Below are 71461 nucleotides of genomic sequence, written 5' to 3' on the forward strand. Positions count from 1 at the left end.
GCATGGATTCAGATTGATCGTATAAAACGGCAACGGATAACTTAACACCTTAGCCGCCTCAACTATCCGACTACGTTGAACCTTTTATAATATTGGCGTCGTATCTAAGGAGAAGGTAACAGACAAGTTCGGAAGATAAATGTCAAGTTTCAAAGGATAAACACCAATATCGAAAATGGCGAACATACACGAGAAGAGGAAGGGGAAATGAGCAAGCAAAACTGAGAAGAGACAAAGCTGCATCTTCGAGAGAACTAAGGTATTTCCGACTTGAAATTTTTGAAATCAGACTTGAAATTTTCGTAGGAAATTACTAAGAAATTAAAACGCCTTTGAGACTGCCATAGAACTTTAGGGAACGTAAAACCTAGGTGGATAGTCTAGCGAAAATTAAAACGCCTTAGGAGATTTTTCCTGTCTCGATATATCGTTCCATAACTGTTCAGCCAGATCTTGCAAACCGATCTAAACTCTCCGAAAATTGAGAAACGATCGCAACGCATATCAAGATCGCTTCCTAAAGACAGAAAAAACTAGAGACATGAACGTCGTCTTAAAACCGATTCGTTACTAGCAATTTTCTCAGAACCAACATATTCCAAGTCGTCAACATGGAAACAACCAAATCACAGTCCAAGCGTCGTCTTTAAATCGCCCCGGATTATCGATCATTCCAAACCTCAAAAGAAGAAACGTACACAACCCGTCAAAGTATCGGTTCAACCGTTTTATTTCGTAAAAAAAAGGGAGTAAGTACATATACTATACTCGTATACTCCCAAACTTCAAAAACTTTTGGAAATCGTCAAGAAAACGATTTCGTCAAAGCAAATCGTCCCAATAGGCAAACGGCAATCTAAAATTCGTCTAAACGCTAGCAACATATCTAGACGATCATGAACATAATCTCAAATACTATACATCATTTCTTCTCGCAATCATGGGTACAGAAAACCTGTACCAATATCAAAATGAAACTCGACGGTTAGCCAAAGTATTGAAGGCCTTTCCGGCTTTAGAAAGCCAGATTCGTTTAAAATTTTCTACGAGAAATCTTCAATCACCAAGGAATTTCTTTCAGTTTCCGTTGTACCAAGTAAGTCACAGAAAAGCATCAAAAACATTTGCGACGAAGAAAACTCGAGAATAGATGTAGCATCATGCACATTAAAAGGAACACTTCCCCCCCCCCCCCCCCCAATTGTTAGCTAGATCCACCTCTAGTTGACCAATTCGTTCCAGAAATGAATGTGTCATGAGAATCCTCACAGAAAACCTGTGAAAAATGTTCTACGACTAGATCGTAATGAAATAAAACTTCGGTAACACTCCATGAGTAACTCCAAGCAACTTTCACCTAAGATCGAAATCACAGCAGAAACGTTTCTCGTAAACCCCGCAGAAACAACGCTACTTTGACATATGTATACATATCACCAATTTACAAGCTTCGTAAAACCGGTCCCCGTTACTTACGCAAAAAATCCTTTGTACAATCAGACCGAGTCGTACGAAGAAACTTTCTAAAGTTAACATAACAGGCTTTACGATGAACCCTGCGGCTCGCTGGCTTCTGCTTTTCTTTTCCTTCGGTCACATCTGAGAAGGCACTCATCCCGCCGCTGACTCCACACTGGTTATTTAGCAAACCTCTTGGGCTTCGTCTTCCTCAGACAAAAAAAAACTCGATTTTCATAAGACTATGGGTCACATTATACGAAATATTCGTCGTATAACTGAAACCTAGAGCGGAGAATCGTTTTCTACGACTATCAGGCCATATTAGCATGGATAACCCCGGCAAACTTGGCCTATCAATCTCGACAAGCGCTCTTTGGCCCTCGGTCAATTATGCCTTCCACTAAAGGTCTAAACCAATATTTGCCATCTCCTTTAAGGACGATCGTAAACTAATATGACCTTAAATGTTAAAGTACCATGGTCTAATTCTTGACCTACAACATCCTTGGCTATCTGAGTGAACACATCCCTCACGCCAAGCCAAACTATTTGAGAAACCATCGCTCCATCACTTAAAGGCTAAACGACAATCTACGATTTGTCTAAAAACGTCGTGTGACTATGAAGAGAATAATTATTGTATAGCCCACAGTCGGAAGTCATACGATAAATTCTTCGTAACGAAACTCAGTCCGGACAACCAAACGGTTAACAGAAAATCTAAACTTTTCGAAAATTGACCAAGTTCAATACGCTCCATAATTCACTTTATGCCTGCAACGTTTTACCCATAATACGCGGCATGTAAGGAAAAATTCATAACAAAGCTTCTGGAGCTATACGAAACATCCTCAAAAATGCACTAAATGGATCTCGGAAGGCCAACACTTAACAAAGCACTATAAAGGAAAACGCTTCTTTCCATGGACAAATTTTCGCGACACCTCATTCCTAATTCCTCGATCGCAAATCAAATTATTAGCATCCAAACAGGATCAACAATTTTGGCTGCGAACATCCATAGTCAAACCAGAATGTTTCTGAAACGCAGGGCTAAGACTAAACCTTTGCAACATCGCGAAACATCTTCAAGCCCGCGAACATTTCAAGAACGAACGCGGCATACGAAAGAATAACAAATCTTCAGTATCGCGAGATGTCGCAGACGCCTGAAGATTCATTATTCGACGAAATTTCCTTCCTCGATAAAAACACCTTATTGGAAGACCAGACAGTCATACGCACTAACATCTTCTCAAAACATATCCTTCGCAAAGAATCAAAATGGTAGTTTTTACCGTTAAGTTTGTTGCTGATCACAACAAACTCTTAACGTCCTAAACAGACTTAGCCATCTCGTAGAGATGACTCTCGTACATCCGACACAAGGATAATAGCGCTATAAAAGAAACCCAAAATTTTTGGTCAGCACTTCTAGGAGGCTTAAAAATTGTCCTTGGAGAGATGCTCGGTTCCAACCATACAAGTCGTATAAGCCGAGAACCTATCGCAGACTTTAAATCGGTATGGAATCAGGATGAAACTGAAACGGGATACGTAAGTCGAATTAGTCATTGCACCCTTTAAAACCAGGATTAAACCTAGGTCTTGCCCTAAACCCAGCGCACTGGTCTCTAACATCTCTAGGCATAGTATCAAACACCTTGATACGAGATCCCAAAATTTGTCTCTTTGCCAATATTCGAGCATCTTCAGAAATCCCGCAAGTTTACACACTGCGGAAAACTCTCGAAACAGATCACGAATATAGCAGTTCACACAGAGTTAGATTAAGAGATGACAACTCGTAGTCTTCCTTCTGCACCCATATAAAATGCCATCGGCAGCAACACGCCTGATAACCTCTACATAAAAACTAGACCGTAAAGGTCTCGCTGGAAAACTAGTCATAAGAACCTTAACTCCAAGACGAACTATGAAAGGCTTGATCCCTTCAACAAGGGTACGTAGGCAGCCGTCATAAGGCGCAGCCCCAACCTTATCGCGTTCTACTTTTAGAAGAGCGAGAAGACCACTTACCATGGACCTTTTCAACCATTAATTCCGCCTAACTCACCTAACTTGCCTAACTAGCCAAGCCACTCGCTAGAACCTCACGCAAGAAGCTCATGGTTCTAACGAGCTGGGGGGCTAACTGTTGGGTCTAAATCAGTCACGACTGAATAAATGTCTGAAAGTCCGTAAAAATCGGCATGAACGTTTTTAAGAAAAGTAATCTTCGTAAAGAAATCTTTACGAAGTGCCTTGCGGTAAAATCTTGTTCAAATCTCAATCGAACCACTAAACACAAGCTGTCCCAAGGCAATAGAAACGTATCTAAGCCAGCCACGGATAGGTTCGAATGTGATGATCGGAACACGGACAAACCAAGCTCAGTCACTACGCAACTACCGCACATGCACACTGCCCGGTCAATACGAAGCGACCAAGCTCGAACCGAGCTCGGTCGCTACATAGCGACCGATCGCGCGTCTCGCTGGGTCGCTACGTAGCGACCGAGCCCAAGCCAAGCTCGGTTGCTACGTAGCGACCGAGCTCGAGCAAAGCTCGGTCGATACGTAGCGACCAAGCGTGCATTCCGTTCGGTCGCTACGTAGCGACCAAGCTCTTCCGAAACGTTGATACGACACGAATCCATGCATTCTCGTCTATGCTTTGCTGCTGTCTCCCGAAGACCGTAGCGAACCCATTTCATGTTTTCCGCCATTCGAAGTCATCAATCAAACTTTACGGTAAAAACTGCGGAAAGTACGTTTTTTTATCGAAAGAAGTCGTAATAAATGCTTCAAGTCGAAAGACGGCCCAAAGGGACCTAAGACATGACTCGAAGCCCACTTTACGATTTCTTAACCAGCAGCCCGTAAACCGTGGGACGGTTTACGCTTGGTTCGCAAGGAAAGATAAATGTCAAGTTTCCGCGGATAAATACGAAATTTTGAAGATAATTACGAAGATCGGGAAAATGGAATATCTCCATTTTTATGCTATGACGGCTTAACGGCAGAAGGGGAAAAGCGTAAACTGACCTAGGAGCGAGTATATAAGGAGTCCTAGGCGAGAGGCATGGAAAAAAAAATTTCACAGCAAACTTAGCACTTAGAGCAATTAGGCAACTTTCCGTTTTTGTTATTTCGAGCTGCGACTCAATTAGGTTTAGCCGTCTTAGGGTTGCTAGAACTAGGAATCTCGCCGACAGCTCTCGAGCTCAGGCTTATACCTTGTTGTAAACACTCATACGTAAATTCGGAATAAGACTTCTCTTTGCTCTCCTTTTACGATTTTTATACTTTGTCGTTGTTTTCTCGTGTTCTGATTGGTTAGCGTGTGGTATTAGCAGATATCCAGGACCTCTGGGAAACTAGGGTTCTCCTACTTTCCTTATTTAAACGGAAATCGACAGTGTGAATTTCGGTTCCCACAATCTAGAAGCCTTGCTGTTTTCAAACCTCTTTCAGAGAGACTGCCTGTTTGTTTTGCTTGAGGACAAGCAAAAGGGTAAGTCTGGGGGAGTTGATATACCATGGATTTGACCCATTTTCGTCCAGGGTATATAAGTATTTTACTATCTATATACTATAAATTATATCCTATTAGGTATGTTTTCAGGTTCAGAAGTATCTTGGAGTAAAGTGATGATTATGGAGCATTAAGGAGCTTAAATGAGATTTCATCCGAGCTGACCATTAAAGGTCGATACGAAGGAGAGATAATCGATCGATGCACATCCAATGTCGTCGATCGATACAGAAGAGACGCCTCGACAATTGAAGATTATGATCGATCGATGTACATCCTTTACTATCGATCGATGTCGAGACGCGGACGCGCGACCTAGTTGCAGCCGACTTTAACCCAAGACTTCACCAAATTACAAGAATACCCCTGACGAGTTTTTAACCTAATAGATTATATACTTGCCTAAGTGTTTAGAGGCAAGAGAGCTTTCAGCCACCTTTTGTGTTTTTCTTATTTTCAGTAAAGAGTTTTAGGAGAGAAGATCATAGAGAGGTTTGTGATTGGAACTCCATTTGATTCATCTATTCTATTCTATGCAGTTTTCATTTACATTTTGTGTAATGAAATGCTTAGCTATGTCTGAGTAGTTCACTTGTTAGATTCAGGGTTCAAATAGGTTAGACGGATTAGCCCCAACTATAGATTGCTAAGTTGTGGTATTTATTGATAGATTGATCTTAAAGCTTCTTCTAGATTAGCTACCTAGAATATTGAATCTAGGAATCTGCATGAGTCAAGTAACCTTCACCATCCAGTCCTGAATCTAATCTGTCAGACTAGACAATAGGAAAAAGGCTACCGCTGAACCAGGAAGCTAGTGTTCATTATCAACTTGCGCCTAGGGCTTAACTAGAAGCATCGATCGATACTGTCTTCTGACAATCGATCGATCTTGCGAAAGGTGTATCGATCGATGTTCCTATAGGACCATCTATCGACACTTTCTTATGGTCAATAAACGACAGTTGAGATTCAAGATCTAGTTAGTTAACCAGTGAAACATTGCCATTGCTGATCACTGTGTTAAGGGGTTGAGTTCTAACATATCATGCAAGCAACTGATAGGCATCTATACGATTATAATCTCCAACACCTGAATAGAAACCCTGCATCTAATATCTTTCCAATAAGTGACACCCCCAATCATCTTGTTAATCGAGCAAAAGACTTGCTCATTTAGGATTACTATTTACTTTTAAACCAATAAACAACAAAACCTTAGAATTAATAATCATCTAGATTTAATAGGTTCCCTAGCTCCTTGTGGATTCGATCCCAAAGTACTACAATTAAACCTCTTATTTGAGAGAGTAATTCACTCCTTAGGGTAATTTGAGTGGTATCACTGGGATCTGGAACCTGGAAGCTGGAACCCGGAACCTGGAAGCTGTGATCTGGAACCTGGAAGCTGGGATCTGGAACCCAGAGGTTTGGCTTTTTTCTTTTGGATGAACAGTAGTGGGAACAAGTGTTCTCCGGCTCCTTTTACTCCCATTTGCTTCAAATGAATTGAGGATATATAGATCAGCATCCCTTGATGTAGAGTTTAGCATTTTCTCTTGGTCCTTTGCAGGAGGTGGAGCAGCAGTGTTCCCGGTGCTGGGCAGGGTTCCTTTCGTGGAACAACTCCAACGGAACTTGACGAGTACTCAAAGGCATTCTATCCTTTTCACATTTAGGACCCCGATATGCCTGAGGCTATACCGGGGTTTTAGATAGTATTGGCGGCATACTCGGGCTTGCGCAAACCCATTCCTACCTTATGTCTCATACCCATTGTTATTTTCGCTCCCTGTACAAACTCTGAGTTTGAATACAGTACATTGCGTTTGTACTTATGCCTTCTGCGTTATTGCAGGGATTGGCATGTTTCGTACGATGCTCCATGTGTAAGAGTGTTAGGGGATTTTTGTGTAGGCTCTTTGTGAGTACCACGGAACGATGAATGAGCTGGTGAACCTTGCGGTCTAGTGAATGTTCCAGAATACTTCGTGAGGATTTAAGGATGTTTGAAGAGAATAAAAAGAGAATAGGCTTGAAGAGACGTATTATTAGATGAATAGACAAGAACAATAGAGGTTACAATGATCTTTGAATAAACCCTAGTTCTAGCCGTCTAACTCTAGTCTCTAAGCCTTGGAGAAGTCGATCCCTTGCTTGAGGGCTGTTGTCGCTCTTATATAGTCATCTAGAAGTCGGTTTCATTTAGGTTAAACTCTTCCATATTCGGAAATATGGAAGGTTTCTCCTTGTCGGAAGTTTTCCATTTCTTGGAAGGAAGCAGGGTCCAGTGACCGAGCTTAAGGGACCGAGCATACGCATCTCCTTCCCCGATAGGTCCTGCGTCTTCTGTGAGTGAGGATGATCTAGTAGAGTGGCGGCAAAAATAATCTCTTCCCTCCTCTTTTATTCTCCAGGTACCTTCGCCGGAGGAGCGAGTCTCTAATTTTATCCCTGGGCAGATCGCTGTTTATGAGGCTTTTTCCGATAATGGCTGTAGAGGGGTGATTTCGTCGCTTATAGCGACCTTATGCGACTTTTTCGAGATCTCTCCTTTCCAGCTGTATCCTCCGTCTTGGAGATTACTCCTAGCCATTCAGAACCTAGGCGATCTAGAAAATCTATCCTTCGGAGTTAACGAGGTTTTGTACTCCTACCATCTGGCCCCTCTTAATGGGAATGAAGGTCGGCTTCATCTTCGTCCTCGTAGTGGATTGCCTATCGTGGAGGAGCTGCCGAGAAGTGATCGTAAGGGGTCTGCTTTTATTAAAAAGTGGCAGGAACGATATGTTTTTATGGCACTCCCTGGGCACTCCTATCATTGGAACTTTATAGGTAGGTCTAGGGGATACGCATGATTCTGCTTTGTCTGATCTCTGACCCACTTTGTTGTGTTTGCAGCTGGAACGCATCCTGCTATTCCGGAGGGAGAGGATATTGTGGTTCGAGCACGCCAACTTCCTCTTGATCGTCGCCAAGTACCTTTCTTGCTTAGTGATAGCGCCTTGCGACGTAGCAGCCTCTGGGGTAAGCGTTCTCCCTTTTGATTGCTTTGTTCTGAATACTCGTGAGGATTGACATTCTTTGATTCAGGAAGTATGTCTGGAGATACTAGCAATGATCCTTTCATAGCTTATCAAAAGGCGGCGAAGAGTATGTCCGCAAAAAAGGGGTCTGCAAGCAGAACCGTATCTGGCGATGATTTGATGATTACTGGAAGTCGTCAGGCGACGACGGTGAAAGTCGAACCCTCTGTTTTGACTCGTGCCAGGAAGGCCAGGGGTGGAGGTGTGGCGACACGGGCGTCATACAGTCGGCTGAAGTTGTGCGTTCTGGGAATCTTGCCGCGGCTCTATCTAACTTAAATCTTCAAGTGTTTCCTCATGATGGTACCACTCTTCCTTCGGGAGAGCCCCTGGAAGTTATCCAGGTTCTTCAAGGAGGACTTCTTCGGGTATGTTGTTATGATTCTGATTTCTTTCCGTTCCGGCTCTTTGATAGGTTGATGTGGTTTCGGGTAGAACATCTCCCAGCTACATCACCTTGGGGAGCAGCTGTCTCTTGAGAGCACGTCGATTGGCCGAGAGGAGCTGGAAGAACTGAAGAATCAACTTTTGGAGGAGAAGGCCCAGCATGTAGCCCGTGAACTGGAGATTCATGATTATAAGGATAAGATCAAGGATGTGGAGAGGTCGGCCGAGATATCCTCGGCGGATGCATTGAGCGTTGGCAAGAAGAACCAGGAGCTAGAAGAGGCCATGGAAACTCTGAGGCTTGAGACGGTGATGGCTGTGGGAACCAAAATTCGCACTGTCGATTTCCGTTTAAATAAGGAAACTACTAAAACCCTAATTTCTCAGAGGTCCCGGATATCTGCTAATACCACACGCCGAGCAATCAGAGCACGAAACGAGAACAGTAATAAAATAAGAAATCGAAAAAAAGAGAGCAAGATAGTTCTTATTTTGAATCTGTGTTTGAGCGTTTACAACAAGGTAAGTGCCTGGGCTATGAGAGCTGTCGGCGAGATTCCTAGTTCTAAAACCATAAGACGGCAAAAACCTAATTGAGTCGCAGCTCGAATAACAAAAACGGAAAATTGCTTAAAATCGCTCTAAGTGCTAAGTTTGTTGTCCAAAGTCCTCTCTCATTCCTCTCGCCTAGGACTCCTTATATACTGGCTCCAAGGTCGGTTTACGCTTTTCCCCTTCTGCCCTTAAGCCGTCATAGCATAAAAATGAAGATATTCCATTTTTTCTGATCTTCGTAATTATCTTCAAAATTTTGTATTTATCCGCGGAAACTTGACATTTATCTTTCCTTGCGAACCAAGCGTAAACCGTCATGCGGCTTACGGGCTGTTGGTTAAGAAATCGTAAGTTGGGTTTCGAATCATGTCTTAGGTCCCTTTGGGCCGTCTTCCGACTCGAAGCATTTATTACGGCTTCTTTCGATAAAGAACGAACTTTACCCGGTTTTTACGGTAAAGTTTGATCGATAACTTAGAATGGCGGGGAATCGTGAAATGGGTTCGCTACGGTCTTCGGGAGATAGCATCAAAGGGTAGACGAGAATGCATGGACTAATGTTGTATCGACATTTCGGAAGAGCTCGGTCGCTATGTAGCGACCGAACATTGGTTCGAGCTCGGTCGCTACGTAGCGACTGAGCCTTGGCTCGAACTCGGTTGCTACGTAGCGACCGAGCGGAGCACGTGTTCGGTCGCTGCGTAACGATCCTTTTCGAGCTCTTTGTCCGATGACTCGCATTTCCTCCGCAAAGCTTTTCGTAAAGAAGAATCTATTTCGAAAAAGTGTTTGTCGAAGAAGGTTTCTACGTTTTTCTTCTTCGGGGATTTGGACGTTAACTTCGTCGTAACCGTTTTCGACCCCAACAATGGCTGTAAGCAGGGCAAGAATTACCGCTCAGTGGGAGTTGATGAGAGAATGGTTGCAGAGAAAGAACGACCAATGGGATCTGGCCAAGGCTTTGGCGCAATACAAGACAGTGGTCTTGGAGGAGGCCAAGAATAAAGGTGCCCCGGTTCCCACATTTGAGAACGAGCCCACCATTCCGGATTCTGGGATGGATATCGATTTGAGGCCTGGAGGATCTTCCTCCTGAACTTATGTTCTTTCCTTTGTTGTAGTAGCGGCCTTTCTTGGCTTGCTCTGAATTTCTTTGAATGATGGCCCTGTTGTGGCTTTAAATAAGCTTTTCTGGATTTGCTTTTTCCTTCTTTTGAGATCCTTATATGATGCTTGCTTATGCGATTGTCTCTTCTTTCGGAGGACTATAGGTTGCTTAGATGTCCTCCGGGTCTTGAATCGTTTTCGGAGATTTGGGCGTTGATCTGACTGTTTTGTAAGCCCTTATCGAATTTTGAGCCTTTTTAGGCTTTAAATGATTGTCTAAGGACTCAGGGATCCTGGGTGTCTGGGTTCCTTAGAACCTTTGGTCGTTTAAAATGACCGGACCTCATAGGTCTTGTAGGATTGGATCTCTTTCGGGACACTAGGATCGCTTAGAGACTTTAAATGTGGGATCCGGAGGTCCCTTTTTAAGAACTCGTAGATTCTGGACCCTGAGGTCTTGAATTGGACTCATGGTCCTTCGACCCTGAGGTTCTTTTTAGGGAATCCGTAGGTTCCTGACCTCTAAAGCCTATCTGAGCCCGGAATTCTCAGAATCCGGAATTAAATTATAAAGAGAACCGATAGGTTCCTGACCCTGAGGTCTTGTTTTAGACTCATGGTTTTTGGACCCTGAGGTCTTCTTAAAGATTGATCTAACTCGTGGGTAACCCGGTTGCACTATAAATGAAATTATCCCAATCATCTGCACCCACTTCCATATCTCTTCCTTCGGAATTTAAGAAATGAGATCTCCCAATTTTCTCATTCTCGGTGATATCATCCGACCTGTGATACCACACCGTTTCGAAGAAAATATTTTCAAAACTATATTTCCGTTCACGCTTTGCCATCCTTTCGTCTTGTGTCTTGTTTAATTTATTATTATAGTATCAACAATGATCAAACTCACAATAGCCGCAAGTCCACAAAATATTTCCTTTTAAAATAATTATTGATGTTACTGGTTTCAGACATGGGAGAATAGACAACACATGTAATTAAGTGATTTTCTTATTCAATATGCTCACGTTCTTTTTAACAAGTTGCCGGTTCCAGGTACTAGCTACTAGGTCTGTCGGATTGTTGTTAAGGACAGAAATGTCAATGCGCTATGTTCAATCTCTATGTTCGCCAATTAACTAAAATAATGCACACTTCCGCAATTTCGTTCTATAATTTGTATATTAACCTCAATAGGCCAAAAAACTATAGTATTGTTAGGATTATATTAATTCAGAATTTTTTTAAAAATAATCTATATTTTAAAGACGGATAACGACATCAGTTAGCATTGTTTGGAATATACAAAAATATGGATTCTATCAAGATTATGTAAATAGATTAGGGATTGTGTTCTTATCCATTAGAAAATGTTCAAATTTAGGGATTACTTGAAAGAAAATTCATTTCTATGATGAAATGTTTAGATCATGGGATTAGATTGGAGAAATGACTTGATTTTCATTGTTAATATTGATAACGTTTTTGAGTAAGTAGCATTTCATTGTTAATACATTCGATCCAAGAATTATTTCAGAAAGAGGGTTCATGTTTAGGTTATGTGGTTATAGTCGACGTCATGTAATTTGCATTTAAGGATTGAAACCCTAACTGTTGTAAGATTTGACATTAGGGACTAAATCATCGTAGACCGGATTAGAATTAGGAAAACAGGTTTAAAAACAAACCATTAAAATATGGTTCAATGGAAACGACACAGTTTCAAACAGGAATGGCTCGAAAAGTGCTAAAACAAGGCAATATCAAACAGGGAAATAATCGCAAACCGGATTAGAATTAGGAATTTGCGGTTTAATGTCAAACCATTAAAATGGTTTAGGCGAAAACGACGCAATATCAAACAGGAATTGTGCGGAAGGTCCAAATTGCCCTTGATGAAAGAGACGGCAAGGCTACTCGCTAAGGGCAATTAGAGTAAAAAACCGAAATGTAACCTGTTTTAATAGTATAGATCTACAAATTTTGAATATATATTCTTGAGGATTTATATGTTAGATTCAAAATTTTATAGATTCAACCTAATGCAATTTTTAATTTTTCTAATTATTATTCAAAATTTTGGCATTGTATACAAAATATATATTTTCATACAATATTAATATCTGTGAATTTCGCGGACAACTACCTAATTCATTATTTAAACATAAAAGTTTTACTTGTGAAGGTTTTTTATGTTTTGAAATGATTTTGACATTTTGGATATTCAGTTTTTTGTTTCAGATCTAAAGACAATATCAAACCTTGAACTTACTTCTTAAGTATTCAACTAGATCTTGATCCGCGCAACCGCACGGGTGTTTGTTTGCATATATTTAGTATTCAGACGCTTTTCTTTCTTTGTATCAGTAAGAGCAAGAGAAAATTCATCATTAGAGGCCCTGAAAAATATAAAAGGACCAACAAATTAAACAAAAAATGAAGTAAAATGGCCATGAAAATGATCCTAATATAGTATTTATGAATACTACCTAAGCTTTAAAGCAAGAGTTTCAGGCAATTCAGGATCGAATTGGATAAGAGATGCATCAAATGCATTGGTTACTTGTACATCACCTATAAAACATAAGAATGGGATAATAACTTTAATTGAGATTAATAAATATAAATCAGTACACTTGAATAACATAGGTTCTAATACGTTAAGTTTAAATATAGAGTCCATAATATAGAGTTACAAAGAATATATATTTGATATAAAAGATTGAAAACTAACGAATAGATGAGATTCACATACTTGATGTCAAGCAAGCGGAATTCAACTTTCTTCTCATCTTTCCCGGATACCTGGACACTTTGAACGTCACGGAGACTGATCACTTGACCAATGACATCTGAAATATGAAAGTTTCATATTAGTGTTTCATTTAGCTACAATAAACATAGATGAATCAGACACTAACCAATTATGAAAGAAGTCGTGAGGGTTCCATTTCCGATCTCTTCAAAACTGGAGAATCTCAGAAAGTCACACTCATAAGAACTCGGTGATATCGAAGTGTCCTCAATGATAGAAATCTTGTAAGTATGGTTTGTTGGCCGATACTATCCCCCCTGCTTGAGAGACAGAGAACGTCTCTATCAGTCGCCATTCACCAAGACTCAACTTGCATTGAGTACGTTGAATGTAATTCATCTTACACGAACAAAGGATTTTTGCACCCTGAAACGTAAATATATACACAGATTAGTACACTAACATGAGAAACATATATTGACAAATTAATATGTATCTCACAATTTCATCCGTGAAGATCAACTCAAGAGTATCTCCTCCATAGTTGGTTTTCTGTCTCCATGAATGAATCAACTTTACTTGGATGCACCATCCTTGTTTGTAGGGCTTGATAGCTTTTAGCAAAGAAATACTCTTATTTTTAGAAATGGAAAATTTAGTCGACGTCGAAGATAGAGTTTTACCGTTGGTATATATAGATGGTTAAATATTTAGGGTATTGTACTGAGTATGTTCGGTGAAATCTACAATTTATTTTGGTTATTTATGATTTGGTTGTTACTCTTAATATATTGTGGATTTTGATATATTTTTCTATGTACGCAATTAATATAGGATATTATGTATTAGTTGTTATGGAAAAATATAGAAGATTTCGTGATTAGTTAAGGGCAACTAGTTTTGATATGTATCTTGTTTTGAAAAAATCGTTTTGGATATTTTGTTAGTCGTTTAAAGTTGGTTTCCAAAATGGAATAGGTTTCGAGATTTTAGTGGTTATTTGTTTTCGGAATGGTAACCATATTTATGTAATTTAGTTAGGCATAATAACAACCTTGATTAGATATTAAATATAACATTAGTTTCTAGTAATAGGTCCATTAGGTTTATTTTTAAAAAAAATCACACATCAATCAAGGTTAAGACTTCTCTTTTAATATATAAGATTGTTATTACTAACATGAATCTTGAGTTATATTCTATTTGTAGAATTTTTAAAATAGTATAAAACATGAATTTTTTTTTGTTTCATCTTCATTTTTTGGAATATATTTGTTTTCATTTTTAGAAAAAAAAAAGATAATATATGCAAAAATGTAGATACTTTTTCTTAATACAATAATTCTTTTTACAAGAATAGAAATTTTAATTAACAAATTATAAACAAAAACAATAAGAGAGACGAAATATGGAAGTTCTAAAGAATCACACACATTTTCATTGCAGTAACCCAAAGGCATTATCTTTAGTTAACTCAATAATATATTACATATATCCTAGCCATTGTTTTATTATGAATTATGTTTGTTTTTGGTTATTAAACCAAATTTCTTTTAAATTAATAGATTGATGATCACAAAACAACTGCATATGGAAAAGAAAAAAAAATTCATTTTTTGGAATCTCGTAAAAGATAAGATGAGAATAGAAGAAACATACATAGAAGATAAATATGTAGCAAGCACCATATATATGTGACACGTCGAGGATAGTTTAGTGCTAACAAACAGCTAGCACCGAGACCCCTCTACAACTCTTCCGCGGAGACTGATAAGTTTAAGCTTAAAATTCACTAAGAACAAGGCAGATGGTCGGATCATGAAAGGAGAGAGTAATAGTACAGACGAGAGAGATAGGGATAAAGATATTTCTTGTAAATTGTTTGGTACCCTTCCCACATAGGTTGCTAAAGTACTCATAAAATAAAATGTAAAACGACATCATCATATTAATAAAGTCTTGAGTTAGTTATTCATCCATCAAACGTCCTCTTTCTGGTAGCTATTGGAATAAATAGCTCAGAACTTTCGGCACATGCTGCTGGCGGAAAGAAGGTATCAGGATGTTCAATGGCAAAATAGAAATCTCTCACTGCCAAAGCTTCAATAATATCCCGGACCTTGTGTTCTTCTAGGATTTTTTGGTTTTTTGTGATTATCAGCACATTTGTTCCTGCAGGATAATGGCTCATTGCCCAGAAAAGAAGCTCCACTAACATCATGTTCATTCGAGCAACTCTGTCCCCTGGAATAGTAAGATCAACATATATATACATAAAAAGGAAGAAAAACAAAGAGATAGAAAGATAGTGAGAAAAGAGGGGTAAGTAAAGCGTAAAACACCTTCAAATATTTTAGAATAAATTCCGGCTTCCAAATATTGGTCAAGCAAATCTTGGGGGATGGTTATCTTTAGGCCAAAGTAACCGTTGATTTTAATCCGCCCTCGATAACCTTCTTTCTCAATAGCTGTTACGATATTCTTTTTAAACAAAAGAGGATCAGGGATTGAGAAATCCTCCGCGTCGAACATAACATACGTGGAGCGCACTGCGAGTAGAAGGAATATCAAGACACACTTATGAAACAAAAAATAAAATTTCGTGAAAACAAGAAATTTTGTCAATAATCTAACAGGTCGATCAGAAGAAATCTATTCTATGTCTAATTAATCACATGTACGAACGAAATTTTATTATGACAAATGGATCGGATGAAATCTAATCATTATGTACCAGACAAACAATTTCGAGAAAGGGATCGATCTTACACATCTCTTTTCTTTGTGGCTTGGGGAAAAGTCTGTCCATCGTTTCGTCGGTGCCCGTGGACATGGTTCGACTCTGCGAGCAAGAAAATAGGAGAAGCCTCTTCGTGGAAAATTTTGCTGCCGATAAGAGACTTAGGGTTAAAGCTGCCGCAACCTCCTCCTATGCGTCTATCTATGTATAAAGGCCCATGTGTTTTCTATTGGGCCAGGCCCCCCAGATATCACATTTGTAAAACAAATTAAATGGTGAAATAATCTCTTAAACACTGGGAAAATGAGTATTTAAATATTTAACTATTTGAAATGCGCAAGTTTAATATCAAAGTATTGTTTGCACGATTTTATTCTCCAACTAATAGTTGACTTGGCAAATTGGTGACTGAAAAAGTCAACCATACGATACTCGTTACTTTTATATCGATTATCTTTGCCATTAAACCTGAAAAACTCAAAATTCTCAAATTCAAACCCCAATTTTGAATGAAGACGATTTTTGGCGATGGAAAAGGCGATCTCCGATGATATTTGTTTCCGTGATTGGGTCGGATTTTCTCTCTCATCACCGGAAATCGTCTTTTCCATCGCTGGAAATCGTTTTCACTCAAAGTTAGGATTTAAATTTATAGATTTCGAGTTTTTCAGGTTCAATAACGAGGAAAATTGATATAAAATTAATGATACTAGTCATTGACTTAACCGTTGATTTTCTTAGTCACTAATTTGCCAAGCCAACTATTAGTTGGGAAATAAAATCATGCAAGTACTAGTTCAGTATTAAACTTGCTGATTTCAAATAGTTGAGGATTTAAATGCTCATTTTCCGCGTAAAAACTACTTGATTTTAATGTGTCATTTCAAAATGATATTTATTTTTTTTTATAAAAATTTTATTTCACAAAAAACAATGATCATATTCATATTTTTTTAGTTTCTATAATTTATTTAAATGTGTGTATATTATTTATTTAAATTTGATATTTTAAATTAAGCTTTAAAACTTAAAAAACAAAAACAAATTAACACTATTCTATATAATTTTTTTTAATTTACATATTTAATAATTTGATTCTTTGTAGATCGTATGTAGCTTCTTGACTGGAATAGGGTTGTAGTGGAAATGAGGATCTATGAGCGTTAGGCACAACCGGTTGGTTTGCAAGTTGTGCACTGCTCCCACTGTTGACAAGAAGGCTCTCCCAAGTAATAGAGAAGAGTTCGAGTTCAGATTGATGTCCAAGACTTGAAAATCTACTGGAACTAGGGCATTACCAATCTGCACCTCTAGGTCTCTCACAATTCCTCCTGAGTTTCTTTGAGAACAATCCACAAAAGTGAACAATTCCTTGGAAGGCTCCACCTGCAGACCCATATGGTCTGCTATGATCCTAGGTAGGATGCTGACTGATGCTCATGGGTCGCACAAGGCATGTGGGAATTCAATACCCTTCACTGTGCATGGTATTGCAAATTGCCCAGAATCACTCTTCTTCTCTAATGTAACCCTCTTCCTCGTCTGTTCTCTAGCTTCACAGAACATTCACCTAATGTCTTCTTCTGTCTCTCTGGTTTCTCTGAAGAACATCCACAATTTGTGGGTAAAATAAGCCTCATCGAATGTCTTATCCAGAGGAATCCTGAAGACTCTTTTTCGGAAACTTTCATTTTCCTTTTCATTAGCCCCCCTCTTCAGATGTTTCTCCACTTTTTCCTTTTTTTCCTTAGGGTTCTTCCCGTAGGAACCCTATCAACTTCCATAGGATCTACTCTATCATCGGAAGGTGTCCTGACGGCCTCTGGTGGGTTTTCTGAAGGTTTGGGTTTGGGCCTGAGTGCATTAAGACGTGCAACATCTATCTTCAGCATCTGAACTCGGTACGTAATAGGTGCTCGTCGATCGATGGGTGCTGGCTGGTGTCGATCGATGGCTGTCTCCTGATGTCGATCGATGATGGGGTCAGAATGTCGATCGATTTTCACGTAGACAGGGCTGCGCGGATGTGGGTGCTTTGCTGTGAACTCCTCGTGAGTCATTATCCTCACGGCATTGCAAGATGCGATTGACTCCATTGGTGGTGTCGACCGATGTCCAGGAGTGGATGTTGATTGGTTTTGGGTGACTTCTGACGACCAATGTTTGTGGCTTGGCGTCGATCGACACCAATGTGATCTTCCGAAACTCATCAGACTATCTAGTTCGAAATCTCCTTCTTGCAGCTTCTCTTCTTTCACCGTTTGCCAGAAATCATCCCCAATGATGGCATTCACGTCGTGCTTCATCACATCATCTGCTATCCCTCTAGTCAAGGCTTCCATGCCTCTTAACAACTTCTCCTGTCTGAACAACCTGCATCTCCAGCTTCTTCACATGAGTGCTCAAAATATCAAACTTTGTGTTCAGGTTGGTGTAGACAAAATCAATCTTCACATTGAAGTCCACTGTCATGCGCTGCTGTCCCTCGAGAACTCTATCAAGCATATCCTCAATCTTGCTCTCTTGAGTTGGCGGTGGTGGCTTCTGGTAGTAGGAGCTTCCATAACCCATGTTGTTGATGTAGTTGTTGATTTAGGGTTTCTGGTGCTGCGAACTCTGGTGGAAATTGCCACAATTTTCATTGGAGTTTCTGTTTCCACCCTGGTTTCCAGAACCTTGGAATCCAGTTCGACTGATGAAGTTCACACCTGCTTCCTCTGCTCTACCCTCTGTGTCTACAGCCTCTGCATCTTCAACCAAGCAGACCTGCTTCCAGAGAAGCTTGTGAACACTGTCTAGCTTTGCCTTCACTTCATCCATCTGATCATTCCCAAGGATGGTGGCATATCTCTTCCTCTCAAAGTCACTGTTCTTGATGCTGCTGCTAGATGCTAGGTTCCCAGGGTGTGTGTCCCACGAGTGTGTAGTACTGCGGCTTCAACTCGAAATCCCTCTGAATAGTTGGAGGTCGAATGGCTGATCTGTTAGTGTAGAACTGATCTGGACGGTTATAGTCAGCCAATGTTCTGGGTCGAGCGGCCTCATCTACAGGTAGAGAGATCCTGTAGCATCAGTATCGGGCCCAGGGATTGCAGCCGCCTGAGCGTCAATCCTCTAACATGTTGCATTACGTAGATGACATTCTTGGTCATACATGTCTCCTCTCTCATCACGTACAAGAATCAAAGTTGCAACCATGTCTCGCGGCTCAGTATTGATCGATGTCCGGATTGAAGTATCGATCGATGTCAGATGGAGGATGTCGGTCGACGGGAGATGGGTCTTCGGTCGACAGTGGTGAGCGAGTATCGGTCGACAGTGGTGAGCGAGTATCGGTCGAAGGGACTAGTGCCTGGGTCGACGGTGGTTGACGAGAATCGAGCGACAAACAAGTGTTGTTGTCGATCGATGAGGAGCGACCTCTTTGCGGATTGAACGCTCCAAACTTGCAGGATCTGGTGAGAATAGCAGTTGAGTTTCCTTGTTGCTTCTGGTACTGCTGGGCTTGTACCTGAAAATCCAAGAAAAAAAACTTATGTCAGAAACATAACAAAATTAAATCTAATAGGCGATCAAAGCTCCCTGGCAACGGCGCCAAATTTGATATCACTCAAATTACCCTAAAGAGTGAATTTACTCTCTCAAATAAGAGATTCAATTGTAGTACTTAGGGATTGAATCCACAAGGAGCTAGGGAACCTAATAAATCTAATGGAATTTGTTAAGCTGGATGGTTTAATGATTAAAATGTAAATTTGCAGTTTTGTTGAACAAGTAATTGCTCGATTGATTGGTTGAGGTTTTGGTGGTTAAAAGTAGATAGCTAGACTTAAGGTTTTTATTCAGGAAACTTGAAATTATAATCCTACAGATGCCTAATCAGTTGCATGCACGATAATGTAGAGCTCAACTACTAAGCAACAAGTCAATCAGCTCTCGCGTTTTTGGACTTGTCTATTAACTAGATCTAATGACCTAAACAAGTGTGTTCGATCAATAGCAAGTGTCAATGGATTATCCTATAGGGATATCGATCGATACACCTTTCACTCAACCGATCGACTATCCAGTATGGATATCGATCGACTCACTTCTAGTTAAGCTTTATGCGCGGGTTGAATGATGCTCACTAAGCTCACTAGATCAGCTCTTGCATTACTCTTAGCAAGAAACTTAGCTCAATTAAAATAGTTTCAGGATGAGAATGAAGCTATCGCTTTTATCTAACAATCCTAGGGCAAGTTCTAGGTAGCTAATCTAGAATCAGGCATTAATGACAATCCTAATGATTATTATCACAACTCAGCAATCTATAGTTGGGGCTAATCCCTCATAACCTATTTAAAACCTAAAATCTAACAATGAAACTACTCAGACCTGACCAAGCAATTCATAACATCAATTAGGTAAGAAAACTTCATTAGAATAGTAAATAGATATTAATGGAGTTCCAATCACAGATATAACTTTGAATCTTCTCTCCAATCTATCAAAATCCTAAAAACCCTTTACTGATAATAGTAAAACTAGAAACACAAGAAAGCACCCCCTTTTGTCTCTAACATTGTGGCAAAACTTATATAATTAGGTTAAAACTCATCAGGGGTAATCTTGTAAATTGGTGAAGAGTTGGGCTTCACGTCGGCTGTGACCAAACGGGCTTTCTGCGCGCTTCACTGTCGATCGATATTCTGATGTGAACATCGATCGATATTTGTTCCTCAATTTTGACCGATGGTCGAGCTTGATGGTCATCTCGGGTGCTTGCTCCAAATCACTCCTGATCTTATAAATATAATAAATAGACTCTATAATATAATAATTAGTAGTAAAAACACCTATAAAACATGGGTGAAAGCGGGTCAAATCCATGGTCTATCACGTAGGCAGCCTTTCATAAGGTTCAGTTTGAAATCAAATCAAAACCTTTTTCCGTGTCTTTTTCATCTCTTGTTATTGAGCTGCGACTCAACTTGAGGCAAAGGTGGTATGTTGACGGGATCGCGCGCATGGAATTCAACAACGGCGTACCCATCATAACGTTATAAGACGCAAGGCGGTCTACGACTAAAAAATCTGTGACTTTCGTCATGGTCCCAGCTTTGACCGCGCGAAAAATCGATCCGAAAGCTATGGTGGCTTCTCCCGAGAGCCCCACTAGCGGGCTAGGATTTTCGACGATCTCGGATGGATCGATCTTCATTTTCTCGAGAGTATCATTAGAGATGATATCAACCGAACTTCCAGTATCGATTAATATCCTAGCGATATCGATGTCATGAATCGTTAACTCGATAACAAGGAGATCGTTGTGAGGTTTGGCCTGATTGGCCGTTGCTCCCCCTTGAATTTGATTACGTTCGCGCAGATCGAGTTTCGCATATTGTTTCTGATCGTTGAGTGGTTTTTGCAGGTTAGATTGATCCGTACCCCCCGCCCCTTCTAGCGCCAAACTGTGGGAACCAAAATTCGCACTACCGATTTCCATTTAAATTAGGAAACTAGGAGAACCCTAGTTTCCCAGAGGTCCCGGATATCTGCTAATACTACACGCCAAGCAATCAGAACAGGAAACGAGAACAATAATAAAATAAGAAATAAAAAAAGAGAGCAATATAGTTCTTATTTCGAATCTGCGTTTGAGCGTTTGCAACAAGGTAAGTGCCTGGGCTACGAGAGCTGTCGGCGAGATTCCTAATTCTAAAAACCCTAAGACGGCCAAAACCTAATTGAGTCGCAGCTCGAATAACAAAAACGGAAAATTACCTAAAATCGCTCTAAGTGCTAAGTTTGCTGTGAAAAAGTTCTCCCCTTCTGCCTTTTGCCTAGGACTCCTTATATACTCGCTCCTAGGTCGGTTTACACTTTTCCTCTTCTGCCCTTAAGCCGTCATAGCTTAAAAATGGAGATATTCCGTTTTTCCCGATCTTCGTGATTATCTTCGGAAACTTCAGATTTATCCGCGGAAACTTGACATTTAACATTTTCTTACGAACCAAGCATAAACCGTCATACGGCTTATGGTCTTTTGGTTAAGAAATTGTAAGTGGGCTTCGAGCTGTGTTTTAGGCCTCCTTGGGCCGTCTTTGACTTGAAATGTTTATTACGGTTTCTTCGATAAAAACAAACTTCCCGCGGTTTTTATCGTAAAAGTTTGATTGATGACTCCGAGTGACGAAAAACATGAAATGGTTTAGCTATGGTTTTTGGGAGATAGCATTAAAGAGTAGACGAGAATGCATGGATTCGTGTCGTATCAATGTTTTAAAAGAGCTCGGTCGCTACGTAGCGACCGAGCCGTGCGCGTGCTAGCTTGGACTGAGCTCGGTCGCTACGTAGCGACAGAGCCGTGTGCGTGCTCGGTTGCTGCGTAGCAACCGTGCTTTGTCTGAGCTAGGTCGCTACGTAATGACCAGCTCGTGTGCGGGTCGGTTGCTACGCGGCGACCTTGTTTGAATCTTTCTCCGATGTTTCGTGAACGTGTTTTCTCCGCAAGATTCTTCGTAAAAACAAATCTTTTTCGAAGATTTACTTTTCGTAAAAACGTTCTTGCTTATTTTTTTACGGACATTTGAATGTTAACTTCGACGTAACCATTTTTTACCCCAACAAAGAGCACCTAGTACCATCAACCAAACGAGCGCCAGCCTCCAAATATGTTCCTACGCATCAAGCATTCAGGCCTCTTCTTCGGAAATAACCGAAGCCCCAGGCTCCGCCGTCTTCAAGACGCCATAAGAAGCCCATAGCTTCTCCATCTTCGACAAGAAATCAGCGGTTCAAAAAATAGCGCCAGACCTTGGTCTGGTATAAGGGAACCGGTCCTCCCCAGAATTCAGAGTGCGGTTCCGGCCTGAGTGGAACTCGGGATCGTCGTTTCACTGGAGCGGTGTCCTGCCTAAGGGAAGCCTGCTGAGAATGAGCAACTCCGATTTACTTGAGTGCACATGTTATTCCCCGAGTTCGATGATGAAATCGAGCAATAAGGGCCAAACTGTTGGGGAAAAGTACTCAGGTTTGAATTTCTCCAGACCCAGGCAGGACACCGGCCTCTTGGTCCCCGCTAAGAGGCACCCCGGGTCCCCACTACGAAGTAGAACCTTCCATATTTTCGAATATGGAAGAGTTTAACCTACTCCAACCGACTAAGGCCTGCCGTAAGAGACTATATATTGGGAACCTAAACCCTAAAGCAAGGGATCGACACTTCAAGACTTAAAGGCTAGAGCTAGACGGCTAGAATTAGGGTTCTTACTCAAATCATTGTTATCCTAGTTTGTCTACTCAATAAAATGTATCTTCAAGTCTTTATCTCTACTGTATCTCTAAAAATCAATACAAATACCAGCCTTGTCCATTGTTCTGTGGTACTCACAAAGATCCTACAAAAAAAATCCCCTAATAATTAGAGCTCCAGGATCCACCATCTTCAAGGCACCGCTAAAAGCCCCGAGCTTCTCCATCTTCAACAAGAAATCAGCGGTTCGAGAAGATAGCGCCAGACCCCGGTCTATTACAAGGGAACTGGTCTTCCCCTGGGTTCAGAGTATGGCTCCAGCCTGAGAGGAACCCGGGATAGCAGGATTACTAGAGCGATATCCTACCTAGGGGAAGCCTGCTGAGAATGAGCAACTCCGGTTGACTTAAGTGCACAGGTTATTCCCCGAGTTCGATGATGAAATCGAGCAATATATATGGGGCAAACTGTGGGGGAAAAATACTCGGGTATTGAATTCCTCCAGACCCCAGGCTGGACACTGGCCTCTGGGTCCCCGCTAAGAGACACCACGGGTCCCCACTTGGAAGCACTCCGGGTCCGGTCCCAGGGACCACCCCCTTCCTCCAGGAAAAGGAAAACTTCTGATAAGGAGAACCTTCCATATTTCCGAATATGTAAGAGTTTAACCTACTCCAACCGACTAAAGCCGACCTAAAGCGAATATATAAGGGGAGCCTAAACCCTAGAGCAAGGGATCGAGACTTCAAGATTTAGAGATTAAGGATAGGCTGCTAGAACTAGGGTTCTTACTCAATACATTGTAGTTCAAGCTTGTTATATCTAATAAACCATCTCTTCAAGTCTATTTCTCTCTAAATCTATATGAATATCACCCTTGTCCATCATTCTGCTCACAAAGATCCTACACAAAAATCCCCTAACATTATGTAATATGCTCCCTGCCTGAGAGTAAGCGCGTAAGCTCCTCAGGCAGTACTTTGCATTATATGTAATATGCTCCCTGCCTTAGAGTAAGCGCGTAAGCTCCTCAGACAGTACTTTGCATTATATGTAATATGCTCCCTGCCTGATAGTAAGCGCGTAAGCTCCTCAGGCAGTACTGTGCATTATACCTAATATGCTCCCTGCCTGAGAGTGAGCGTGTAGGCTCCTCAGGCAGTACTTTGCATTATATGTAATATGCTCTGTCTCCTGCATGAGAGTAGGCTCTCGAGCTTTCATGCAGGAGTACTATATTTGACCGCATACTATGGCTTGTGCTAGCCCATTCCTGCCTTTGTCAAATATTTTCCATGCGCCATATGTGTGGGTTCTCCACTTATCCGCAAGATCATAGGATCTAGTAATCCCTTTCATTGGTCTTTAGTAGTCAGAATCTGGGTTAGATCCTTTCGCGTGAAAAAATCTCTCTTCTGTATGATCTTTTCCAAGTTTTCCCGGAGGCAGGGATGTAAGCGTGGGTCGGAGCCTGAGCCTCTACTTGCGGGTATCTGGAGACCGGGGTCCTGCCCGGAAGCTGGAGCAATATCTTCCAAAATTATTTACTCCCAATAGTTTTCCCCTTATCTTTCGATTTCATAGGTGAAGTAGGGAGATAACCTTTGCACTTTGGTCAACCGGAGTCGTTCCATCTCAGCATGCTTATCGTGGACAGGACATTTCTTCTGTAATGCCCCTTTTCCGAGTTCTTCTTAGGTATGGGCCATGTTTGAACCTAGAGAAGAGTCGTTTTTCCAGACGATAGACCAGGGTCTTGGTAAATATTCCCAGGTTCTGGATCTGTTCGAAGGTGATTTTGCAGGATTCGGGACCTTGATCTTGAGTTTCAGTGGACAAATTTTTCTTTCAAGGCTTATAACCTATGTAGATCTCTCTTAGTGATGTGGGGTTTGACAGAGATGGAGTTTCTAGTGCTTCACTGAGTGTTGAGATTTGTCTGCCGGATGTAGGGTCCTTAGACCTGTAGCATGAGCTTGGAGGGATGGAAATCTTGAATGTATCTTCTCGAAGCCCGGAGATTGTGGGAAATATCATCCTGAAGCCTGGAGGTTCCTGGAACCCGAAGGTTGTAGGATTTATCCTCCCGAAACCTGGAGGTTCCTGGAAGTTAGTGAGCTCCTCTGCCCGCTCGGCCTACTTCCGTTGTACTTCTGGATGATGGGGCAATACTTTCGACGTAATGACAATACCACCATGAACGGATGAGCCTGGAAGTAAGGTTGTAACTTCATGGCTGTTGTGGATGATAGAGGGCTAGCTTTTCGATTTGGGCAGCGCTCTCTGTGTGCTCCTGTTCTATCAGATGTAGTGATAGCAGTTCTCCGTCTGTGGGCTTTCTTCGGAGGGCTTGAATGATCTTCTAAGACCCCGAGCCCAAATTGACTCAGAGGTAGGAATTGATCTGATCTGAAGTCGGAATCCGTCGTTTGGATAGCAGGGGTTGGCGTATTCTATCGCGTACCAGGAGATAGTTAATCCATTTCTGTTATTGATCATCCATAGATGTTGCTTATCTTATATTCCTTAGATTTCCTCCTTTTGTAGACGTTGTTAAATGACTTGTTCTAGCTGCTCTCTGCTTCCGCTTAGGTGAGCCACTCTCAGCATTTACGATATCATTTAATGATGCGTCCAAGCTGTTCTCTACCCCCGCTTGGGCGAGCCACTCCCAGCGTTTTCTGGACGTCATTCGAAGACTTGTCGCCTCGTCTTGAATATCCTTTGCCATAGGCATGTTGATGGGATTTGTTGATTCGTGTTGCCCCTTGGGTTAACGCTTAGCTCATTTGCCCCTACTTACCTCGTGGTCGTGTCTTCCTCAGAGGTTTATGATGGCACGTGACCTTTGAAATATTTCTTTAGAAGCTTATAGAGGTGCATACTCTTGGAAACATGTAGAGGCCCATAGCCTTGGGAATCTTGATAAGCACGTTGCCTCAGATTCCTTTAGAAGTATATCAGGGTACATTGCCAGGAAAAGCGGTAGTAAGGTTGTCGGAGCTTGATTTTTCATGAAGTCATTGGATTTGACCACCATATAAGGTGAGCAACCAAAGATCGGGAACCTGGGAGCCGGAACCTAAAAGCTGGGAGCCGGAACCAAGAGGTTTGGCTTTTTCTTTTAGATGAATAGTAGCGGGAACATGTGTTCTCCGTCAACATAGCGAGTGGAGGAGAGCCAAGAACAGTCCTACTTGTTTTCGTCGTAAAATCTCAACGGAAACTCTGATTGAGACGAAACAAAAAGCGTCTTGACGAGGATTAAAAACAGAACCCAAAGGAGGACCTTTCTGAGGCCTTACCGGTCGCCACGTAGCCAGTGAAGTGTTGGCTTGAGCTCGGTCGCTACGTAGCGACCGAGCGGTGTGCGTGCTCGGTCGCTACGTAGCAACCGAGGGGTGTGCGTGCTCGGCTGCTACGTAGCGACCGAGCGGTGTGCGTGCTCGGTCGCTACGTAGTGACCGAGCTGTGTAATCGATTTCTTGTGTTTCCTTTTTCCACGATTAGCCTAGGGGTTTTTCAGCGGTTTTTGGGAGAACGAGTTTTACCTTTCCGAAATATTTTCAGAAAACGTGTTTTGGTAAAACCCTTACGCATTGAGATTTCTTTTGTTCGGTAATGAGCCAAACTTACGGGGTTTGATAAGATTTATCGTTTCCCTTCATTTTCAGAAAGAGAAATCGTGAGCTCGTTTCATTGCACTTCATGTTGGCGAAAAGTCGCGGCTAGGTTTTTCCGATTTTCTTTTAGGCACTATGGTGTTTGCGTAAGCGTTGGCCATAGGCGCACTGGCGGCTGGGGTTGTCTTACCAGCGTTGTTGCGAGCTGCGATTTTATCTTTCGTATCTCCAGACATTGTTTTGATCAAGCGTTTTGCGGCTATGAGTTAGAGTAATCCGTACCCCCCCCCCCTCCTTCTAGCGCCAAACTGTGGGAACCAAAATTCGCACTGTCGATTTCCGTTTAAATTGGGAAACTAGGAAAACCCTAATTTCCCAGAGATCCGGGATCTCTGCGAGAGCCAACAACAAGTGACCAAATATATGCGGAAATCATGAAAAGATAACAAACGAGTTTAGAGAAAACAGTAGATCTTATTTCGAGTCCGCGTAAGAGCGTTGCGATCATTACAAGAGATCATAAAAGCTTTGGCCGTAAAGGCTGTCCGCGAGTTACTTAGTTCTAGCGGCCTAATAGCTCAAACCTTGTTGAGTCGCAGCTCGATATAAAAAGACGAAATAGATACATAAAAGGTTTTTATTTGATTTCGGACTGAACCTTATTAAAGGCTGCCTACGTACCCCTTTCGAGGATCAAGCCGAACGTAGTTCAATTGATAGATCTGGACAAGAGATCGAACTGCCTGGGCGAGTTCGTCTAGTAATTGAGTGCCAGTCATAGAAACCGAACTTGTCGAGAATAAAGCCTAAAGTTTCTAAGTTCAGAGAATTTCGAGTCTAAAAAACTGTCCCTCATGCCTCTCGCCTAGGACTCCTTATATATTAGCTCCAAGGTCGGTTTACGCTTTTACTCTTCTGTCCTTAAGCCGTCATAGCATAAAATGGAGATATTCCATTTTTTCCTATCTTCGTAATTATCCTCAAAATTTCGTATTTATCCGCGGAAACTTGACATTTATCCTTCCTTGCACGCCAAGCGTAAACCGTGCTACGGTTTACAAACTTTTGGTTAAGGAGTCGTAGGATGGGCCTCGAATCGTGTTTTAGGTCCCTTTGGGCCGTCTTCCGACTCGAAGCGTTTACTGCGCCTTCTTTCGATAAAGAACGAACTTTCCGCGGTTTTATCCGCAAAGTTTGATCGATGATTTAGAATGGCGAAAAACATGAACTGAGTTTTCTACGGTCTTCGGGACATAGCATCTAAGGATAGACGAGAGTGCATGGATTGGGGTCGAATCGACGTTTCGAAAGAGCTCGGTCGCTACGTAGCGACCGAGCGGAACGGACGCTCGGTTTCTACGTAGCGACCGAGCTTGGCTCGATCTCGGTCGCTGCGTAGCGACCGAGCGGGACAGACTCTCGGTCGCTACGTAGCGACCGAGCTGTATGCATGCTTGGTCGCCGCGTATCGATCTAGCTTGGATTTTCCGCCGTCCGATTTCCAAACCCGAGCTTGTCCGCAGCCGATTTGGATACATGTCCGTTGGCTTTGGACAATCGCTATTTAGTGGTTCGATTGAGATTTGAACAAGATTTTACCGCAAGGCTCTTCGCAAAGATATCTTTACGAAGATTAGTTTTCGTAAAAACGTTCATGCTGATTTTTACGGACTTTCAGACATTGCTTCCGTTGTGACCGATTTTGACCCCGACAAGTCTTTTCCCGCAAACTTTCGTGGTTCCACGGGGACGGATTGCTCGAGTCCTTGCCGTTAAGGTTTCGACCTGTTTGGTCAAGGTGTTTATGAGCTTATCTTGTTCTTCCGACCTTTTTTCATAGGTGGCGAACATCTTTTTAAACTCCTCGAGCGTCACGGCGTTGGCTGGTGCGTTGGCCGCAGATACGTCCGCTGCTGGAGTGTGGAGTCAGTGCCGCTTCCTCCATTGAGAGGAGTTTCCACGTTGTCCGAGTCGTCAGTTAACATGTCTGGTTGAGCGTGATGTGGTTGAGAATTAGATTGATCCGTACCCCCCTCCTTCTAGTGCCAAACTGTGAGAACCGAAATTCACACTATCGATTTCCGTTTAAATTAGGAAACTAGGAAAACCTTAATTTCCCAGAGGTCCCAGGTATCTGCTAATACCAAACGCCAAGCAATCAGAACACGAGATAACACCGATAAAGTATATGGAATCGTAAAAAGAGAGCAAAGAGAAGTCTTATTCTGAATTTGCGTATGAGCATTTACAACAAGGTAATAAGCCTGGGCTCCAGAGCCGTCGGCGAGATTCCTAGTTCTAACAACCCTAAGACGGCTAAACCTAATTGAGTCGCAGCTCAAAATAACAAAAACGGAAAGTTGCCTCATTGGTCTAAGTGCTAAGTTTTCTCTGAAAAAGGTCCTCCTCATGCCTCTCGCCTAGGACTCTTTATATACTCGCTCCTAGGTCGGTTTACGCTTTTCCCCTTCTGCCCTTAAGCCGTCATAGCCAAAAAATGGAGATATTCCATTTCGTAATTATCTTCCAAAACTTCGTATTTATCCGGGGAAACTTGACATTTATCTTTCCTTGCGAACCAAGCGTAAACCGTCCTACGGTTTACAGGTTTTTGGTTAAGAAATCGTAAAGTGGGCTTCGAGTCATGTCTTAGGTCCCTTTTGCCCGTCTTTTGGCTCGAAGCGTTTATTACGGTTTCTTTCAATAAAAACAAAATTTCCGCGGTTTTTATCATAAAGTTTGATTGATGACTTCAAATGTCGAGAAACATGAAATGGGTTTGCTACGGTCTTCGGGAGATAGCATCAAAGAGTAGACGAAAATGCATGGATTCATGTTGTATTCGACATTTCGGGAAATCTCGGTCGCTACATAGCGACCGAGCAGGACGGGCGATCGGTTGTTACGTAGCGACCGAGCGGGGCGTGTGCTCAGTCGCTACATAACGACCGAGCAGGACGTGCACACGGTCGATACATAGCGACCGAGCGGGACGTGCGCTTGGTCGCTAAGTAGTGACCGAGCTTGGCTCGAGCTCGGTGGTTACGTAGCGAACCGGCAGTGAGCATGTTCAGTCGTTGCGTAGTGACCAAGCTTGGCTTGTCCGTGTTCCGTTCGTCACTCTCGAAACTATCTGTGGCTGGTTTAAATACGTTTCTGTTACCTTGGGACAGTTTGTGTTTGATCCAACCGAGACTCGGACAAGGTGTTATCTCGAGATCCTGTGTCGTGACATTTTTTACCAAGCATAATTGTCGCAGAAAGACACTCACACTTGTTTTTGCGGAGGTTTGGACATTAACTTCGTCGTAACCGTTTTCGACCCCAACAATGACAACACGTGGCCTAACTTGGGAGCCCTCTTTGCCGAGCACCTCATCAATCTCAAGATGAAGCCGTTCCAGACATCGGGAACGAAGAAGGAGACGGTTGAGAGTCTGCTTACACCGATCTTCATGCACTGAAGGATACCGTTAGACGGGGCTGCAATGGATGATCAGCTCGTCTAAATGGACGCGCACACTGGCTCAAGGATGGCCACTTCTGGACTTTCAAAGACGCGGATGGCACACACTTGATAGATCTACCCAGCCGTTCGGTCAAGGACTTCTCAGGGGGCTCGTTAGCATCCAGTTTCACCCCGATTAGCGCATCCTCCGTGGCCCATCAACCATGTCGTGCCACTACACCGTACAGCGAGCTAGAGGACATCAGCAGGAGCAGACAGGGCCAGCACTTCCACCATTCTCGCCTATGCCAGACATGTCTACACGTCCTGAAGGAGATTTCCAGTGCGTCGTCGTTAATGCTGTCACCGCCATCTCCGCTAGAGTATCGAGATGCCGCTGTTTGAGCAGGAGGAATCTGCTAGTGAAACAATACCAAGTTTGCTGCTAGTGAAACTGTTTGGAAACATATAGTAAATAGAGGATTTACTCCACATTACTATATCTAGTTTAACCACGGAGAAGGTGATAAGAGGAATGAAGCTAGTAGTAGTAATCAGGTTGAAAATGTTTGTAACAGATCAGATGAACCACATTTTCCTTTTGAAAGTTAAAACCTTCAAGAGGATCATATGGTAGATCATGATAGGATGCATGATATGGTTACAGATGCATTTCGTGAAACAAGATCAGTAATAGAGGAGGTAGAAAATGTAGAGGGGCCTAACTTGGATGCAAAAAGATTTTATGAAATGCTAGCAGCAGCTAATTAGCCAATTTAGGAAGATTGTAGAGAAGGTCTTTCTAAATTATCAATTGCAGCTAGGATGATGAATATCAAAACTGATCATAATTTTCCTGAAGTTTGTACGGATGCATGGGTTCAGTTGTTTAAAGAATATTTGCATGAAGATAATCTGTGTGCTGAATCTTATTATGAGATTCAGAAATTGGTTCATAGTCTTGGCTTACCTTCGGAGATGATTGTTGTGTGTATAGACAACTGTATGATATACTGGAGAGAAAATGCAGAATTGTTAGAGTGTAAATTTTGCAAGAAGCCACGATATAAACCGCAAGGACGTGGGTGGAATAGGATGACGTACCAGCGGATGTGGTACTTACCTATTAAGAATAGACTGAAGAGATTATATCAATCTGAAAAGACGGGAGCAGCGATGAGATGGCATGCAGAACATACTCAGAAGGAAGACGAGATCTATCATCCCTCTGATGCAAAAGCGTGGAAACACTTGAATTCGGTGTACCCTGATTTTGGAAGCAACCCCCGCAACGTTTATCTTGGGCTCCGCACAGATGGCTTTGGTTCATTTGGTATGTCTGGAAGACAATACTCGCTTTCGCCAGTCTTCTTGACGCCAGATAACCTTCCACCAGAGATGTGTATGGAAAAGGAATTGCTTTTCATGAGTATATTGATACATGGGCCAAAGCATCCGAAGAGGTCCCTTGATGTTTTTCTACAGCCTTTGATAGAAGAATTGAAAAAATTATGGTCAACAGGCGTGCAGACATATGATTGTTCAACGAGAACAAACTTTACAATGCGAGCAGTTCTTTTGTGGACCATTAGTGACTTTCCTGCGTACGGGATGTTGTCAGGTTGGAGGAGGCTATCTTGTCCTTATTGTATGGAAAGCACAGACGCATTTCAGCTGAAGAATGGTAGGAAGACGTCCTGGTTTGATTGTCATCGGAGATTTCTTCCCATTAACCATCTGTACCGAAGGAACAAAAAATTGTTTCGGTCAAGGGTTGTACAAGACACCACTCCACCATATTTATCTGGAGAGGAAATCAAGAAGGAGATTGATTACTATGGTGGACAAGACACAATCAAGAAAGGGGGTAATTGGCATAGTACTGCAAATATGTCTGCTGGTTACGAGACATAGCATAATTGGCATAAGAAGAGTATATTTTGGGAACTTCCATATTGGAAGTATCTATTTCTACGCCACAATCTTGATGTGATGCATGTAGAGAAGAACTTCTTTGACAACATCATCAATACATTGTTGCACGTCTCCAGGAAGACAAAAGATAACAAGAACTCAAGGTTGGATTTGCCTGTATTATGTTCTAGGATTGAGCTGCATATTAAAAACAATGGGAAAATTCCAGTTCCCATTTTCAGATTGTTAGCAGAAGCAAAAGGAGCGTTGTTCAAGTGGGTGGCATCAGATGTGAAGTTTTCTGATGGATATGTTTCAACTCTATCAAGATGTGTTGATCAGCAGGGATAGAAGTTTTCAGGGATGAAGAGTCATGACTGTCATGTGTTTATGCAACAACTTCTACCATTTGCATTTGCGGAGTTACTTCCAAAAAATTTTCATGGGGCATTTGCAGGTAACAAATAAAGTTATTATTACTTCTTGATAGAATAAAAGTTATAAAAGTATCTTACATTGGCTTGTACATTTGTAGGCATCGGAAATTTTTTCCCACATGTGACTCTAGTATCTTTCCTCTCTTTTTTTTTTCAAATATAACAACGGTAGTTCCTAATTGGTAGTAAAGGACTTCGTCCCACATTGGTCATAAATTTATGTTTCTTTAACGACTGCTAGTCTCTCATTGGTCGTAAATAAAAATAATAATTTATTCCCTTATTGGTCGTAACACTATTTGACTATTTGGTCTCCCATTGGTTGTAAATTTACGCCTCCTATACGACCCTTAGTCGCTCATTGGTCGTAATATTACAACCCATTTAAGACCAACACCAAAACTCTATATATACTCAGACCTCGCGAAGCCATTTGGTTGCTCATTCCCTTCTCTCTAACAACGATTTCCCTTCTCTCTCTAGGTAATTTTTTTTTTTGTTTTAGTTTTAGGTGGTTAGTTAGGTGATTAGATTAGGTTTGGAATTAGTTTAGGATGGACGTAGATTAGGATGGAGATAGATTATGATGGAATTAAAATAGGTTTAGATTATTTTTATATAAAAAATTTTAATTGTTTCTAAAAATCAATTTTCTTGTTGTTTTTTTTTCAGATTGGCGATATATATTGCTATGGCTAGCGGTATACAGAGACTTAGGAACCTTACGCCTAGAAACTCTTACGCGAATACCTTTCTCGGACAGGTGGATCCATCAGCTTCTTCCTCCGGCACATCATATGGTCAAGAGAATGTCCCTGAGAGCCAAGTTCCTACTTCTCCGTATGTGCCTCCACAGGCATATGACCCTGCAGCTTACTATCCGCAGTTTGATGACCCTGCTCCAATCTATCCCCAGTACAATGAAACTCCACAGCAGCCTCGGCATGATCAGCATCATTCTCCACACCATCCTCAACAGCAGTTTACTGCTCCCAAAGCTGCTCCGGCTCCTGCAGCTGTTCATCCAGATTTGATGGTGCCACCGAATGCACCATATGCAAGATATACAGTGGAAGACCTTCTCCAGATGCCGGGACGAGAAGGTTTACCAATCATCAATCAAGATCGACCACCCAACACTTACTGGTAATTTTTAATATTTTAAATCAACTAATTATACATATTGGTCTAAATATATGTATTCTTTCAAATTTTGTAGGTTTTAAACGGACAATTGTGTGGGACAGAGCATTGGAGATATCATCAGGACAAACTTCCGGGAAGCGCATCCGAACTGGTCTCTTACACCGGACCATGTTCGGAGGACTTGGTTCAAGTGCTTCACGGTTAGTTTTAAATATAATTATATTTATTTTTAATTTAGAAAATAATAATTTAATTAATTAAACTTTTTTATTAATGTTTTTTTTTGTAGCAAAAATGGAATTGGTCCATTGCTATCAACGAAACGTTGAAGGAAGTGTTCTACGAAAATGCGATGGCTCGCCTAAAGAACATTGTTGGTGATTGGAAGGAGAAATGGAGGGTTCTAGGTGATGACGCAAAAGAAGCCAACCTCAGCAATGATGTTTGGAAGGGCTTGAAGGCTTATTGGAATTTGCTTAAGTCAATTCAAAGGTCTCTCACTTGCTCAACGGCCCGGTTGACCCTGTAATGAAGATGGTAACCTGCTAATACCTCATACTTCCGAACAGATTCCACACGCTGGAGGGCACTACAAATTGTAAGTCTTCGATCTTTTTAATATTTATTAAATATATATTAATTAAGTATTTATTGAATGCGTGAGTTTAATTAAATTTTTTAATACAGGCTGCCCAAGAAGAAGCACCACCAACTCTGGCCCGAGTTTACAGGACGACACACCAGCTTTCTGATGGAACCTTTTCGCATCCTCAAGCAGAGAGGATCTGCAACAATGTTGTAGCTCGGATCCAGAAGGTCTAGACTCAGATGTCGTAACACAATCCAGAAGGTTAACCGGTCTAGCTGTCCACCATCAAACAAGATAAAATTTTTGAGCAGGTAAAATATTTGATCTTTTAAATGTATGTTTATATACACTTTTTATTCTTTAACTTAGTTTTACATATGTACTAATTAATATTTATTTATTATTTGAAGGTTGTCTCGAAGAAAAAGAGACGTATGGTTGGGATCGGGACTGTGAACGATATCTCGAGGGCGAGAGCTGAACACGCTGCAAGAATGTAAGAAGATTCCTCTCTCCGGAGGGATTTGAATGCTGCCAACCGAGTCATAGCCGACCAGAGGGAAAAATTTACGGTTATGGAAAACATGTTCGATCTGATGATAGAGTCAAACCCAAACATAAACCCAGCTCTTGCCTCTAGGTGGCAGACTCTACGTCCGAACTTTATCCCCGACCCCACTCCGGAAGAGCATGCAGATTTAGAGCGACGTGCGGATGAGCATAGGTCCGACTTCTTTGACGAAATAAACCTTAATGCTTAGTTTTTTTCAGTTTTAATTAATTTGTATTTTGAATGTTTTATATTATGGATATTATTATGTTTATGGATGTTAGATATTTTCTTTTTATTTTATCAAATTTTAAAAAATTAAATCAAACTAAATTTAAATATTTGATTTTAATTAATATATAAAATTCGTAAATAAATATAAAATTCGAAAATTAATAAATAAAGTTGGTCAGATTTACGACCAATGAACATCTATAGTCGATGTATGGTGGCCATTAGTGATAGACCATGGATTTTACCCACTTTTAGCCATGGTTAATAAGTGTTTTAATATATGTTTACTACTATATAGAGTATATTTAGAGTGTTTACATATGTATAACTGCACAGACACATCAGATATCTAGCTATGGATGGAGACCTTCCCACTGTTAGATTGAGTCCATCTTATGATACAAGATATAGCAATGAGCTAGCTTTTTAATGCCAGCGGTTTAAGGTCAATCAGCATCTTGTAGCCGAAGTTATGCCCGTTTTACTGAAGAGTGGTCAGTCTACCTCGTGAGAGGAAGCTGTCGAGGAGATGAAGGAGTGTCGATCGATGTTGCAGAATTAGTGTCGATCGACAGTGATGCCAGAATATGGGCTGAGCATATTTTATGATCGCTGAAGCCCAGAATCAATCTCAAATTACCAGAATACCCTTGGACGACCAGAAACCCTTTTTTACTGTTTCTAAGCCATTGTTGACGGTTATGCTTCATACTATTCTGGAGAGAGAGAGCTTAGGATTGGAGAGAGAGATCTGTACACCTTGAGAGAGGGAAGATCTTGAACTCCTTTTGCTTCTTACTCTATTATGTTTTTATTTATCTATTGAGTATTATTCAGACCATCATAACTATGTGCTTTATGAATATGTCTGAGTAGTTCTTGCTGTTAGGTTTAGGTTTCTCAATAGGTTGATACATGTAATACTGAATTAAACTGTTGTTAGGGGTGTTTAGAAATATAGTTCTTCATCTAGTTGTGCTTAAAGCTAAGTTTAGGATTGATCACCCTTTAAAGCTAGATCTTAGGATTAATTGGGATCAAGCCATTGCTTGACTCAATACCTGAAAATTAACTAGTATGATCTAACTGACTAGATACAGACGAGAGTTGATCTAGTGAGTATGAGAATATAAATTAAACCTGTCCGTAAAAATTTCTGGAAGAAGTATCGATCGATACATCGATAGCCCTGTCGATCGATATTTTGAAAGGTGTATCGATCGATATTCATAAAGAATTATCGATCGACAATTTCTCGTGATTAACATACGAGAGTTGAAATCCGAGATCCATATTAGATAATCAGATTGATTATATCGTAAGTTTAAATTCAAGAATAATTAATAACAATAAACTCCTACAAACCCAAATTAAGTTTACTTATCATACCTGGGAATATACCTGAATCTAGCTATTTCTCCAAACTGTTAACAACCTAAAAAAAAATCAATCGAGCAATAAAATTGCTCACCACTCCATTTACTGCTTTAAAACTTATAAACCATTTAATCTAGATTTATTTCAAGACCATAATCTATTGTTTAATCCTAGAGTCTCTATAGATTCGATCCCTAAGTACTACATCTGAACCTCTTATTTGAGAGAGTAATTCATTCCTTAGGGTAATTTGAGTGATATTCGTTAGCTTACGACTAATAAACATCGACATTACAGGTAAATTGGTCATAAGGTTATGACCAGTGTACGACTAATATATGAGACGTAAATGTACGTGACCTTTACGACAAATGTATTTACGTTTAACTTACGACCAACTTATTGAGCCGTAAAGCTACGTCTGATATATGACTAATTTTTCTAGTCGCAATATTACGACCAATGTGCCTCTAATTATTAATTACGATCATCTTATAACGACCAATCGATTTTCGAAGTTAATTGGTCCTAAAGCCCATATTACGACCAACTAGCTACTAATACTTTAGTCATTAAGGTCCTGTTTTCTTGTAGTGAAAAGTCCCCAGAAAATATTTCTCGCAATATAAATTCCGTATAATTTTTATCCACAATAAGAAGCAAACATTGTTGGGATCAAAAACGGTAATCTCGAAATAAACGTCCAAAAACTGTGTTCCTGTATGAAAGCTTTCTCGACACACTCTCGACAAAATTTCCTAAGCAAAAGACTCGAGAGAAATGGATCACGGAACCAAACAAGCAGTCCAACTCGTTTGTTCGTTCGTTTTGAGGTGCAGAACTGCACAGAGTTAACTTTCCAATGCCACCGGTCTGAGGTCAATCATCATTCTGTAGCATACACTACAAGAAAACAAGTAGTTCCCGACTGCAGAATCAGAAGCAAAACAGTCGCAAATGACGTTTTACGACTGAATAGCGACTACTAAGCATGGTCGTCAATCAACGTGTCGGTAATTATATTGGTCGTAAATCAGTCGCTATATTACGACTGTTCTACGACACATTTACAACTAAACAATTCAGTCGGCATATAGTCGTCTACTAGTCATAATGTGTTACGACTACACTCCGATTGCTTCACGTCCAATATAGGACTATTTTTAGTCGATTACTTAGTTTATCAGCAGTCGTTAATCAGTCGGTTATTAGGAGTCATCAATTAGTCGGAGCATGAAGTCGTAGTGTAGTCGTTAAATTTGCGACCGTTTAACGACTAATTGTTTAGTCCGAGTGTAGTCACTGATGTAGTCGCAATGCAGTCGTTAATTTTGCAACCATTTAGCGACTACCTTTTTAGTCTGAGTGTAGTCACAGTTGTTGTCGCAGTTCAGTCTCTAATGTTGCGACTACTTCGCGAGTACATTTTTTTATCAGTCGCGGTTTAGTCGTAAAATGTTGTAATTTTATCCAACTGAATTACGACTCTTCTTTTTGTTTCTTTGAATTTGCCATTCCGATTTTATGTGCTTTCTGGTTTGTAATGCTAATAAATCTATGCTATCGAGCATTGTAAAATTAAAAAGCAGTGGTTAATATTGAAACTGAAAATGTTAAAGCTCCAAAAGTTTGAAACAAGCAACTAAACAAAAGAACTTACAAAAGTCATAAGTTTCTAGGTAAATAAACAGGAAAGCATGATCAGGTGCTGGAATTAGCAGCTACAAACTCATTATATAATGGATTAGTTGCAGCTAGAAACTTCCCCACTATAGAGAACTCCTTGATCTGCTTTGATTGCTCTGCAATACAAGCACCTTGCTCTTCAATAATAGCAGCCTGTGCTGCATTAGAAGCAGCCTGATCTTCTATTTTGCGGTGAGCATCTTCAAGAAGCTTCTTCATGTCGAGGAATGCAGATGAAGAAAATTCACTGAACGTCCGTTTCCCATTGATGAGAGTTTGCTGGAGGCTTCCAATGCCATAGTGCTGTCCTCTTTCATTTGTGAAAGTTGACTACAAAAACAAATCAAATTGTTTCTACAAAGCAGAAGAAAAGAGTATCAAGTATAAAGAACAAACAAAAAAAATAAAAGAAACAGCTTACCAAAAGGAATATCTCATTATCCTCCTCTATGGAGAGCTGTGGATCATGGAAGCACTGTCTGATGTCTGTGAGTTTTCAGCCTCAAGGGCAGTCAACTTGGCTTCTTTGTTCTTCTTATACATCTCTGCAACCTTCTCTGCTTTCAAATCGACAAAGCTCCCATCCTTTCTTGTAGGTGTCTCCATGAAAACTTCACCAAGAGTAACTGGTCTGCCCAATTTCTCAACCTAAAATGGATAAAAAAAAGAAGTAAAGGTTAAATGCCACAAATACAAGTTTAACTTGTATGATTGGAGGGAGAAAGGACTTACCATTTCATGTTCGATTTGTTCGAAAGACTTCTGGCCGGAGTTGTGCTTGTGTGGACCAAGTCCGTTCCGGTCAGACAACCGAGAGTCCGATGCTGTCTGACTCTTTTTTTCCTCTTCGGGAGTGTCCCAATACGCAGTCATTTGTTCCCACAGTTCACCGTGGATCCAGGGTGGTCGCACTCGTGACCTCCTACGAACGCTAACCATGTCCTTCATACGTCGCTGACATACCGCCTCAAACTTCTACTGAACAATACCAGTGTGTATTTGATCCCAAGTGTGAGTTTTCTACAAAAAAAACAGAGAAGGTTGATGTTAAAAATCAAATTAAACAAAAATTGATATTAAATATAGAAGATAAAACTTAACTGGAAATTCCACAAATGTCGTCTCTCTTTTGTTCTGAGGCACAACACTCCAACTGTAATAAGCTTCATCAAACTTTTTCGTAAAAGTCTTTGTGATCCTCCGGGTCAGTTTCCCTTTGTCACGACCAAACCTCAAAACACAGAAGCAAAATAATGAATATGTTAGAGTGAATGACAAGTAATTATTCAGTGACAAAGCCAACCAAAGCAAGCCAAAGTCAATTAAAGAACCAGTGACTAGCGAAAATGCAAGTAAATAACATCAACAATCACTCCAAACACAGAAACCAGTGACTCGTCAAGCCTCAAGTATATAACATCAACAATCACTCCAAATATTAATCTTACAGTAGAAGCCTCAATTAAAGAACCAGTAACTAACGAAAATAAGTAATTAATATTACAGTAGCAAAGCCTTAAGTAAATAACATCAACAATCACTCCAAATATTCACAAATTAACAAGTCGAGTTCTTTAAAAATATATATAACACTCAACACATAAACAAAAATAGTTACCATGTTGTTCCAGGCTCAAAGGTTGGAGAAAGGATTGGTATGTCAGTGCCCCGGTTTGGCTGGGATAGCAGTTGGTTGAGTAAACGAGGCTGCCCATCAGAGAGCGTCGGTTCCACAGCTTCTGGACTTTCTGTACTCGCAGAGTCTTGAGACTGAGACCTGCTGGGAGAACGTCGCGTCGCTGACGTTTCGGACCGTCGAGATTGTGACGGTGGAGATGGTTGATGAAGAGGCGGTGGAGATGGTTGATGAAGAGGCCCTGAAGCAGCTTGAGTTTGGGCCTCTGAGTCTTGGAAGAGCTGCCTCAGAGGTGGGTAGTCACTCACGCCTGGTGGAGATCGGCGGTTGGAGACAGGAGGAGCTGTCGTCCTAGGAACGAAATGGTACTGCGAGGGAAGGGGAGATTTTTTTGAAACTTTCTGCTTCTTTTTTGATGACATCGTTTCAAAGAGAGATGAGAGATTAGGGTTCTTTAGGTCTCAAAAGAGAGATGAGGCATTTCTGGAATTCAGCGATTAGGAATTGGACATAGTGAGATTCGAGAGAGGGTGAGAGATTAGGGTTCTATGGTTTTGGTGGAATCGAAAGAGAGTGAGATTCGAGGGAGGGTGAGATATTAGGGTTCTATGGTTTCAGTGGAATCGAAAGAGAGTGAGATTCGAGGGAGGGTGAGAGATTAGGGTTCTATGGTTTCGGTGGAATCGAAAGAGAGTGAGATTCGAGGGAGGGTGAGAGATTAGGGTTCTTTCTAATCGAAAGAGAGTGAGATGCAGTTGTCTGAGTGTATTAGGCTTAGGTTGGTTTTGTTTTTGTTTTGGGTTTTGGGTCTAAAAATTGGGCTTAGCGGGATTAGATTAATTGGTTAGGCGGGAGTTAGAAATTTTTTTCAATTGGGTTTACACTTTACCGGGGGACTTAGAAAAATTCGGGGGGAAAGTCGGGTTTAGGGTAAAGGGTGTAGCAATTTTTTTTCTTTGCTTATAACAATTTAGGGTTTAAAATTTTATTTTTCTTTGCTTTTAACAATTTAGGGTCTAGCAATTTTTTTTTGATCAATGGATATAGCAATTTAGGATATAACACTTAACAATATAAAAACACATTATTAGGAAGTAAACAACACATTATTTAAAAGTAAAGAACATAAGTTTAGGGATATGACTTAATAAGTTATGGTAAAACATTTTAGGATGGTGTTTGTCCATCTTCACATTCATCATTAGAAGAAGTCGAGGATAGATTACACTGGAATTCATCCTCCGGTTCTGCATCTTCGACGTCAATATCAAGATTAATCGGTTCTCCTTGAGCATGTAACAAATGGTCGACTGGTATATCTTCAATTGTAGTCATCAATACAGCATCATCATTGTCTTGTTGTAACACTGCCGGTTCGCTGTCTTCTTATTCTCCTGAAATGATTCCCCTCGGATTCACTTTTAAAACATTGTACCACAACTGCTTTGGTTTCTTTACGTACGGATACGGGATATAACAAATTTGATGTGCTTGAGATGCTGTTATCATATAATAAAAATTTAATAATACATATTTATTTATATTAATTAATATGTATAAATAATACGTACGTACCTAGAATAAATGGTTCGTATTTATAGTATTTCCTAGATGAAAGAACGTCCACGATGCCACCATTGCTCCGCCGAGTGCCTCTACCAATCATAGGATCATACCACTTACATTTAAAAAGTGTAATTTTCAAATTCACTGCCCCCTCATACTCAATTTGAATGATATCAGTTAAGATCCCATAGTAATCAGCTTCATCTGATGCATTTGTGTAACTCTCTCCATTAACACATATGCCATAGTTACAAGTCTTTCGTCCCTCACCATGCTTTTGCGTATGAAATAAGGAACCTCTGGTGAAGTAGATGGGCCAGGTTTTGGCCTTATTCACGGGTCCATTCGCAATATTTTTGACCCACACAGGAAGCTCGTGTGTGTTGCTCCAGTAACGAACCTGCATATATATAAAATATCATTATATATAGAATTATAGACACAATTAGGTACATAATATTATTGATCAGACGTACGTAATCTTTCATCCATATATGATATTCATCAACTCTCTTTGTGGAGAGTTCTTTCTCGGAAATGTCTCCGTATTTTGCAGTTAGATAATCTTCAAACATCCTATAATAGATCACAACCACAAATTAGTATGAGGAATTATAGTGCGATATATTGAAACAAAATATGATAAACCAAATTGTACCTCTCAAATGGCTGAAAATAATCACAATTTCGCAATACATATGAATGTGCGCAGTTATAGTCTTTCTCGGAAAGCCATATCTCTTGCATTTCTCCACTCGGACGACCTACATGTGTAAATATATCTGGTACTCCGCTGACACAATATACAGGAACTTCACCTTCATCAAATCGTGTAAACCTGCACAAATTAATGGACCACATTACATTGAAGTAAAAACACGAGTATACAAGAAAAAAGGAATCTGCAGGATAATGAAAGTCTTTACCTTGATTTTGTTTGTATATGATCAGCAAAGTAGTGCTCAGAAAAGTAAGCAATCTCCTCATTGATATATGATTCAACAATCAATCCAGCAACAAATCTTTTGTTCTTTGCTTTTGCTTTCACTTTTTTGAAATTCCTTTCAAAGATATACATCCACCTATAATTGACAGGTCCTCCTAATTCAGCTTCATAGGGGAGGTGTATAGGGAGATGTTGCATCACGTCAAAAAATGATGGTGGAAAGATCTTCTCTAAATTGCAGATGATCAAAATAATGTTTTTTTTAGAATTTGGAGACGATCTTTCTGCAAAGTTCTCAAGCAAAGGTCACGGAAAAACAATCCAACACCTACAAAATTAGAAATATTCTTCAAATCACATATCAAGTTGTATCATTAAATATAAAAAAAATATAACAAAAAATTAGCACCTGATAATGCAAGATGGACGTTTTTGTCTAAGAGTTCTGAAAAGATAAATGGAAGTAGCCGCTCCATAAAAACATGGCAGTCGTGACTCTTCATGCCAGAGAACTTGTTGTTCTCCATATCAACACAATTAGTTAAGTCTGAAGCATAACCGTCGGGAAATTTAACTGCGTGTTTCACACATTCCAATAAACTTTTTTTCCCGGCTTCGTCCAATGTGTAGGGAGGAAATGGAGCTTGACCATCATCATCAACATGTAAGTGTGGCCGATCACAAAACTCTGATATATCCAATCTTGACTGGATTGTGTTTTTCGACTTACCCTTCACATTCATAAGAGTATTCATGATGTTGTCGAAAAAATTCTTCTAGATATGCATCACATCAAGATTATGACGGAGAATTAGATCCCTCCAGTATGGTAACTCCCAAAATATGCTTTCCTTGTGCCAATTATGGTACTTTCCATATCCAGGCTTCTTCTTTTCATGACCGTTTCCACCGCAAACAGACGTTTTAGGAGGATTGACACCATTTAACCGCTCTGAATAAACTTGCTCACCAGTCAAAGATTCTGGTGGAACTTCATTTACCGCATTTTTTTCCTTCAAGAAGTCTTTTCTATTCTTCCTCAGTGGATGATTACGAGGAAGAAATCTTCGGTGACAATCAAACCAACACGTCTTCCTTCCCTTAGGCAGATAAAAAGACTTAGTATCTTCCATGCAAATTGGACATGCCAATTTACCATGGGTCGTCCATCCGGAAAGCATGCCGTACGCCGGAAAGTCGCTTATCGTCCACAGAAGCACGGCTTTTAGGTTGAAATTTTGATTCAAGGACACATCGTATGCTTCAACTCCAGTTGACCATAGTTCTTTTAACTCCGCAATCAGAGGTTTGAGGAAGATATCAAGACTAGCTCGTGGATGATTTGGCCCGGAATTTAGAATTGTAAGAAACAGGTACTCTGTTTTCATGCACATACCGGGGGCAGATTATACGGAGTCAAGATTATAGGCCACAATGATTATGAGACATTCCAAATGGATTGAATCCATCAGTACATAATCCAAGATAAACATTACGCGGTTCTTCGGCAAACCGCGGATGTATTTCTTGAAAGTTTTTCCACTCAGCCGCATCAGATGGATGACACATTTCTCCCTCTTTTGCTTGGTGCTCAGCATGCCATCTCATTGCCGCTGCAGTCTTCTTTCTCTGATACATTCTCTTTAACCTATCAGCTATAGGGAGATACCACATACGGCTATATGGTACTTTGGTTCTACGGCGTTTGTCCCTAGGCTTCCATCTTTCAGCACCACAAAATTGACATGTTTCCCACCTTTCATCTTCTTTCCAAAATATCATACAATTGTTGATACAAACATCAATTGTAAAATATGGGAGCCCTAAATTGCGCATCAGCTTTTCTGTCTCGTAGTGTGAGTCGGTTGCCATGTTTCCATCTGGTAAATAGTCATTCAACATTTGGCACACTGAATCCACACACTTTTCACTCATATTATAATCTGCCTTAGTTTGTAAAACTCGAGCAGCTAAGGATAACTGCGAGTGACCTTCACGACAACCATCATACAGGGGATTTTTTGCTCCTTCTAACAAGTCGTAAAACCTTTTCGAATGTACATCGTCTACTACATTCTGGTAATTACCAGGACCATCCTGGTACCATCCTGGTAATTACCGTCCTGGTAATTACCATCCTCGTGATAATTATCACACCTCACATTATCACGAAATGCATCATTTACCATATCAACATATATATCTTCATTACCAACTTCTTCACTACCACTTAAAGGTGTCGGATCAACATGACTCGTTTCTAATTTCATATCAATTTCTTCTCCATGATTATACCAGACATAATAGTCTCGCATGAATCCTCTACTATATATATGTTTCCAAATTTTTGATCCCGGAAGAAATTTATCGTTCTTGCAAACACTACATGGACAGAAAAATTTACCCCCATTGCTCTGCGTGATAGGCTGGCAATTTGCAAATGTCATGAATTGATCCACCCCTGCTATGAACTCTTCTGAGAAATTTCCCGTCTTTTCATCGATCCTCTTGTACATCCATTCTCGAAAATGGGAATAGTTGGAATTTCCCGACATTGTAACACTGCAAAAAAAAAAAATTTTGAATTTCAACGATTTTTTGTTGTTTTCACTTTCTTTTTATGTTTCTTAGCAGAAATGTATGGAAAACATCGTGTAGTATTTATAGAAACATTTCCGACTTATTAGCGACTCAATACAGACAAAGCCAGCAAAAATTAGTTACACCAACCATGGAACGTAAATCATGTGTTTCGTACCGGTATTGACTGACTGATTAGCGACTCCGTTACGACCACAAAAAAAGCAGACGCTAAATAGTCACAAAATCTCCGACTATATTGCTACAGAATTGCTCCGAAGACGCCGTAGTCGCAGATCAGTCGTAATGGTTCGACGGATTAGGCGGTTGACTTACAAAATTTAGTTACACCAACCGTAAAACGTAAACCACGTGTTTTGTACCGGTTTTCACCGACTGGTTTGCGGCTACCGTATGACTCTATACATCAGTCGCGAAATAGTCGCAATATTCAGACTATATTGCGACTACATAAGCTCCGACAACAATGGGGTCGCGGATCAGTCGTAATATGATGATGGCATAACGACTAAACGTCACAGTCACTATCGTGCGACTGATTAACAACTAAAATTTCCACGTTGCAATTCAGTTGTCCGTCAGTCGCCAAACAGTCGTAAAACTTAACGACTACGTTTTCAGTCGCAAACTGTGGTCGGGAATCACATGTTTTCTTGTAGTGATAAGTTATGTCTGTTTAATTGAAGGGTGGACAGAGCACACTGTCAAGCTCGGTGGATGGCCAAGCTGGATCGACCACACGACCAGCTCGGCCATCCGCCGACGTGAACCAGTCCAGCTCGGCGGATGGCCGAGCTGGATCGACAACACGACCAGCTCGTCCATCCGCCGAGCTGAACCAGTCAAGCACTGCGGATGGCCGATCGAGCTGGATCGAACACGCGACCAGCTCGGCCATCCGCCGAGCTGGATCGACAACACAACCAGCTCGGCCATCCGCCCAGTCCAGCTCGGCGGATGGCCGAACTGGATCAACACGCGACCAGTTCGGCCATCCGCCGAGTTGGAACGATCGTGCTGTCATAGTCCCGTCCTCGTAGCTCCCTCCTTCGGGATTGGATCGAACATGCTCTTGTGTCATTTCGATCAGAGTCACCGATGGAACTTTACGATTTAAAACCGCAGTAACTCGTTGTTGGGGAAAAATATTCCATGAAAAGATTACTCCAGCTTCCGTCTTCCAGGTCTCTGCCCCCAGGGTCCGGGTTCCAGCCTCTGGGTCCCGGGTCCCTGTCCCCGAGTCTGGGACCTTCCTCCGTCTTCCAAGCCAAGTGATTTCTCTCCTGCCTTAAGATAAATGGAAATCTTCCATTTATCCGTTAATCAGCTTAGAGAAGAAGGGATCTTCCTAAATCCAAGAGAAAGAGGAAGTATTCCAATATATAGGCCGTCCTTAAAGAAGAGTGGAAATATTTTATTATCTAAGGATATATGGAATATTTACAAACCCTAAAGAGGAGGCACGACCTCCACTATAAAGAGAGGTTTCTAAATCTAAAGAGGAGGTCCATAACACAGAGAGAGACACGAGCTCATCATCTCCATAGCCGCCACGGCAAGATTCGAGACCTAGAAGGCCAACTTCATCAACATGCTTATAACCGATGAATCCATGCGATTAATACCAACAAGATGAAGTTCTACATTCATGGGAACACATCCATCTATGAGGAAAACACGTCAATCTATGAGGGGGAGACGTCCATAACCAGAGCTCACCAATTCTACAGCCTCCAAGGCAAGATTGTACACATAGAAGATCTTCTTTTCGGACAAGCCTAGGAGAGGCTGATCCTGGCGGTTACTATCGACCAGGGGAAGATATATGCTCCCTGCAGCACGTCTACAAAAGCTATATACTGGCCCAGGCCACGATCTCCAGCACACCTTTACATGTCGGCTGAAAAATGCTTGGTATCGTGTACTGTCTATGCAATTGATTCAGACTGGGGATGGTATTACTTTGGTTGTAGCATAAGCAACAAAAAAGTTTTTAAAGTAGCAACTAATGTGAAGAATCTTAGTGGACATGAGATTCCTTCACATATTTGGTGGTGTGAGGCGTGCAAGGAAAACTATACTTTCGTGTCACCCAGGTAAACTAAAATGTTTATCAGTTATACAATATACGGGTTTTAGAATATGCTTTAAAATTACTAATTGTTTAATTTTTAGGTTTAAACTTCGATACAGGAGAAGCAAGAGTTATGATTCTTGACTTGGTGGCTAAGGGATTTATTAGTGAAACTGATACAAAACTTTTGAATGAATCATTTAATGAGGTGCATATGACAATCTACCTTTTATTTTCCAAATGACTTTGAGTGAATTGCTAGTCTGTACGTATTATTAATCATTATTTCCAATTTTCGTCAGCTTGAAGATGCTACTGACTTGCCTGAAGCTATTAATCAAGTTGTTGGAAAGACTTTTACTTTTGGTGTCTATGTTGAAAAGAGCACATTGTTTAGGGAGCTGAGATTTTCAAAGTGGGTAGGTTATAAAAAGAGAGAATGGAATACTTAAACGATGGAGTCACTCAAACAAAATCTCTCTCAGAAAAGGGGTTGACATTTACAAGTGGTCAAGAGGTAATGTCTATGCCATCCACATATACAAATGGAATGGTTAAACAATGCTTAGTCTATGTTTATAATATCTTAGAGTGCTTTACATCTCACTGATGGTCAAGATAACAATAAGGTTATATGTCTATGCCATTTACTAAGCACAAGGAAGGTGCACCTGACACATCTTCATTGACCAAGAAAGTGTGCTTAAAACATGTTCTATTTGGAGAAGATGAACTAGCTGGAATCTTAGTCAAGTAAAATTTCTTCATTTTTCATATTTTGGTTTTGGTTTTGAACTTTTGGTTATTATATGTGTTTTGGGATTAATATTTTCTTCGTTGAATCCGCTTTGGAGAAATGAGTTTTTGAATTTAATTGCTTGCGATATGATGCTTCTTCGTTCATTCAGGATTATAAGTTCAAATAAATGAATTCTTGATCTAGAATTGTCCCAAAACAACACATACTAGGTGATAACCCGCGCCTTGCGCGGAATAAATAGATTTCAAAATATTAACACTTTTAATTTGTAGACATAATAAAAGTTAAAGTCATAGCAAAAAATACTATATGTTATAAAGTAAGGGTTAGACGAAATTTAATATGTCAATCTAAATTAAGCTGCGAAAATTTTGTTTAAAAATTATATATTTGTTTGCATAAAATAAATTAAAAATATAAAATAAAACAAAACATAAACAATAGACTAATAAAATATAAAAGAAACAATGTCTTGAATGGTTTCAAATCGGAAACAGAGTTAAAGCCAACCATTTGATTGCTTGAGAGAATGTTTTGAAATGAGCAAAGTCGAGAAGAAATGTGTGGTGAGTTTTCTGAATTATAGAAGCCGTATATTTATACTAAAAAGGAATCGCCGTGTGGTCATATGGATTCAAAATAATGGTCGTAACTAAATCGAATATTACACATAACTTGCGCTCCAATCTTAGTCGAGAATTGCTTTAATATTGTAAATAGTTAAAGCAAACTTCCTTTTATCAATCGCAATTGAACAAATTCAAGAAAGTTCACGATTATTAATTGATTACAATAATTTAAACTTTAATCTACGTTCCTTATATACAAAAGTCAAGTCCTCGCAAATCACGTATTATTACCATCAGTTTACCAAATTTGTAATTTAAAAATATGTTAAAAGTTATTAGAAGTTTCTTTTTTCCCAATCATCAATCAATTTCGTTCTTGCAAATAACGTTTGAATCATGGGCAATTTGCTCCGCAATTATTTTCATTATGCAAGTTGGCGTTAAAATCTTAATTACGATAGATCACCTAAGGTAAGTTTTTATATGTGTATGCCAGAAAATCGTATTGTACCTTAGTTTCTACAATCGCAAGGCGGAGATCATCTAACAATTTAATGAAACGGGGCAAGTATATGTCATATGCATGGTTCTTCTGTTTCACTATTTTAAGAAAAAAAGTTTTTTTCTTGATATATTTTTAAGAGAACAAATATTTTTTCGCATATGTTAGATGTATCACTTGAGCATGTATTGATCATCAAATACTTTTTAGGATTTTTCAGAAAACAAACTTTGGTTGATAATTGCACATTCTATATTCATTTTGAATAAAAACAATTATACCACTACGTATGTCAGTAATGTTTTTGTATTGAAACAAATTAATGAAAAAACTTCAGTCAAGGTAATTAACATAATTTTAAAATCTTTGATGTAATACGTAGAACTTCGGTTAAGGTAACCAACGCAAAAAATAAATGATGAGGTTTGATGTAATACATATCAACGTATATATGTGACAAATGTAAAAAAACAAAGGTAATTATAATGTTTTGATCAATGGCATGTTGTGTAATTACTCTAGCTAACAAAGGGGTTTTAAATAGAATAGGTGAGAGAGCTTGTGGAGTTGCCACATAAAAAATGGCACACTTGTAATAAACACATGAACTAAAGGTTATTTATTTTTAATGCTCCTCAAATAATAAGAAAGGGATATTCCAAGTGTGTTAATTACAATTTAAATGTGATGGAAATGTTCTGACTATTAAAGCATTACAAGAGGACTTCAAAAAATAAATTTCTAAATTTAATAATATTGATCTAAAATTCATATTGTCATGGAAATATAAATATAACACCCTTTTAAGTTAAATTGTTTATTATATATTGGCAAATTTATGTAATATGGAACTTTCACAGACTTTTTGAAATATTGTCGTTGGGTGTCTTAAACAAATATACAAATATATTGTGGCCCAAATTAAATATACGAGTAGTAAGATTCTTTAGTGTTCAACTGAAATCACATAATTCTATAAAAAAATTTATATATAAGACTCTTCTATTATAATTTTTATACAAACCCTAATATCTATCTTCTTCTTCATTTCGGTCTCTCCAAATACCGGTTGTGTAAGTTTTTTTGTTTTCTTTTTGTATTTTCTTGAACAATACAAGTAGATCATGAAGAATATGGTTAGATCTTATTTAGATGGAAGTTTATTTTCTATGCTTATATTTTCTAGAACATTAGGTCTAATAGATTTGTGAGATTGTAGATGATCTACCTAAGGCAGACTTATTTTATTGTTAAAAATTATTTTATTAGATATACACATTAGGGGTTTTTGCCAAAACTAACCTACAACTTGATTTTAAACCCAAACCTATATCCAAACCTGAATCAAATGCAAAACTAACCTAAAAGCCTAGTGAAATTACAGCTCAGCTCCTTGTAACCAAATAAAAAAACAGAAGTCATTTTTACGAATATAGCCCTAGTAAATCGTCTGAGTCGTCTGAATTGTTGGAAGTCGTCTGGACGACTGAAGTTTAAGTCGTCTGGTACCAGTTTATTTTAAAAATAATTTATAAATCTTGTAAAAAAATATTTTGATGCGTGAAAAATAAAAATCAGGTGATTATAAACAGTTTTAAGTGATATAAATTAAGATATGATAAAATTGATTTGTTTTGAAGATAGATGAGTGGAAGTAGTGAATCATGATATTCTTTGGTTTAGGAGTTTGGCAAACATATGTTGTAGTATTGTATGTATTGTTAGGGTTAGATCTTGGAAAACTAAAATATTTTTTCAAAAATTATTTTTCACCTATATGTGTTTATTTATGTGTATAGTAAACACTTTTCAAGTTTGATTTGATTTTATGAAGTGTTTAATTAGATAATTAAGTTTAGGGGTTATGTTTAGGGTGTGGACGACTTATATTTCAGTCGTCTGTTGAATAATTTACACGGACGACGTATATTTCAGTCGTCCACATCGTACCGAACCTTTAATTTTACCAATGTACGTTTTAACCTAACAGGATCATTTACCGGACATATAAAAGCTATGTTTTCACTATTTCACAACTTTACGAAACCCTAGCGCCATTTCTCTCCAACGGCGATTTCGAAGGCGATAAGACGAAAACCCTACCGTGGTCGTGTTCCGCCGTTATCTTCGCCGGTAATCTCTCCGATTACGACGAATCTCCTTTCTCCTTCATGCCGTAGAGTATTTTCGTAGTTTAAACTGACCGTCCGCTTCCTTTTTTTCAGATCTGAAATCTCGTTTGCCAAACTCCGCCGCCGATATGTTATTTCTCATGTATTAAGGCGTTTAGCCGCCGGAAAACCCTAAATATTTTAGTATTGATTCTTCTTTTCCCTTCGATTTGCAGATCTGTAACGGCTTGGGACCACATCTTCTCCGACCATATCTTCTCGGACAATATATTCTCCAACTGTAAGTCATTCGTCTTTTGTTTAAAAGATTTTGAGATTTTTGTAGTCTTTTGCTGAAAGATTACTCAGACGACTTCTAGGAAGTGAGAAGACTACTTGGACGACTTCCTGGAAGTCGTCCAAGTAGTCTTCTCACTTCCTGGAAGTCCTCTGAGTAGTCTTCTCACTTCATGGAAGCCGTCTGCAAGTCTTCTATAGCATTTAGCATAGTGCGCAACCTATGTGTTTGAGATGGTTGTTTGTGATTATTTGCAGGCCTTATAATGGATTTACCAGAACTCCCGCCGAGGATGTTTACATTAGGAGAAGAGCCCGATGCAATCAGGAGCATTTCGTATCATTCTGATGACACGAAGTTGTTTAAAGCTCTATGTGATTGTCTCACAGCTGACGAATATGAGGATCTGAAGGCATCGAAGTTAGGAGTGTTCATCAAATTCAAGGAGCTTGACTTTGGTTGGACTTCAAGGCTGGTACATTTTTTGCTCTGTTTTCAGCTAGACATCAAGAAGAAGTTTGAGCTCTGGAGTCTTGTCGTTTCACAACCTGTGAGGTTTTCACTGATAGAGTTTGAACACCTCACTGGGCTGAACTGCGATTACATCAAGGACCTGGAAAATCCAAGGTGTGAGGTTACGACGGAGATGGCTGCTTTCTGGGAGAAGATGCATGTTGATATCGATACTGGGCCAAGTATTGAACAGATAACAGAAGCATTTTACAACTGCGACGAGTGGTCTCGGGATGATCGCATGCGGCTGGGATACCTTGCCATCTACGCAGGATACATCGAAGGGAAAAAGCTCTCATCCACTACATCAGCTAGTCTTGCAAGGCTAGTGATGGATTTAGAAAAATTTGAGAATTATCCATGGGGGAGAGTGGCGTTTATGGTGCTGATGGATTCTCTGAAGGCAAAAGACTTGACGCAAACTGGTTACACTGTTGATGGGTTCATACAAGTGCTCCAAGTGTGGGCGTACTATGCTATGCCAGAATTGGGTGCTAATTATAGGTCTCCCATACCAAACAGACCGTCTCCACTGTTGCTGGCTTACAAGGGTGGCAAAAGACAACGCAAATGTTTTAAGGCTGCTATCAATAAACAGGTACTTAACTTCACTCCTAAGACTTCTCAGACGACTTAAAGTTAAGTCGTGTGGAAAGTCTTCCAACAAAAGACCACTCAGACGACTTACTTTTAAGTCGTCTGAGTGGTCTTTTTGTTGGAAGACTTTCAGACGACTTAACTTTAAGTCGTCTGTGAACAAAATACTTCTCAGACGACTTAACTTTAAGTAGTCTGAGAACAAAATACTTCTCAGACGACTTAACTAAGTTTATATCTTTTATTTATTGCAGACTATCGTGAAGAACTTCGTTCAGAAGGATTTTGATGAAATGTTTTCAAAATGGGACGGAGACGTAGATGACCCTGCCGCGGATAACATAATTAAAGTCATGTTTAATGATCCTGGATGGGAGTGGACCATGGAATGCTGGCCAGTCACCGGTACTCGCAAGGTTGTGAAGATGGAAGTGAGTCCAGTGAAGAATGAAGTGAGTCTTGTGAAGTCAGAGAGTGTTGTGAAGGAAGAAAGTAGCAGACCTCGGAAGAAAGCTCGTAAAGGTTCTTCTGTTTCTGCTGAGACACCTGTGGCGGGTAGTGAAGGGATGACGCATCAGCAGATTGAAAAGTCCTTGAAGGACATATCTGATGCCATTAATCTTGGCTTTGGGACGTGCCTTAAGGAGCTCAAGTTACTGGCGGATAGGATGGTAGCTGTGGAGAAGAAGGTGGGAACCACCAACAGAGGGGGTTCATCTGATGATCGTCAACTTACAACCACTTCAAATCCACCAAAACCTGTTGACGAACCCGGGGTTAGTACCAAAACCTCTCCCAAAATTGCAGAGAAGAGAGTCACTAGGCAAAGTGTTAGGAAGAGTCAGGACTGATGTGATTTGTTTCTTGTGTGCTTTGATGAACATGTGTGCTTTGTTTCTAGTGTGCTTTGATGAACCACTGTATGCCTTGATTCTGAACATGTGTGCTTTGTTTCTTGTGTGAATTTGATCTTTGCTGTAAGGGCTTTTGTTAATAGTTTTTAAACACACTGTGAACTCGAAATTGCAGAGTGAAAGTGAGAATGGGGCAAAAGCAGGACAGAAGGAAGCCAAAGAACCGAGTCTTACTACAGAACCGAGTTCCTCGAGTGAGCTCTCTCTTGTGAGTCCTGCAGACGACTTACCGAGTGATGATCCCAGCCTTCTTATATTGGACAAACAAGTTTCCACCGCTTCAGATTTACTCGTTGAAAAAGCTAGAAGGCAGACAAAGAAGGAGACTGCTTTGGTGAATCTCCGTAAAAAAAGTGTGCGAGAAAGGAAGCTTGCTCCCACACAGCAAACTCCTTTTAAGGGAAACAGCACTGCCAAACAGATCATTCCAAACAAACAGGTTGGCGGAGGCTATGATCCTTTTGCACCCTATGACAAGATGAAGTCGAAGGAGCTCACTGCATGGGTGCAAAAAGATCCGTAAGTTGCTGTTCAAAATATGCTTATTTATATTTGATTAAAAAAAGCTTCCATTTAATTATTTACATTTTGTGTTTGAAGTTCTTATAAACTGCCTCTGAAAAAAAAACCACGTAGATGTCCAAGTCGATTTTATCAGGTCCTCCGAACCCCCTTAGAATGGCTGACCGACCATGTAAGTCTTCTGCTATTTTCTTACTCTTATATAAGTCGTCTGGTAGTTATCTGGTACTTTTCTGATTTGTATAAGTCGTCTGTGAGTCGTCTGTGAGTCGTCTATAAGTCGTCTGGTAGTTATCTTACGTAAGTCGTCTGTAAGTCGTCTGTAAGTCGTCTCTAAGTCGTCTGTAAGTCGTCTGGTAGTTATCTTACGTAAGTCGTCTGTAAGTCGTCTATAAGTCGTCTGGTAATTATTTTACGTAAGTCGTCTGTAAGTTTTTTTGACTTGTATTGTTTTATATGCAGCAAATGGATGCCTTTATTAATATACTGAGGCAACGGTACCAAAACCATCCAGAACATTTCAGGAGCGACAGAATGTGCTTTCTTGATCATGTATTTTCTCGGCAGTGGAGGGCCTCCTACACTGATTTTAAGAGCGACGCTCCTGATGCCAACGGTTTAGGAAGAAGACTCCCTGGTGGGGCGTGGAATTATCATGCAGGCGTGATACCTTCTTTTTGCCAATCTAAGAAGGTTTGGGGGGTGGATGTGGATGATATCTATGCACCTGTGAACTTCAAGAACCAGCATTGGATTGCTATATGGATATCGATCCCTAAGAGGCACATCGTCGTCTGGGATAGCATTGTCTCTCATATTAGCCCTGAAGAACTCGATGAGGTAATGGAGCCTTTCGTCACAATGGTCCCTTATCTGCTTGTTGAGTGCGCGCTCTCTGGCGAACAAAAGGTTCAATACACATTGGAGCCATACACATATGCGAGACAAACCGTTGGAGTACCTCAGTGCCGAGCTGGTGATTGTGGCCCCTTCACTCTGAAGTACATCGAATGTCATGCTCTTGGGATGGAATTTCCCACCGCGTTTGACAAAAAACACGGGAAGACCATCAGGGAGAAGATGGCGCTGGATATATTTCGAGAGCTTCCTATGTGCCATGAATGGGAAAACCAAGACAATGATGAGAACCTAGCAACGTATGATTAGATATTGGATGTGTTATTGTGTGCTGTTGCGATTGTATTTGAACTTGATGCTTTTGTGTACTGTTGTTAGGTAGATTAGGGGATGTTAACAGGGTCAGGATAGGATGATGTTTTTTGTAACCTATCCTCATACCAAACTTGAATTCCGTAGGAAATTAGTTTGGTAGTGCAGTAACCTTTCGGAATATGTAATGTTTAACTTGTCTTTTTTAAATTGCACTGTTGGAATTAGTTTGGACGATTTAACATAGAAGGTCTACAAAGAAAAGTTCATAAAACATATAAATTCATAACATAGAGTCTACAGAGAAGTTCATAAAACATAGAAAATCATTGTGGACGACTACAGAGAAGTTCATAAAACATAGAAAATCATTGTGGACGACTTACTTAAAGGTCTTCTGAACGACTAACCAGAAGAAAATTCTAGTTAAAACGTTGGACGACTAAACAGAAGGTCTTCTGGACGACTTACCAGAAGAAAATTCTAGTTAAGACGTTGGACGACTTACTTAAAGGTCTTCTGGACGACTTACTTAAAGGTTTTCCACGTCAGTTCTTACATTGTGGACGCTTATGGCCAGTTTCTTTGCAGACTGAGCACCTATAAACCCTGTGTTGCTTCCGGGGTTTGCGTCCTCTCATCCTGGATAGCTCCAACCAAGATTTCCATCTTGATTTCTTCTGTCTCCCCGGACCACGCTTTACTTCCGGAGGAAAGCATGTGCGTGCCTCAACAAGTTGTCCAACACAAGGATATATATTCTCTGAATATCCTGCAAACAAAGTATCCTTTGAGTAGACCGGCCACACAAGTGTGGAGATATGCACACCAGCTGCTGTTCCAGCTGGTATAGCATGAGAGCAAGGTATTTCCTCGACTTGATAGACACCACAATCACACTTTTGAAGTTCCAGATCAACATTACAGTCCCTATTGCCACCTTTCACAAAGAACTTCCATCCATCAATTTGTTGGACTCTCAGAGTATACGCGTTCTCCTCTCGGACAGCAAGCAAGTGTTCAACACCCCGACTATGTTGAGTTGTAAGACTCAAAGCATCTCCTCTCCTTTTCCAGTACCACCTTCCTAGCTTCTCCCTTATGAACTCCAGCAGGAACTGAATAGGAAATCCTCTTGCTCGCTTCAGTGCGGAGTTAATTGATTCAGCGATATTGCTCGTTTTTAAGTTGTACCTGTCTCCCTGACAATGAACCCTAGACCATAGGGTCACATCGGCTTCCTCCAGATACTCAGCAAGATCCAGATTTGCACTCCGTATCTCATCCATGTACCGATCAAAATCGTAAAGTGTATGAGCATAAGCAGCACCTTTCACCAAGTACAAGAGATGCTTCCCTTTATACTTTTTGACAATATTCTCTTGAAGGTGATAATAACATATTCCTCGGGTTGCCCAAGGAAACACCTTTTCACACGCATTTATAATGGAGGCGTGCTTGTCGGAGACTATCACCAGAGGATACTCATCAGATACACAGCTCGTCAATTTTGTGAAAAACCATTCCCAAGATTCATCATTCTCACCATCTACGATCCCAAAAGCCAATGGATATATCTGAAAATTACCGTCTTGTGCGGCTGCAACCAACATAGTACCCCCATACTTCCCACTTAGGTGAGTCCCATCTACCACAATGACCCTTCTCTGATACTTAAATCCTCTGATCGAAGCTCCAAAAGCAAGAAATAGATACTTAAATCTATTCAGAGAATCAAGTTATATAGCTGTGATAGAACCCGGATTTGCTGCCTTGATTTGCTCCAAATATGAAGGCAGTCGCTCATACCCGTCTTCCGCTGATCCTCTCACCATTTCTTGCGCATATAACAATGCTCTGTATGAAGTGGTGTAATCAAGTGTCATGCCAAACACGTTCTTCATCGCATCTTTGATATGCTGTGGATTCAACCCATCAATGATTCCAACTCGATCTATGAAAAGTCGACCAATGTACTTCGGAGTACAACGTTTCCGCTGAGCGATTCTGTTTGGGATGGAACATGTATGAGTTGCCAAATACTTGGTTACCCAAAACGTTTTAGTCCCATGTTTCACACTTGCTCGGACCTTCCATTGACAACCACTAACACGACATGTTACCACAAACAGAGTTTTCGTTGACTTGAATATTTTGAAGGAGAACCGACGCCTCACCGCTGTCAACCGCAACTCTGAAACAAGTGCATCCTTACTAGCAAAGCTCTGGTTGACATAGATTCTGTCTGCAGATGATCCTTTTCCTTCACAACCATATGCCCCTTTGTAATCATCAAAACAGATTTCATCATCTTCTTCCTCATCCTCATCTTTAACCTTTCCATACTCACTATAATCCTCAACATCAGCGACAACAGGGATGTCAGCATCCTCCTCCCCATCATGATCCTCAGCTTCATTCCCCTCTTCAGCTTCATGCCCCTCCTCAGCTTCATCCCCCTCCTCAGCTTCATCCCCCTCTTCATCTTCATCGCTCACATCAGCTTCATCCCCCTCCTCAGCTTCATCCCCCTCCTCAGCTTCATCCTCCACATGATCTTCATCCCTTTCCTCTGAAACCGTTCTCATCTTGCTAAAGCTTGATACACAAAGACGTACTTCATGCGTTTTAGTTATCTCGAGCAAGTTCCGAACTTGTCTATCACTTGTAACATGAATAGGAGGAAGGTCTGGAGCCATCTGTTGTAATGAGTAGGTTAGCTCCACAGACTCTGTGTTCATGTCCAGGTTATAATCTTCTTGAGCCATTGCAACAAGATCAGCATGTGTCGAACCTTCATTCAAAAATAACATTCTCGCTCCTTTGAAATGATCAACCACAAAATTCCAACTTCCATCTTTCAACAACCATTCTCCATACACTGCATGTAACTGACGCATCATCTGAAAAAGTCAAAATAAAACACATTTGCAAACTTAGAACAAGGAAAACGAAAGTTTATTAAAGATCGAAGCGGACGACTTCAATCTAAGTTGTCTAGACGACTAAACTATATGTCGTCTGGTCAACGCAGAGGTTATTTTTGCAATTGACTTTGAAATCTATTATTTCGGACGACTGAAAGTTAAGTCGTCTACAATTGTTTGGTTAAAAAAAACTCCAAAAAAGCTAGACGACTTACATTTCAGTCGTCCGAGGTTAGTTTTGCATTTGACTGGATTATTTCAGAAGTTTGACTTTTTGGACGACTTACATTTCAGTCGTCTAGTGAAAATTAAAATAATAATATTTTTTTAAACGTAGACGACTTACAGTTTAGTCGTCATAGGTTAGTTTCGCAATTGAAAAAAAAAACTTCAAGATTTAATTATATACAGACGACTTATAATTCAGTCGTCCACGAGACGACTGAAATGTAAGTCGTCCAGGATTTACCAGGTTTGACCAGAATCTCGGAAAAAAATCCTGGACGACTTACCATTAAGTCGTCTGGTGGACGACTGAATTATAAGTCGGCTGTGTATAATTAAATCTTGAAGTTTTTTTTTCAATTGCAAAACTAACCTATGACGACTTAACTGTAAGTCGTCTACTTTTAAAAAAATATTATTATTTTAATTTTCGCCAGACGACTGAAATGTAAGTCGTCTGGGGAAGTCAAACTTCTGAAATTATCCAGTTAAATGGAAAACTAACCTATGACGACTGAAATGTAAGTCGTCTAGGTTCTTTGGAAATTTTTTTGAAACCAAACAATAGTAGACGACTTAACTTTCAGTCGTCTCAGGTTACAGATTTCAAAGTCAATTGCAAAAATAACCTCTGCGTTGACCAGACGACTTCCAGGTAAGTCGTCTACAGCCAGACGACTTCCCAAGTAAGTCGTCTGACGAACAGATCTGGAAAAAAACTCGATGTCATACCTTAAATTGGTGAGATAAGTTCCTTAGCATACATATGGCTTCTCCAAGCACACATAATCACAAACGAAAGTCACCCACCCAGAATCGTTAGCTTCTATGACTCTATGAACCATAAAAAATTTAGAATCAAAATCTTGGGTTTTTTTAGCTCATTGTGGAGAGAAAGTGAGAGATATGTTGTGTTTAGTTCACAAGAATGGAAAAAGAAGAAGGGTAAATCGATTTTGGGAGCATTAAGAGCTTCAAATTGGTTGTTCATGGTGGTTGTGGTATTGATGAAAATGGCAATCTTGTAATTACTTGAAGATGGTGAGGGTGAGAGAGTAAAAATGTCATTTTCGAAAAAAAAATAAAATTAATGGCATTTTCGTAGATTATATGAACTTGTGGGGTGAATAGGGCAAAACCCATTTTCAAAAAAAAGGGAGGTTAGTTTTGTGTTTGACTTTAAGTTGTAGGTCAATTTTGCAAAAACCCCTAAACATTAACTATGGAGGTAATATTATCATGTGTAGTTTATACATCACTAGTGTAAATCCGCGCTTTGCGCGGAAATTTATTCCATTATATTTTCATTTATCATTTGTTGTTAAATGATTTTGTTTAATATTTTGTGTGGACCATTATTTTTGAAATTATCATCTTTATCCGTTAAACTTTGTCGTCAATTTTATTACTATTGGAAAAAGTTCTAATAAAATTACTGTGATTATTAATAAAATTGTGAGGTATTTCTATTATGAGATATAAATATTTTAATTTGTTTGTTTAATATAAATTATCTATTTTTACTTCTGATTTCTTTGTTTTTTGTCAGGCAATTTTATATTGCATCTTTGTTGGATTATGTAAAGACATTTTTTTTTAATTTTCATGTCAATTTAAAATTAGGTTAAATTATGTTATTTTATTACATAATATTTATTTTGCACAAATATTTGAAGAAATAACCCTACATTTCACGTTCACAATAGTTACAAAATCTTTATTTTATAATAAAAAAATAATGAAAATTTAGTAAATATATAATATATTTTATACGTAATATATATTCTTACTATTTTCTATAACAACTTTCACTTTTTGTTTTATTATTGCCTTTATAGTTACATATTTGTTTGACTATTAAAATAATTCATGAATATGTAACTATTTTATTTTATTCATTATTTTTGTTATAGTTTAATTTTGAAAGCAAGGAGAATATAACTTTACAAAATTTAAATTTGGATTTAACATATAAACATAAATAATTGTTGCACAAAAAAACAAAACATAGATAATTTTTTTTGGAACCTTTCAAAGATGTGATGTTGAGAGAGGTTCATGATTACGCCGGTTCCTTCTCCAGCTCTGACTCCCGGTGATCGGGCTTCGACTCTGGCAAGCAGCGGCTTCTTCAGCAACGACTTGGTCGGCTTCTCTTCCAGCAGGCGATGGTTCCTTCAGTGTTGCTTGGCTGGCTCTGCCTCCGGCGTCACACCTTTCCTTCCGGTGCGGCGGCTGGCTTCTTGTCGGTTTATCCAGATTTTATATTTTGTTTTATTGTCTTAATGTTTTTTTTCTCCTTTGTTTTTCTTCTATGTTCCTCGCCTCTATGCCCTTTCACAGATTCAGTTGAGTTTCAATCTTCATCGGAATGGCCCTTCCTTCCCCTGTTATGGGTTAGGTTCATCTTCGGTCTTATCAGAATCAATAAAGATGATCGGTTGTGGATTAGGAGTTTCTTATGACCTAGATCGATTTCCTTCAACTAAATCACCTTCATCTTTGATGTGATGGCAACCTTGCCCTTTTCTGCTTGTGTCGTTGTTAAATGTGTCGTCCGTGCATCCTGTTCCGGTGGATACCGATTTGACTTCCGACGACGACTTCAATGACGGTGTAAGGAGCTGACGTAATCCTCTCTCGGCGGGTGTCTCTTCTTCGTTTTCGTGAGTACACGTGCTGTCGATCAGGATCAGTTTGTTGGGCTCCCTTGTTGGGCTTCTTCGGCTGAGCTTTTGTTTTACCCCTTTAGTTATTTGTTTATCTTGCCCTTCTAATGGACTTTTTGTAAATTTGGTCTTTGTTAATAAAATACCGGTGATAAAAAAAATTATTTTTATATGTTTATTTCTTGAATTCAGTATCAGCTATAATACGTCAACGGCATATAAGGCCTTTTTCTGCTGACAGTCAATAAATCAAACATGCTTTAGTACAAATGCGCTTAAATAAAAACTATATTCTCAAGATATTTTTTGTAAAAAGAATAATAACCAACACTTGCCTACTACGAAAGCTTGAGTCTGCCGTTTGAACGGAGTTTTATCTGTTAGGAAGCATAACACCAAGACGTACCTTTCCAACCTAAAGGATTTTTTTCAGGAATCCTGGTTTGGAAGACTCATTTTCCTTCATCAATCTAGCCAAAGTTCACATGGATAATATCTTTCAACAATAAAACCATATACAACAACTTAGTCATTCTCTTTTTACAAAATAAATGCTACTTGATTCCAATCCAATCCAATCCTAGGAGTTCCGTGTTACAAATTTCGATTCGGCCACAGCTAGTTTGTCCTCTTTGCATTCGAGTTTCATTTTTTTCTTAAAGACAACCTTCTTGGAGTTTGTTCAAATTGTGCATCGTATCCATCATCTGTTAGCCATAAGCAAATAAGCGTAGGAAGTAATTAGCAAATCTGCTATAATCAACCGAAAAAACCTATGTGTAGGTAGTAGATGTCTCCCAACAGCTCTAGATTCTTATTTCAGCCACTAATACATGAAAAAAAAACAGTCTTGTAAACCTAAAGAAACTGCTGCATCAAAAAATTATATGAGTCCCCAAATATTTATTTATTTTGATTAAGAGAATTTCTAGCTTAAAGTTTGACGGAGTTGGTCGTGCAGAAGTGTGGTGATTTGTTTGTAGGTGTTGTTCACTATAACAAATGAGAGGGTGAATTGGATGATCAATCAAAATGCTTTACATGGAACCCAAATTCCAATTACTTCCCTAACATTATTAACAAAGATATCTTTGTATTATACCATTTTTATGTGTTACATTATTCACATACGTACATAAACTTATAATAATTCTTACAACTGTCTTTCTTGCACGCCGTTTGTTTCTTTTGTAGTTCTGTAGCCTTTTACGTTTTTGTTTGAAAATGAGGAAGCAAGTTTTGTTAACTTTTAAAAGGCATTGATGTACGTCGAGGCAACCGGTTTGCTTCATCATTTCTGCTTTGCCATACCGTAAGTGTTTCTATCTTCTGGAGTTGTAGTGTTTTAGAACTTGTCGGAGGGGCATGGTGGCTGTCACACCCATATCTCGCTTAACCGAGACGGCATGAATTCACATTGCCTTCACCAATAAAAATACTTAAATAGGCCAATGCAAATCTCATTTCCAAGGATCGAATTCAAATGTTTTACAAACACGTACTAAAACGAATAGGAAACACTTAAAACCAAATCACCAAGTCTTAAAGTAAAACAACTTAAAGAAAACCAAACACCCGAAAACCAGCACCACACCGAGACAATCACTCCTGCACTTCCTTGAACTCACCTAAAAAAGAAAGGAGGGCTGAGTATTTCGACAAATACTCAGTGAGGAAAGCTCTAGGAGCCCCGAAATCAATCACCAACAATCATCACACAACATAGCATAAGCATCTAACTTTAATATTCAGTAAATTGAAAGCAATCAACAAGAAACGAGGATAAACCCTGGCGGTGCCAACAATGAGACCACGCCACCTAAATCGGTACCCGCGTTCCTCATGTTGTCGCACGAGAACTTTCATTTTGTGTTGTCTCCATGACATCACGCTGTCTCACGCCTTCAAGCAATCAAGTTACCGACACCGGTTCTCGCTTGATCCGCCACCATGTTCATACGTTCCACGTTGTCTCCACGACATCACCCTTCTATGTTACTTCATTTACAGGCACGCCGCATGTCCGCTCCGACGATGAATCATGCCAACTCAACAATTGCCACATGACCCAACAAGAAACGATGTAACGCCCGAGACATACATATATGTCATTCTACCACGCTACACCGGCACACATAGGCCTTAAAGTCATTCTCCAACTCATTTACATTTCCCAATTATATAGATATCATCCTCTTATACAATAACCCCAATCAATACAATCATCACATTCAATCCTCAAACCTCATTCAACCATATTTTAACAACCTTAGAATAGATCTATGTTTTTCACACATCAAGCATCAAACTATTTATATATATCATATGTATAGTTATTTATATTAGTAGATCTATAGAAAGTAACAAGTAAGGATGAATGATCAACCTAGACACTTCTACCATGATGAGATAATGATAGAAGGAGATAGAGATTGCAACAAGCCCTCACCTGAGCCTAGATCTACGAGATGAGATGAGAGTTGATGTAGATCTGAGTTCTACGGGTCCTTACTAACCAGATCTACAAGAACAAGGGTTGGTTTCCACCAAAACCCTAGATCAGAGATCAACAAGAAGAAAGAGATAGGAGAGATCAAAAAGAGAGTGTTTAGGGTTTCCTTACCCTCACTAGTTGCTGGATCTAGAAGAAAAAGAATAGAAGACTCAAGGAAACGACGAGAAGGAATCGAAACATGGCGAGATCTCCTCTCCGGTGAGATTACACGGTCGCCGGCGGTGCTCTGGTGACTCGCGGTGGCTCCGGTGGTGGTGTGGTGGCCGGCGGCTGCTTTCTCTCCAGCTGGGCAGGGCTTCGCTAGGTTTTGAGTCTCTGGAGAAAACCTAAGGGGCTGCCTCCTTTTTATAGAAGAGGAAGGGGAAAACCCTAGGGGTTTCTCTACATGGGCCAAATCATCACGGGCCTTGTCACTAAAAATTGGGCTCGGGCCCGGGATGTGACAACTCTTTCCCGCTAAACAAGAATTTGCCCCCGAATTCACGTCAACCTCCGCTGGTAACTCAACACTTGGAAACAACTCTGGGTAAAACGATCTCATCTGTGACTCTGGTTCCCAAGTCTCCTCACATTTTCCATCTCTTTCCCAGCTCACACGGATCATCTTGGTCACTTCCCCTTGGACATCCATGTCTTTCATCTCTGAAACTTTAACTGGTTTGCTTTGAGCTGTTAAATTGCGACTAACATCTTCTGGTGGTTGCTGTAAAATCAACTCTAGTTCTCGAACAACTTTTCTTAGAACTGACACATGAAACACATTGTGGATATCCGATAACTCGTGCGGTAACTCAAGTCGATATGCTACTGCTCCAATCCTCTCAATGATGCGATACGGTCCTAAAAATCTTGGCTTCAACTTTTTCAACTTGCGGTACTCGGCTGTTCCTCGGTAGGTTCTCATTTTCAAGTATACTTCATCTCCTACTTCAAACTCCAAAGCTTTTCTCCTCTGGTCAGCATAACTCTTGTGCCGATCGTGAGCCTCTTTCAGTCTAGACTTGAGCAGTTCCACCTGCTCTATGGTTTCCTTAACCATGTCCGGCTCTAAATCTCGTCTCTCCTCCACTTCTGTCCAACATAGTGGAGTTCGACATGGTCTCCCATATGGAGACATCCCAATGCTCGAATGGTAACTATTGTTGTAAGCAAACTCTGCCAATGGTAGAAATTGGGCCCATTTTCCTGCACATCAAGTACACAGGCTCTTAGCATGTCCTCAAGCGTCTGTATCGTCCGCTCAGACTGTCCATCGGTCTGTGGATGATAAGCCGTGCTAAGGTGTACCTTTGTACCTAGTGCCTTCTGAAATGCCTGCCAGAATGCCAAAGTAAACTTTGGATCACGGTCTGATACGATACTTACTGGCACTCCGTGCACTCGTACTACAGTTTCCAGATACTTTTGCGCTAAACGATCTTCTCCATCAGTTTTCTTATAGCTAGGAAATGTGCAGATTTGGTGAGTCTATCCACAATCACCCAAATCGCGTCCTTATTCCCAGTTGTTATTGGTAGCCCAATAACAAAATCCATTGTTACCATATCCCACTTCCATTGGGGTAATGGTAACTCTTGTAAAAGCCCGCTTGGTAATTGCCTTTCTGCTTTAACCATCTGGCAAGTCTGACACTGCGAAGTCCAAGTGGCAACATCCCGCTTCATACCTTCCCAATGGTAATAGCGTTTCAATCCTGATACATCTTGGTGCTTCCTCGATGGATACAAAACTGAGAGTTGTGCGCCTGACTCAAGAACTCGTCCTTCAGATCCTTACTATTTGGCACACACACCCTATTTTTGAATAGATAAGTTCCATTTGTAGTGGTGCGATATCCAACAACCTCCTTTGAAATCATTCTCTGCAATGACTCATTTCCTTGTTGAGCTTTACTGATCCTTTCTAGCAAGTCTGCTTGATCTAAGGCATCCAATGCAGCTGTCCTATCCTCAACGGTAGTAGCACATAACCGTAAACTAGCCAAAGTAGCAACCAACTCTTGCACCTCTTTTGCCTCCGAGACGTCGACCTTACGTCTGCTGAGGGCGTCGGCCACTTGGTTTGCTTTTCCTGGGTGGTAGACGATATCTAGATTGTAGTCCGCTAATAACTCTATCCATCTGCGTTGCCTCAGGTTCAGGTCTACTTGGGTAAATATGTACTTCAAACTTTTGTGATCCGTGAACACTTGCACCTTCTCTCCATAGAGATAAGACCTCCAAATCTTAAGGGCAAACACAACTGCACCTAACTCCAAATCATGAGTCGGATAATTGACCTCATGCGGCCTCAGTTGTCTTGATGCATAAGCGACCACTTTCTTTTCTTGCATAAGCACACATCCTAGTCCCGTTCCAGAAGCATCCGTATAAACCGCGTATGGTACACCTGGCCTTGGTAATACCAATACTGGTGTTTGGATTAGCTGTTCCTTCAGCCATTCAAAACTCTTAGTACAAGCTTCTGACCACACAAACTTCACATCCTTTCCCGTTAACATTGTCATGGGTTTAGCAGTACTTGCAAATCCCTTCACATACTTCCTATAGTATCCTGCCAGTTCAAGGAAACTACGGACCTCAGTAGCACTTCCAGGTGTAGGCCACTTTGTAATGGTGACAATTTTCTCTGGATCCATAGCCACTCCGGCTTCGGATACAATATGCCCCAAAAACCCAATCTCTCGCTGCCAAAAGCTACACTTGCTTGACTTTGCGTACAACTGCTGCTCTCACAACTTGTTCAATACTACTCTTAGATGCCAATCATGCTCTCCTTTGCTCTTAGATTATACCAAAATGTCGTCGATGAATACAATCACACACTTGTCCAAGTATTCCCGAAACACATTGTTCATCAACTTCATAAACACTGCCGGTGCGTTAGTGAGTCCAAATTGCATTACTACGAACTCATAGTGACCATAACTTGTCCGGAAGGCCGTCTTCCTTACGTCTTCCTCCGCTATCGAAATCTGGTGATACCCGGATGCCAAATCTATCTTTGAGAACCATGACGCTTCTTATAGTTGGTCCAACAACTCGTCGATTCTTGGCAGATGGTACTTATTCTTTATCGTCACTTTGTTCAATCCACGATAATCAATGCAAAGTCTAAAACTTCCGTCCTTCTTCTTGACAAACAGGACAGGCGCTCCCTATGGTTAGCTACTTGGTCTAATGAATCCCTTATCCATTAGATCCTCCAGCTGCTTCTTCAACTCAGCCATTTCTGCTGGTGGCAAGCAATATGGTGCCTTCGACACTGATGTCGTACCAGGTTCTAATTCTATAGTAAACGCATAACCTCGCGTTGGTGGCGGTCCTGTCAAGGGTTCAAAAACATCGGTATACTCGGCTACAACCGGAATGGTGTCTAAGTCGGCTTCCTTATCTGATCCCTTGATGTTGATAGTGGCGAGATAAGCTTCACTTCCCTTCTCCAATAACTCTTCTGCTTGCGTCATGGATATGATGGGGATTCACGTACTTCTCTTTACCCCTTGGAAAGCTATTCTTCCTTCAGTCCTAGGGATGCAGACGAGCGTCTTTGGGCAATCCATCACGGCCTTGTGATATGTCAACCAATCTATTCCTAAGATCACCTCGTAGTGGTTTAACTCCATCTTCACCAAATTTCCTTTAAGCTCAATGCCTTCTATGACAATGGGGACGTCCTCATACGTTCCAGTAGACCTCATTAACTCGGTCCTTGAGGTTTCTATTCCTTTGGCGTTCGAAACGAACATGCCCTCAAAGGTCCAACACTTTGTCAAAGTGGGAGACACAAAACTATGTGTTGCGCCAGTATCAAATAAGGCATGTGCATTTATTCTTCCAACTAAAACCGATCCTACACAATTTGAACTATGTCTAAGTCTACTATACTTGGGCCAAACAAGACTTATAAGTAAACATCTAGAGAAGTAGATATTGGAAACATACCAACGATCGGTTCTCCTCTTTCGTGGTCCCCGACTACGAAGGCTCGTCCAGCCACATCTTGTCTTTTTGGTGGTGGCGGTAACTGCTCATTGCGCCCAGCTCCCTGCTGTGGTGCTCCCTGCGCCGGCATACAACATGCGTTCGTAGTGTGTCCTTCTCTGTTACAACGGTAACATCGAATATTCGGTGGGAATCTGCAATCCCTTACGTGGTGTCCTTTCTTATTACACCTATGGCACGTTACTCCCCCCCTCACTTTTTGCGGCTTGGGGTGTATTAGCGACTTCCCAAGTTCGCTTGGTCGCCTTTGACTGAGTGCTCCTTGTAAGCTTGCTTTCTTCTTCCAAGCCAATCTCCTGTGAAGCCGCTGTCTCAACATGTTCCGCAAAACGGTCATACTTCCTAAGGGAACACCTATTCTTCAAATCAACCCTTAGTCATTCATGAATTTGCGAATCAGTTCTTGCTCATCCATGCGTCTGCGGGCGAACCTTCTCAAACGATTGAACTCTTCCTTATACTCTTGCACTGTCTTGTTCCCTTGGTGCAGATCCTCAAAGTCGCTCTCCATCTTGTCTGTAACCTCAGGGGGAACATACTCGGGTAAACTCATCCTTAAAGTCCTCCCAAGTCAATTCATAGCGTCCTCGCGCTAATTCCACGACACCTTCCCACCATATAATGGCTTCGTCTTTCAGGTAATGAACAGCCAATTCCCTACGGAACTCGGCTGGACACCTGGCTGCATCCAAGTTTTTCTCCAGCTTCCTCCTCCAGTTATCTGTAGAGGTGGCACTGGCCTTCCCACTGAAATGATCCGTTTGCATGTCCCTCATGTACTTCATCACTTCCCAGTAGGTGGGTCCACGAACTTGAGCTGGCACAATCAGTGGGGGCGGAGACGGATGACGGTGACACACTCCAACACCCGGTACATACCCGCGAGCATCATCCTGGTGTGGTGTTCCATCAGCGGATTCTTCACGCATTTGATCTCCAAAACGCTCACGGTATCTTTGCAACTCTGCCATCATTTAGGCATACCCTGCTGGTTGGTCACTCTCCTGACTTCCCTTTGTTGAGTTTCCACCATCAGTCTCAGTGTAAGTTCCATTCACACTTTCAACAGAATCGGTCAGGCTAGCTTCCCGAACCACATGTGCCGCAACGCCTCTTCCCCTAGCGATTCTTCTTCCTCTTGGTGCCATCCTATTCATGAAAACTAGCATTCAGAACTTTTCCCGGTTTACGAATGAAAAATAAATGAGTTCAAAGTAAAGGAGTGATCTCGATGGTGCTCTTGACTCTAACTTTTACAATCCCCATTTATCCTTCTTTAAAATCCAAAACAACTTTAAAAATCCGAAAGTTTTTAATGATCTTAAACTTTATTCCGATAGGAACCGGACAAAAAGCGTTTCCTCTCTACAACCTCCCAGGTTAGGACCGGGGGCTCTAACCTCAGCTCTGATACCACTTGTCACGCCTATATCTCGCTTAACCGAGACGGCATGAATTCACATTGCCTTCACCAACAAAAATACTTAAATAGGCCAATGCAAATCTCATTCCCAAGGATCGAATTCAAATGTTTTACAAAAACGTATTAAAACGAATAGGAAACGCTTAAAACTAAATCACCAAGTCTTAAAGTAAAACAACTTAAAGAAAACCAAACATCCGAAAACCGGCACCACACCGAGACGATCACTCATGCACTTCCTGGAACTCACCTAAAAAAGAAAGGAGGGCTGAGTATTTCGACAAATACTCAGTGAGGGAAGCTCTAGGAGCCCCGAAATCAATCACCAACAATCATCACACAACATAGCATAAGCATCTAACTTTAATATTCAGTAAATTGAAAGCAATCAACAAGAAACGAGGATAAACCCCGGCGGTGCCAACAATGAGACCACGCCACCTAAATCGGTACCCGCGTTCCTCATGTTGTCGCGTGAGAACTTTCATGTTGTGTTGTCTCCACGACATCACGCTGTCTCACGCCTTCACGCAATCAAGTTGCCGACACCGGTTCTTGCTTGATCCGCCACCATGTTCATATGTTCCACGTTGTCTCCACGACATCACGCTTCATTTACAGGCACGCCGCATGCCCGCTCCGGCGATGAATCATGCCAACTCAACGATTGCCACATGACCCAACAAGAAACGATGTAACGCCCGAGACATACATATATGTCATTCCACCACGCTACACCGGCACACATAGGCCTTAAAGTCATTCTTCAACTCATTTACATTTCCCAATTATATAGATATCATCCTCTTCTACAATCCAATCAATACAATCATCACATTCAATCCTCAAACATCATTCAACCATATTTTAACAACCTTAGAATAAATCTATGTATTTCACACATCAAGCATCAAGATATTTATATATATATCATATGTATAGTTATTTATATTAGTTGATCTATAGAAAGTAACAAGTAAGGATGAATGATCAACCTAGAGACTTCTACCATGATGAGATAATGATAGAAGGAGATAGAGATTGCAACAAGCCTTCAACTGAGCCTAGATCTGCGAGATGAGATGAGAGTTGATGTACATCTGAGTTCTACGGGTCCTTACTAACCAGATATACAAGAACAAGGGTTGGTTTCCACCCAAACCCTAGATCAGAGATCAAGAAGAAGAAAGAGATAGGAGAGATCTAAAAGAGAGTGTTTAGGGTTTCCTTACCCTCACTAGTTGCTGGATCTAGAAGAAAAAGAGTAGAAGACTCAAGGAAACGACAAGAAGGAATCGAGACACGGCGAGGTCTCCTCTCCGGTGAGATTACACGGTCGCCGGCGGTGCTCTGGTGACTCGCGGTGGCTCCGGGGGTGGTTTGGTGGCCGGCGGCTGCTTTCTCTCCAACTGGGCAGGGCTTCGCTAGGTTTTGAGTCTCTGGAGAAAACCTAAGGGGCTGTCTCCTTTTTATAGAAGAGGAAAGGGAAAACCCTAGGGTTTTCTCTACATGGGCCAAATCATCACGGGCTTTGTCACTAAAAATTGGGGTCGGGTCCGGGAGGTGACAGTGGCTGTGGGATCTTAGTGTTTTGATGCAGATAAGTATTTGAAATATTTTCAAATATCTTGTTATTTATTTTATCAGTTTAGATAAGTACCTTTTATTTGTATTTTCTATATTTTAATGGTTTTTCTATTTTAATTAAGATTAGAGTTTTTTAGATTTTAGAATCAACACAATAATACAGCAAGGTTCTCTCCAGAGCATGACACATCAGATTTTAAAATGCATGAGAGATTGACATGTTATTAACTGAAAAAACTGTGAAAACCAATCAAAGCATTTTGTCTCTCCACGTCATTTGTCTTGTCCCAAACCTTTTCTTCTTCGTTTAGGTTTTTTGTCCGCCTTCTTTGTTTATCGCGAAGTTAGGGAGATATCATTATTGACGAAGAACTCGAGATCAGATCGGAAGTGGTAGCGTTGGCGGCGGATTCAGAGATCATCACAGGTTCGACGAGTCGACTAGACCGATGATCGATCCCATCACAGGTTCGACGAGTCGACGAGTCGACTAGACCGATGATCGATCCCAGCCCAGATTCTTCTTCGATTGTCTCTTCAGAAGGTTTCCGTAACGGGTCCGCGACAAAGCCGAGTCTTGAATCGTTTGAGCAGAAGGATATGATCTTGGGTGGTTGTGGATGGTGTTGAATTGATGGAGGAGGAGTATCAAGTCCAGATCCGACAGAGAATGCAGGTACGGCTCCTCCGGTCATCGATGCAACGATCTTCCTGTTTTGAAATTCCACTTACGAATTCTTTTAGTATATGTATGTAGTTATGTTTTAGATCATTGATATTTTATATAGATATTGGTGGCTTTCTATGTTGTTTTGTTTATCTATTTTTTGGTTCCGACAGGCGACATCTGTTTTAGATATTTTGGTCTGCTGATGTTTGTAGTCTATATGTGTTCTTGATTGAGAAGCTGCAGATGGCTGGCACAAGTTATCGTTGCTATTGAGAACCCACTAGACATCATTGTGCAGTCTGCTAGGCCCTATGGTCAGAGAGCTGTCTTAAAGTTTGCTCGGTACACTGGAGCTAATGCCATTGCTGGAAGGCACAATCCTGGTATATTCACTAATCAATACTAAATCACTATTTTTCTTAACTTAAATGTGTGCAATATATATATATATATAGATTAAGGCACCATATGTATCCCCCATCTTTCATCTTCTCTCCCTACAGGATCGCTTTTCCTAAAATATTGTTCTTCTCATGATCCATGTAAGGTTTCTCGAAGACATTAGTTGTTGCCATCATCAATGATAACCACCATAAACGTTACTGTAACAACCGGAGCCACCTCGAACCATCTTGTCGTTCTTCATACGGAGGGATAGTTTCCATCCATGGAGCTTCATTTGGTACTCTCGATCTTGTTACGTAATGAAAGGAAGAGAACAAACAGTTTTTTTTTTTTGCAAGAATTATGTGATTTTAAATTCTTTTTATCAGTAATTCAAATTTTTTTTATC

The 71461-nt window shown here is 40.4% G+C and overlaps 4 protein-coding genes and 2 long non-coding RNA genes across 8 annotated transcripts in view; 4 read left to right on the forward strand and 2 right to left on the reverse strand.

The window, feature by feature from the left end:
• Positions 1 to 783, forward strand: part of LOC117126567 — a 954-nt gene extending 171 nt beyond the window's left edge. Inside the window, exons 1-2 of the long non-coding RNA XR_004449183.1 lie at positions 1 to 259; positions 451 to 783. The exon at positions 1 to 259 is cut by the window's left edge and continues 171 nt beyond it. This is a non-coding gene — a long non-coding RNA (uncharacterized LOC117126567). The remainder of the gene's footprint in view (positions 260 to 450) is intronic.
• A 13921-nt stretch (positions 784 to 14704) lies between these two features.
• On the reverse strand, positions 14705 to 15851 carry LOC103849383. Its single transcript, XM_009126153.3, has 3 exons — positions 15658 to 15851; positions 15231 to 15437; positions 14705 to 15132 (listed from the first exon to the last, which is right to left on the reverse strand). The coding sequence occupies exons 1-3, from the start codon at positions 15719 to 15721 to the stop codon at positions 14861 to 14863; spliced, it is 543 nt and encodes a 180-aa protein (XP_009124401.1). The 5' UTR covers positions 15722 to 15851; the 3' UTR covers positions 14705 to 14860.
• Positions 15852 to 35501: 19650 nt separating this feature from the next.
• Positions 35502 to 50087, reverse strand: LOC117126543. 2 transcript variants are annotated; one of them, XM_033274876.1, is made up of 9 exons: positions 42427 to 50087; positions 41998 to 42345; positions 41730 to 41909; positions 41548 to 41647; positions 41081 to 41471; positions 39488 to 41004; positions 38602 to 39100; positions 38291 to 38517; positions 35502 to 38199 (listed from the first exon to the last, which is right to left on the reverse strand). In XM_033274876.1, the coding sequence occupies exons 2-6, from the start codon at positions 42213 to 42215 to the stop codon at positions 40892 to 40894; spliced, it is 1002 nt and encodes a 333-aa protein (XP_033130767.1). In that variant the 5' UTR covers positions 42216 to 42345; positions 42427 to 50087; the 3' UTR covers positions 35502 to 38199; positions 38291 to 38517; positions 38602 to 39100; positions 39488 to 40891. The 2 variants fall into 2 exon arrangements, with proteins under 2 accessions (XP_033130767.1, XP_033130766.1); XM_033274875.1 differs by having other exon boundaries at positions 41998 to 50087.
• Positions 50088 to 50284: 197 nt separating this feature from the next.
• On the forward strand, positions 50285 to 57577 carry LOC103849240. Its single transcript, XM_033275920.1, has 4 exons — positions 50285 to 52076; positions 52297 to 52818; positions 53072 to 53461; positions 53941 to 57577. Exons 1-4 carry the CDS (start codon positions 51198 to 51200, stop codon positions 54643 to 54645), a joined length of 2496 nt encoding a protein of 831 aa, XP_033131811.1. The 5' UTR covers positions 50285 to 51197; the 3' UTR covers positions 54646 to 57577.
• On the forward strand, positions 52108 to 53061 carry LOC117126546. The gene is made up of 2 exons (XM_033274888.1): positions 52108 to 52590; positions 52624 to 53061. Exons 1-2 carry the CDS (start codon positions 52336 to 52338, stop codon positions 52891 to 52893), a joined length of 525 nt encoding a protein of 174 aa, XP_033130779.1. The 5' UTR covers positions 52108 to 52335; the 3' UTR covers positions 52894 to 53061.
• A 12671-nt stretch (positions 57578 to 70248) lies between the features above and the next one.
• Positions 70249 to 71461, forward strand: part of LOC103848615 — a 1734-nt gene continuing 521 nt past the window's right edge. Inside the window, exons 1-3 of one of the 2 annotated variants that reach the window (XR_629149.3) lie at positions 70249 to 70674; positions 70906 to 71051; positions 71216 to 71461. The exon at positions 71216 to 71461 is cut by the window's right edge and continues 521 nt beyond it. This is a non-coding gene — a long non-coding RNA (uncharacterized LOC103848615). The remainder of the gene's footprint in view (positions 70675 to 70905; positions 71052 to 71215) is intronic. The other variant, XR_629150.3, reaches the window with a different exon arrangement.

This window comes from Brassica rapa, chromosome A07, assembly GCF_000309985.2.
Source record: "Brassica rapa cultivar Chiifu-401-42 chromosome A07, CAAS_Brap_v3.01, whole genome shotgun sequence".
Lineage (NCBI taxonomy): Eukaryota > Viridiplantae > Streptophyta > Magnoliopsida > Brassicales > Brassicaceae > Brassica > Brassica rapa.

Excerpts from the sequence above, each read along its gene's own strand:
- LOC103849240 (XM_033275920.1), top strand. The coding sequence starts at position 51,198 with ATGGATTTACCAGAACTCCCGCCGAGGATGTTTACATTAGGAGAAGAG. Across the intron at positions 52,077-52,296 it reads CTCCTAAGACTTCTCAGACG|ACTATCGTGAAGAACTTCGT; the intron begins ACTTAAAGTTAA and ends TATTTATTGCAG. Across the intron at positions 53,462-53,940 it reads CGAAGGAGCTCACTGCATGG|CAAATGGATGCCTTTATTAA; the intron begins GTGCAAAAAGAT and ends TTTTATATGCAG.
- LOC117126543 (XM_033274876.1), bottom strand. The coding sequence starts at position 42,215 with ATGCAACATCTCCCTATACACCTCCCCTATGAAGCTGAATTAGGAGGA. Across the intron at positions 41,472-41,547 it reads ATATATGGATGAAAGATTAC|GTTCGTTACTGGAGCAACAC; the intron begins GTACGTCTGATC and ends ATATATATGCAG. Across the intron at positions 41,005-41,080 it reads ATACGAACCATTTATTCTAG|CATCTCAAGCACATCAAATT; the intron begins GTACGTACGTAT and ends ATATGATAACAG.
- LOC117126546 (XM_033274888.1), top strand. The coding sequence starts at position 52,336 with ATGTTTTCAAAATGGGACGGAGACGTAGATGACCCTGCCGCGGATAAC. Across the intron at positions 52,591-52,623 it reads CTGTTTCTGCTGAGACACCT|ATTGAAAAGTCCTTGAAGGA; the intron begins GTGGCGGGTAGT and ends ACGCATCAGCAG.
- LOC103849383 (XM_009126153.3), bottom strand. The coding sequence starts at position 15,721 with ATGTCCACGGGCACCGACGAAACGATGGACAGACTTTTCCCCAAGCCA. Across the intron at positions 15,438-15,657 it reads GCCACAAAGAAAAGAGATGT|TGCGCTCCACGTATGTTATG; the intron begins GTAAGATCGATC and ends TTCTACTCGCAG. Across the intron at positions 15,133-15,230 it reads TTATTCTAAAATATTTGAAG|GGGACAGAGTTGCTCGAATG; the intron begins GTGTTTTACGCT and ends TTACTATTCCAG.